Source organism: Erigeron canadensis, chromosome 3 (assembly GCF_010389155.1).
Source record: "Erigeron canadensis isolate Cc75 chromosome 3, C_canadensis_v1, whole genome shotgun sequence".
Classification (NCBI taxonomy): Eukaryota; Viridiplantae; Streptophyta; class Magnoliopsida; order Asterales; family Asteraceae; genus Erigeron; species Erigeron canadensis.
The window spans coordinates 20,865,770-20,937,858 of NC_057763.1; the positions used below are offsets into that span (position 1 = coordinate 20,865,770).

At 33.7% G+C, this 72,089-nt stretch overlaps 5 protein-coding genes and 1 long non-coding RNA gene across 7 annotated transcripts in view; all 6 read left to right on the forward strand.

Annotated features, from left to right (window-relative positions):
- The first annotated feature begins 5,661 nt into the window (after positions 1-5,661).
- Positions 5,662-9,731, forward strand: LOC122591658 (G-type lectin S-receptor-like serine/threonine-protein kinase At4g27290). Its single transcript, XM_043763913.1, has 8 exons — positions 5,662-5,718; positions 6,682-7,860; positions 7,940-8,089; positions 8,184-8,323; positions 8,433-8,643; positions 8,720-8,957; positions 9,046-9,196; positions 9,277-9,731. Exons 1-8 carry the CDS (start codon positions 5,676-5,678, stop codon positions 9,580-9,582), a joined length of 2,418 nt encoding a protein of 805 aa, XP_043619848.1. The 5' UTR covers positions 5,662-5,675; the 3' UTR covers positions 9,583-9,731.
- A 10,732-nt stretch (positions 9,732-20,463) lies between these two features.
- Positions 20,464-22,634, forward strand: LOC122591659. The gene is made up of 4 exons (XM_043763914.1): positions 20,464-20,713; positions 21,062-21,285; positions 21,377-21,835; positions 22,530-22,634. Exons 1-4 carry the CDS (start codon positions 20,464-20,466, stop codon positions 22,632-22,634), a joined length of 1,038 nt encoding a protein of 345 aa, XP_043619849.1.
- Positions 22,635-23,785: 1,151 nt separating this feature from the next.
- Positions 23,786-26,789, forward strand: LOC122591661 (G-type lectin S-receptor-like serine/threonine-protein kinase At4g27290). Its single transcript, XM_043763915.1, has 7 exons — positions 23,786-25,075; positions 25,155-25,301; positions 25,396-25,526; positions 25,644-25,854; positions 25,931-26,168; positions 26,257-26,407; positions 26,484-26,789. The coding sequence occupies exons 1-7, from the start codon at positions 23,788-23,790 to the stop codon at positions 26,787-26,789; spliced, it is 2,472 nt and encodes an 823-aa protein (XP_043619850.1). The 5' UTR covers positions 23,786-23,787.
- A 12,174-nt stretch (positions 26,790-38,963) lies between these two features.
- Positions 38,964-40,541, forward strand: LOC122590613. The gene is made up of 3 exons (XR_006322559.1): positions 38,964-39,177; positions 39,462-39,516; positions 40,158-40,541. It is a non-coding gene; the product is annotated as an uncharacterized LOC122590613 (long non-coding RNA).
- A 15,529-nt stretch (positions 40,542-56,070) lies between these two features.
- Positions 56,071-57,119, forward strand: LOC122593043 (pathogenesis-related genes transcriptional activator PTI6-like). The gene has a single exon (XM_043765385.1). It carries the CDS (start codon positions 56,221-56,223, stop codon positions 56,902-56,904), a length of 684 nt encoding a protein of 227 aa, XP_043621320.1. The 5' UTR covers positions 56,071-56,220; the 3' UTR covers positions 56,905-57,119.
- Positions 57,120-69,679: 12,560 nt separating this feature from the next.
- Positions 69,680-72,089, forward strand: part of LOC122593704 (eukaryotic translation initiation factor 2 subunit beta-like) — a 2,569-nt gene continuing 159 nt past the window's right edge. Inside the window, exons 1-10 of one of the 2 annotated variants that reach the window (XM_043766151.1) lie at positions 69,680-69,823; positions 70,209-70,310; positions 70,468-70,573; positions 70,678-70,733; positions 70,821-70,869; positions 70,950-71,047; positions 71,186-71,331; positions 71,429-71,571; positions 71,794-71,879; positions 71,998-72,089. The exon at positions 71,998-72,089 is cut by the window's right edge and continues 159 nt beyond it. In XM_043766151.1, coding sequence (XP_043622086.1) covers positions 70,248-70,310; positions 70,468-70,573; positions 70,678-70,733; positions 70,821-70,869; positions 70,950-71,047; positions 71,186-71,331; positions 71,429-71,571; positions 71,794-71,879; positions 71,998-72,078 — 828 coding nt within the window. In that variant the 5' untranslated portion in view covers positions 69,680-69,823; positions 70,209-70,247 and the 3' untranslated portion in view covers positions 72,079-72,089. The remainder of the gene's footprint in view (positions 69,824-70,208; positions 70,311-70,467; positions 70,574-70,677; positions 70,734-70,820; positions 70,870-70,949; positions 71,048-71,185; positions 71,332-71,428; positions 71,572-71,793; positions 71,880-71,997) is intronic. The other variant, XM_043766150.1, reaches the window with a different exon arrangement.

Here is a 72,089-nt window from a genome sequence, read left to right on the forward strand (position 1 = left end):
AAAGCAAAGAAAAGTTAAGGGAAGGAAAAAGACGAAAGGGTTCTATAATTTTACTTTAGAAGATTGTGGTCCCCACCAAAATGTTAAAATAAAAAGTATTTGTGAGAGGACACGGATTCCCAGCAACGCAATTTTATATATATAGCAAACTAGATAAAACCCATGCGTTGCACCGGTCTATCTTATTTTTCGTCGATCACCTATGAATTACATATAAAAAAACAATCGTGGAAGTGTGGAACTTGAAGTGAAAAAAATAATAATTGTAAACCTTCCAAATAATTCGTATTGATTCAACTAAGAGAGAGAGAAATATAAAAAATAAAATAGATGTTCATATTGATTCAATTAAAAAATACGAGCCAAACTAAAGGTTTTAAACTGTATTCTAAAGAAAAATTACAAAGATAGTTAAAAATAACCATAGAGTAATTAGAAACATAAAAGCAATTACAAATAAGTAAATATTTATTTGAAGACAACATTTTTTTGTTGTTTGTAACTTTGTCATTCTTATCTATAATCAAAACCTTTTTTACTTTTGACTCTTGAAAAGACAGCACAACTCGTCATGATTAAATTTTGGATTCTTCAAGTACAAACCAACTTGGATCAAATTAAACCCTGTCCATGACTTCCGTTAGTAGTTACGGCAAAACACAGGAATTATCTTCTTTGAATCTATATCTGTCGAGTGAAATAAAGTTCATTTTAGGAATGAAAGTAATTTTCCCAAACATTATTATCATAAATTACTTCAACTTCTATAGCATGATCACCGATTTTCTTTACTTTAACTTTGGTGCGACTACATATTAGTTTCACAAGGAAAATATCATATGGCAAACCAGTTCAACTTTTCTGATCGCCACATAATATTAGTGCTTTTAATCCATTAAACCCTTACATGAGCTAAGGCTATCTCCAATGGGGTGCCCTTAGGTGCCTTTAGGTGCCGTTGGATATCCTTTGCCGTTGAAGCTTGTCCAAAACTAAGGATTTTTTGAAGGATGTCCTTACCTAAGGGCATGCCCTTACTTGCCCTTACCTAAGGGCATGCCCTTACTTGTCCTTACCTAATATATTTTTGTTTTTAGTGGAGGTAAAAGGATATGTATGGATATGTAAAGATGTTTGTATAGTTGGAGATAAAATTATAAAATTTGAAGGATTTGTAAGGATGTATAAGGATTTGTAAGGATTTATAAGGATTTGTAAGGATATGATGTGGCAGCTCAAAGACGCCTAAGGGCGTCCTTAGCATTGGAGATAGCCTAATACTCCATCCCTACACAAGTATTCAAAAATCCAAAATGATAGACCGGTTATAAAATACTAATATTTCCACAACATAAGCTGGTCAATATTGGCCATCTCTTCCAAACTCAAGTTTTGCTCATGTATATAGTATTGTTGATATTGTCATCTGCGTTACACTACAATGACTGTCTAATATAACAATATACTATAAAATTTCTAAAAATTACTACATTCAAGCTTTTTACCAAACAATATACTATACATCAACTCTCACAAGAAATCCACATGAAATCAACAACTTACTTGCTTAATTGCTGTAATGAATCAATCCAAAAAATCACTTTTTAATTTGTGCATCACTTTTCAGTCATGAAGTCAACAAAACTCACCACTTGAAGCCTTCAATTTAGTCTCGCAATGAATCTAACTGGAATAAATAACTGAAAGCATATAAATCAAATAACTGATTTATCACAAATGGAGAAAGAATATGGAGAAAGATACATCCTAAAAAATGTATCGTTGCATGGACTAATAGAAATCATAATCGAATTATGGTAATTGATATATTTTCATTGTTCGCTTAAATCTATTCAATCGTGTTATATGCCTCTCATTCGGATATGCAAACTCCTAGTCTCAAAATCGAACCTAAGAAAGACAAGTAGGTCAGGTGGGGTTGGATGATGGGTCAACATCGATTTGGGAAGAAACTGGTCAATCTTTAATATAAATGAATAGAAATTTATATGCGCTAATAATAACTATTGGATAAATCTGAAACCACTCAATTTGTTCCTTTTAACTATATATTCTAACATGACCTATTTGACCCGTTTTAGATAAAAACAATAGAAAACAACTCAATAACGACTATATGAAAACTGTGATAACTAACAACTACATCTAACCATTTAGGTACATATGTGTGAACAGGCAATTAAGATTGTAAGAAGAATAGTAATGAACTTTGTATAAAAAAGCACAATCATTCACAAAAACCACTTACATCAAGATTATATTTGAACTTCTAAATTAAATTAATAAACAAATCATATGTAGAAAAAAATTTAAGTAATTTAAATAAAATACAAATCATCTACATAAAATAAATCAAATTGAAGATAAAAAGAAAAACTTACATAGCCTTAGGATGTTGATTAACATTAGAGAGATCGAGAACATCAAATAACAATTTGAGCACCCTATCAATTCATTATGATTTAATGCCCATTATTAAATTGGTGATAAATCTAAAAGCATGGTTACGGATTTATGTCTAATATAATATGGTGGATATCTCAATTTGGGTATTTGACCGACTATTGATTTAGGAATGGAAGATATCTCAAAATTGACCAATAGATCATGGGATTACATGGAAGAAATACTTTATGTATTTTGAAATAAATAAGATAAACAAAAACATGGTTGGAAGAATTGGCTCTGCAATTGTTCCACTAACACAACGGCGTAGGTTCGAGTCTCGTCCCATACTAATTCATTTTTATTTAATTAAATATACAGTTATTACACAATTTAATGCTTACGTGTACACGTGGCCGCAATAGGCTCTTATATATAGAGATAGAGATTTGTAAATTTACCGTTGCTTTCCGGGCCCATTCATCCATGGACCCGGTTTGAGCGGATATTTTTATTCCAGCCCGTTGCATTAAGGCCCAATTTTCGCAACACCCTAAACATTAAATCAATTCTTCCAGTTAAATAAACATTTGCACCTGACCTGGTGCTTGAATTGAAAGAACAACCTCCCCCGCCAATTCAAACTCGGCCGTCGGCGTTATTATTTCATTAATAGAATGAGGAAGAATGTTGACGAATGCATTCGAACCCTAATTGAAAACGGCATCAAAACCAGACACCGTTCCATTTTCATTATCATTGGTGACAAGTCACGTGATCAGGCCAGTCCCCCATCTCTCTCAACACACATATATACTATATTACACATAGGGGTGAGTTATTTTAAGAACTCACAAATAAAAAAGAACGCGAGAACAAATCTGGACCATTCATTTTCTATCATTTTCTCTCTCTTCAATTAAATAATAAAATTCACCCAAATATTTCAAAATGTTTTATCTCACAAACCGTAAATCGTTAGACGAAACAAAAAGCATGGGTAGTCTTAAAATTTCGTCCTCTTTCATTAGAGATCCAATTCGATATACTTTTGATGACTTTTTAATTTTCGTTTTTTTTTTGTTGTACTTACACTAACTTACACATGTGTAGATTGAACTTACACATGTGTAGGTTGAACAAAAAATTATGATTCGGAACGGGCTTCGCCCTTAAGGATATTCATAAACCAAAGCTAGTGGGGGTGATAGGTCATAGGGTGATAGGTCATAGAGGGTGATTAGGTCATACGGGGTGACCGGTGATGGGTGATCTACCTAACGGGCTCCGCCCTTAGCTGCAATGGCTTCGCCATGGACCGACAGGCTCCGCCCTTGGCCACCATGGCTCCGCCATGGATTGACGGGCTCCGCCCTTAACCTTCATTGTTGTGTACATATGTTCATTTATTAATTTACATGTGAAAACAATGATCCTACACATGTGCAGGTACACGAGTACAAGAAGAAAAAAACGAAAATAAAAAAGTCATTATAAGTATATCGAATTGCATCTCTAATGAAAGAGGACGAAATTTTAAGACTACCCATGCTTTTTATTTCGTCTAATGATTTACGGTTTGTGAGATAAAACATTTTGAATGATTTGAGTGAATTTTATTATTTAATTGAAGAGAGAGAAAAAGAAAAAAAAATGATTGGTCCAAAATGGTTCTTGAGTTCTTTTTTATTTGTGGGTTGTTAGATAACCCTTCCTCATTACATATATACACGTATTTATATTTAGTTAACATTTATATATGTTATTGTGAACAGGTAGTGAACCTACACTACATGCTTAGCAAATCAGTGTCTAGACCTAATGTTTTGTGGTGCTACAAGGATAAGCTTGATTTTAGCAGGTTATTAGAATTATTCCTTAACCTTTTTTTTAAAAGAAAATAATTATTTGCTTTTATATGTAGTTACTAGTTGAGTTAAATTAGTAAAATTATATAAATTACTGCTTAGTTAGAGTTTGATAAGTTTAGTGTATAATACATACAAATATATATGTATATATATATGTTATGGATGATGAGTTGAATATATTACCAATCGCATCTCATATGAAGTCGGTCATACCAATTCCAAGGGAAGAGGTAAACTTCTGATCTTGTGAACATTATAGTTTGTTCTGATAGAAGACATAGAGGGATATTGGGGAATACGAAAGAGAATCGAGTGTCTTTGTTGGAATGTTGGTTAATATTGATATCTGTTGGCTCCCTTGAACTGTAGTTATAATATCTGAATTTTGCTTCATGTTGGCAATGAAAGGACTCGGAGGTTCTGGTATCTGACTCTGAAAACGGGCATTCATCCGATGATAACAAATCTGAAGACCAGACCCTTGATTTTGGGATTAAAAATGTAAGTGTGTGAAGAAAGAAGAGTGATAATACTTATTTGATTGTCTGAATTACCTCTTTACCCCCATTTGATATGTGAATGCATGAAGTTGTGCAACCAGTGAGCAAGATTTATTTTTTTTTGATTTGGGCATATTTTAGGATTGGTTTTATTCTTTTAGAGGGCTTTTATGTAAGTTTATCTGCTGCAGGATTTTCTTACTTCAGTTATCAAAATTCTTTACTGTTTGATTGCTTTGGTTCGTGATTTAAAGCATTGTACCAATAGGTTCGGTTTTAGTAGTTGCTTGGTAATTTTTCTTCTTGTAGTATTTTTCGGTTCAGAACTTGTTAGTTTGGGATCCCTATGTTATAAGTACAAGATATGTGATAATGCTTTGATTGTGACCGTTTGAAGTTGCATTCCGGCCCAAACAAGTACCCGTGGTTATATTAAAATGTATCGCCAGATAATACAAAACAACACTCAGATCTTAGGCAAAAGAAGTGAAAGTATCTATGTATAGAGAGAGAGCTAGAATGCCAGAGAATTAAGATTCTTTTTCGTATAAAAATCTGTATATATGCCATCATTTTTGGCCTAATCTTAGGGACCGCCTTTTTTGCATTTGTCAGATGAAATCTACCCAACGTTAAAGTCCATAGACTCGACGTTTACAAACTTAACGTGACTGAACCAAAAAACTAGAACAAGCACACAATTAACTGTTGAGGTTAAACTTTTAGTAACAAGAAAATAACATTAGTATACGGGAAAATGAAGGTTGAAACAATAATCGGTAGATTCTCACGCCTTATAGGTCATGTGCACGGATTCAGACAGCATGCACTGAGAACGAATGATTTGGAGCTGCAGATGAGTGCTGAAATACAGCATGAGATGTAGTTAAAATTGAAGATGAAACGAAAGATACAGTTTTGGTATAATGGAATGACGTTGAGTAAGTTACATCTTAATGTTTTTTAAGGTAATTATTATTTCTATTAGTTACTGTCAGGGCAGTAGATTAAGTTACATCTTGGTTTTTTTATGGTAATTATTACCATAGGACCTCCCCATTAGTCGTTGGCAACAAAAATGTCATTTGAATATATATCCACCCAAACAACCAATAGTATGTCAGTCAACTGTGATCAGCCATGATTTGTTTGGTTTACCCATTTTTTTCTCAATATTGTGGGGACTTCGTACTTCTTTAAAAGATTGATCTCTAGAGTTTATATATATATATATATATATATATATATATTATGTATATGTATATATTATATCATATTATCTCATCAAATACAAACATTCAATACTCTGATATAGAAAGAACCTGAATGTTTAAAAGTTATTAGATAACTTGATTTATTGCTAACTTTAAATGTATCGTTACTGTTAGGGCAGTAGATTAAGTTAAATTTTCTTAAGTTAATTTTTCGACGAACTGATTATGAGCCATTTTGCCAGAAGCTCATTCATGTTCATTCGCTTGACTAAACAAACCAACACGGACAACAATTTCGTTTAGTTAAATGAGCGAACATGGTTAGCTATTTAACCATTCATTAAGTTCATTAAAACATGACCAGATTCTTGTTCATGCTTTGTTTGGTTCGATTACAACTCTAATTACTATATATGGAACACATGTGGGCATCAATGGTCAACCCAAATGCCTGGTCCACGGATTATTAAATAGAGTATAAGAAAAGTTCAAATGAAAGAAACCTGGACATAATTATAATTATAGTTATACTATCTAAACTAGAAAGACTAAATCATTAATTATTGTAATAAACTTTAAGGATGATCTTGATGAAGGGAGCATCCATACTTTCATTATTATGTTTTCTGCTTTTTTCTAAAATCCAAGCTGCTGAACTCAACATCATTTCTGATCCAAAGTTCATGACAGATGGAGACACGTTGGTCTCAGAAAACGGAATTTTTGAGCTCGGATTTTTCCAGCCAGGTAGTTCAATGAACAGATATCTTGGAATTTGGTTCAAGAAAGTCTCTGTTAGAACGGTGATCTGGGTTGCAAACAGAGAACACCCGCTTCCTGGTGTATCACCACTTTTATTGAAGGTTGTTGATCCAGGAATTCTAGTACTTTTCAGCAACATGAGCATGATCTGGTCATCCAACACCACGATGACATCGCAGAATGCAACTGCAAAGCTTCAAGACTCTGGAAATCTAGTCTTGACGGATCAACAAGAAAGGACTATTTGGCAGAGTTTTGATTATCCAACTGATACGCTTCTATATGGAATGAAGATAGGGAAAGATTATTCGAGGGGAATAGAATGGTCTCTATCTTCTTGGAAGAATAATCAGGATCCAGCTCCAGGTGAATTCACTTGGAGTGCTGAGACACACGGTTATCCTGAAAAGAAACTTAGACAAGGTTCAGTGGTCAAATTTCGCGGAGGGGCATGGAGTAATCAACAGGTTAGAGAGTACAACAAAACCGATAAAAACGTTACATATTTATACAGTGTAGTGATTAATGAAAAGGAGGTGTCTTTTAGTTATTATAATACCGAAAATAGTCCTAACCCAGAAAGGGTCACCTTGACTTCTGCAGGGGAGCTACAATATCTAGAGTGGATAGAAGATAGTAAAAAATGGGAACTTGGCTTCCAATTACCAATAGATATATGTGATACATACAATATATGTAGTGCTTACGGAAGCTGTAACCTTAGTATGGTCCATCAGGCTTGTGATTGCTTGGATGAAAAAAGATTTGTGCCCAGGGACCAAAAGGCTTGGGAAAAGGCTGATTGGTCAGCTGGTTGTGTCAGGCGAACCCCGTTGGATTGCAAAAATGGATCAGAAGGGTTTATTAAGTACTCTAATGTGAAACTACCAGATACAGAACGCGCATGGTTCAATATGAGCATAACTAAGGAAGAGTGTAAAGAAAAATGTCAAAAAAACTGTAGTTGCATGGCTTATGCTAATCCTGAGATAGGATTCCAAGCAAATGCATGCCTACTTTGGTTTGATGACCTCATTGATATCAGATTGTCTCCCCAAAGTAGTGGTGGCCTAGATCTTTTCGTAAGAATGGCTTCATCTGAGTTAGGTAAAAGTATAGTCGATTGTTGTCGCATTGTTGTTACATGCTCTTATATTAACATATTTTCCATCTCAATATCATATAGTTGCTCAATCTATTTTCAAGAAAAAGGGAGGAACAAACATTAAGATCATCTTACTTATTATTTTTCCGGGGCTCCTTCTGATAAGCGTCATCTCTATTTGGATATGGTACGCACGGAGAAAAAGGAACCACGCAAGACCGACAAAGAGAGGTAAGAAATTGTGCTAGTTCATCATTCACTCGAGATAAAACTGACTCAAGGTGAATATATAACCAAGTCTCTTTGTTGAATCTCAAATGTATAGGGGGTGTATTTCATGACTCTAAAAGTAAGGAAGAAGACATTCAGCTACCATTGTTCAGCTTCTCTACAATAATGACTGCCACGGGGAGTTTTTCAACCAAGAATATACTTGGAGAGGGTGGATTTGGACCCGTTTATAAGGTACATACAAACATGAAAGAGAAGGAATTCATACTGTCTAGATAAGTGCCTTTAGAAAAGTAAAATTAAGTTCTGAAGTCTTCTGACACTAAAATGGGTAAATTTTTAGGGTGTTCTAGAAGAAGGGACAGAGATTGCAGTTAAACGTCTCTCCAGGACATCCAACCAAGGAGTTGATGAGTTCAAGAATGAAGTCGTTTGCATTTCAAAACTTCAGCACCGGAATCTTGTGAAGCTCCTCGGGTGTTGCATAAACGAAGACGAGAATTTGTTAATTTATGAGTACATGGCAAATAAAAGCTTAGACTCATTCATATTTGGTAAGAATCATACATACAAACTCACATTAAATGCTATGTTTCGATACACACATCATTAAACAAACATATTGAACAGATCAAAACAAAAGCATGCTCCTTGATTGGTCGAAGCGCCTGAACATTATTAAAGGAATTGCTAGGGGACTTCTCTACCTGCACCATGATTCACGCTTAAGAATCATCCATAGAGATTTGAAAGCCGGAAATGTTCTACTAGATCTCGATATGCACCCTAAGATATCTGACTTTGGCCTAGCTAGAAGTTTCAAAGGAAATGAGACGCAAGCAAACACAAAAAGAGTTGTTGGCACGCAGTAAGACAATATGAACAACCATTTCTTATTCTTATCTGCCCCTTGAATTTATAAACACCAATGCTGATAAACATTATGATGTGTGCAGCGGTTACATGTCACCTGAGTATGTACTGGATGGTCTTTTTTCAATAAAATCAGATGTATTTAGCTATGGTGTTTTGGTTCTGGAGATTGTGAGTGGGAAGAGAAACAGAGGATTCGTCCACCCTGAGCATAACAATAATCTTATCGGACATGTAAGTTCTCTAGTAAAGCTATTCCCTCGATATGCAAAAACTCATATATATTTATAACCATTAGTTTCTACGATATTCAGGTTTGGAGTGTCTATAAAGAAGGCAAGTCGATGGAACTCATTGATGCATGTTTAGAAAAATCATGCCATCCACATGAGGTTTTAAGATCTATCCAAGTAGGATTGTTGTGTGTTCAACAAAATGCAGAAGACCGGCCAACCATGCCATCTGTAGTTCAGATGTTGGACGGTGTCGGTGCATTGCCACAACCTAAGCAACCAGCGTTTTTCTTGGGAAAGGATTTACAAGTAGTCGATTCCTCTTCAAGCAACAATCCAGCAAATTCAATCAATGATGTAACTAATACACATTTAGATGGTCGATAGAAAGCTAATTGTGTCAAAAGGCATTGGAACGCATTTTATTCCTAGTAGACGGGATGAAATTCATTTGGGTCCTGTCTCACTTTGTTACTGTTGCTAAACAACATTCTATATATGCATATAAATCCCGTGTATCGTTTTCCGTGCCGTCACTGTTTTCGTCATGTATAGTCACTGTCGTTAAATTTGTTGCAACAATGGTCCCTTCAGCTAACCGCTATTAACTTTTTTTCAATATAGTCCCTGTCGTCAAATATTTTGCAATAATGGTCCTCATCAGCTAATGGTTGTTTATGTTCTATTAAGGTGTTTAGCGAAAGTTACAAAAGATATTCACATTTTAAACTTTAATATTTCTAACTTTTGCCACGAAAGTTTCATTCTCTTAACTTTTTACCACAAAACTTTCATGCTATTTTTGCTTTTCCTTTTCTAACTTTCGACACGCAAGTTTCATTTCCTTACTTTTCACCACATAATTTTTTAATTTTTGTCAACAAAGTTTCACATTTTTACTTTTTGTCACATAGTTAAAGTTTTTCCTTTTGACATGAAAGTTCTATTGTGTTTAGTTTTTCTAACTTTTGCCACGAAACATTTTCTTTATATTTTTAGCACATAAATTTACTAAAGCTTTCACTCATTTGCTTTTTGCCACTTCACTTTTATTTCTTTTACTTATCGCACAACATTTTTCTTTTATTTACTTTTGATACTTTTATTTTTTTCACTTTTTGCACGAAAGTTTTGTTTATGTTACTTTTATACTTTTTTAATTCTAAATTTTGACACGAAAGTTTCATCTTCTTTACTTTTTACCACATAACTTTTGGATTTCTAACTTTTGTCACCGAAGTTTCATTTTCTTAATGTTTTAGCACATAGCTTTAGGTTTTTCAAGTTCAACCACCAAAGTTTTGTTTTTTACTTTTTATAATATAATCTTGAGTTTTCGCCACATAACTTTCGTTTTAGCATGGTACCCGCGCAATGCAGCGGCAATGACGGCGATGGATGGTGATGATGGTGGCATTGTCAAATGGTGTAGGTAATTGATGTAGTGGTGTTTGATTTAAAAGGGGTTGTTGAAATATTTTATAATATAAAAGACTAACGGCGTAATTTAATATTAAGAATTTGTGGTTATTTAAATCATTAAGAGTAGTTTAGTCAATTCGCATGTCTTATTTTTGTAAATTTTCAACATGATGGTATAATTTTTATATAGTCGTATAGAAATATAGATGTAAAGTAGATACAAAATTTAACTTCTGTGAGACAATACATCAGATATTCAGATCCTCATGGCACAATTAAGATCAAACAATGGGTTGTCATCTCTTTTCTTTAAATGTGTGAAGTACTCGTACTAATGGGGTATAACATAAGTTGTCTTAATCAGATTAATATAACATAAGTTGTCTTAATCAGATTTCGTACTAATGAGCTCCCTCATAAATTACAACCTTAATTTAAAGAAAAAAAATATATGACACGTAATACTTAAGGGTGCCTAAGGGCCGTACCTTGGGCCGTTTTTTGGAAGCCCAAGCTAAAGTACCATGGCCGAAGATTCGAAGAACCTGCCCCATAGAAGAAAATAATTTGTAAGTGTGAGCAAAATCTTAAAGGTAATCAATAATCTAAGAAACTAAAAATTTACTCAAAACAATAATATTGGGGTACATTGGATTGAAATAATAATAAAGGATAAGAATAATGTTCAATAAAGATTAAAGTTAATGTTGGAAATAAAAGAGGTAGCTCGTACTCTATCAACTAATGATGAAATTTAATCGTTGAAGTAAAAATAGTCGTTCTAGATTATTTATAATGGTGTGTAAGACGGGTAAATAAGCAGCATAATTTGGATTAACGGTAAACATTCTGAGGCCTAAAATCCCATGCAAAGGCCTTTGGAGACAAATTCGATCCCATCTCATTCAAAACTCGGATGTTCTTTTCCATTTTATTAAGTAGAATTTGAATCAGCCTTTCTACTTAAGGTTTGTCTACATTTTAACATCCCCTATACACCGTCGAGATATTGGTGCCCAAAATCCATGAAAGACGGGAAACTAAGGGGATTCATCTTTTTACGGATATTTAAGTTCTATTTATAACTAAATTTTTTGATTTGGGGATACACTTGACACCCCTAATCCTCTTCATGATACACTTGACACCCCTAATTTTTTGATTTGGGGATAAACTTTAATATTCATGATATAGATCTTTTGATATCTTTTTACATTGAAATAATAAGCTAAATGCTAACTACAATTCTTTTGGGCTGTCATTACGTGTACAAGAATATTATACTTTTTTTTTTTTTTATCAAAAACTCATAATTTAAATTTGAAGTACAACTATTTATGCACGCTAACGACAATTATAAAACTATCATTAACAAAACCCAATTAATCTATAATATACGAGTAACTAAAAGAGAAGGTTGGGGATACACTTGACACCCTAATCCTCTTCCTTAGGCCTAATTCTCCCTTCTAATCTATAATATAACTAAAAGAGGGGGTTGGAGGTACAATTGGCACTCCTAATCCTCCTCCTTGAGCCTAAAACTCTATCCTCATTAATTTTCTATTTTTTTAATATTTATTATTAAATCTATAGGACGATCTTTATTAATAAATCTTCCAAAAGTTATATTTTCCAAAAACTAGATATTACTAGTTATGTCATGTAAATCTGTGATTGGTATTTGGATAAAGGGATGTTAAACAATTGTTATTTTCAATAAATGAATTTTTATACGCGATATAAGTGGTTTCATTTTATAATAATTGTGTTCTATATTTCCATGTTTAGATCCATGAATATTTAAAATATTTTAAAATGTCTATTGTCGATTAATTATATGGAAATATGATTAAAGTAAGACAATTGTGAGAGATCGGTGAAACTATTTAAGGGAATATTTTGAAGATGATGGATTTCGTACCAAACTCACATGATATTCAAAAGGAATATTGGACTTACCCCACATAACGAATTATCATTTTATGGATCGGCGTCATTAAATGAGATTCGTGAAATGGTTACTTTACTTATTCTTAGACTTGAGATACAAGTCAGTTATGCTTTGTAAGTGCACGTCTATGTCAATAGCAGTCTAGATTGTTTGGGCTTATTGGTAATATGTCTTTGTAATGTGAGTGTCATTAATGAACTTTGGATTATGCATAGAATACAAGATTAAGTTTAAGTATTGAATGTATAATAATCTGCTTAAGTGTTAAATACGACCTCGTATTTGCAGGGTCGAGGCTAATTACCATTTACGACCTGGTAATTGTGACGGGCTGGGTTTGGATTTGCGAGGCCGACTCTCTGGAAATCCATTCGGGTGTTTCCTATAAATACCAAACCCTAACAGTGATTAGGGTTGAACATTTGTTGAATTAGCAAGCTAATATAGTAGGTTAATAGGTCAAAGATTGTTTCGCTAACCCGAATAAGATCTGCGAGGCAACAGATGATCTAGGGGCTTCGTTGTGAATCACCAAGTTATAGAGAGGGATTCTGCACCTCTAAATAACTGGAGCAAACTATTAACGATCCGATTCAAGGGGACTTACAAGTGGTATCAGAGCCACTTGGTTTCATACCGAAAGGTTATAGTTTTTGGTGATAGACAACACTTGACTTAGGGTCGCTTAGACATGATTCTTTCACGAGTTTACGACCGGAAATCGTGTTTGTGGTATATCTTGGTGTTTGCAGCCGTGGAAAGTGTGTTTTTGCCTTTTAGGGTTTCGAATTCAAGAGAATTGAAAACTCAACATCGTTTACGACCTCGTGGGCTCGTATTACCTCATCCAACTCGTATTTCGACTTGGGTAGCTAATTACGACCTCGCCAGTTCAATTGCGACCTCGTATTTCGTTTGCGACCTCGTGAGTTCAATTACGACCTCACAGTTCAATTATGACCTCGAGTACTAATTGCGACCTCGTATTTCTTTGACCTCATGAACTTAACGACCTTGTTTATTTTAAACAGTTCGTGAACTTTGCTAGCTCGGAGAAAATGACGTCTCAATTACCTGCAAACTATCAAGCTTTGTTGAATCAAATGATTTTGATGGATCATGAGACCGGAAAGGCCAATTCACTACCAAAATTGATAAGCCTTGACAGATACTTCAATTGGAAGGGCAGATTCGAGTCGTACTGTAGATTGATGGATGTGAGGATGTGGATGTGCATTACAAATGGTTATACTCCTCCTACAGTGCCGGGTGAGACTCCAGGTTCATGCAGTGCTAAGCTAGCTTCATATGAAGAAATGGACGTTGATAAAAAGAAAGACTATGAATCTGAAAGCAAGGCATTAGGATCTCTTCTAATGGCTCTCCAAGGGGAAGTTTTGCATCTGTTTGAAAAGTATGATACATCTAAAGGCTTATGGGATGCACTCAAAGAGCATTGTGAAGGTGACGATGATCTCAAGAAGCATAGGAAAGACTTGTTGAAGAAGCAGTATTATGTTTTTACAAGCTTCAAAGATGAATCTTTTGATGAAACGCTGGTTCGTTATCATTTGCTGGTTGAGCTTGCTTACTTTAGGTACAATCCGGATCCAGAAGATGTTATTGAGAAGTTGTTGGAGGCACTTCCTATTAAGTGGGAAGGATTTATCACTTCTATCCAACAAAATCCCAACTTTAGTAAATGGACTCTGGAGCAGATTATTCGAAGTTGAGAAGCTAGGATATGAAAAGAAATTCGAAGGAAGCAGGCAGCAGTGATTTTGTTCAGCGTCCTGAACTCTATCATAGCAAGACAAGCATTCCTTCCTCAAGATCTTCAAGTGGAGGGATAACTGCCTTCTACAGTGGAGATGATGAGAAAATAAAAAGGACGATGGATTCTGACAACAACTTGGTGTATGTAAGCTCTCCGGAATCAGCGATTGTTGTTCATAATGGTAATCAGAATAGTAATTCTCCAAGCTCGGGTTTAACAGGTATGCCGATGAGCATAAGATCCGCAGAGGGACATCTAGGCATGCTCGCTTCTTTTGTGTCGGCTCATGAAAATATAATTGGAGGAAAACTGACAGATCCTGAACTAGTTATGGAGGATTACAAGCAAGTTGATCCATATGATCTGGAAGAGATGGACCTGAACTCGCAATTGGCTATGTTAACATTGAGAGTTCAGCGTTTCACTGATAGAACCGGAAGGAAGGTCATAGACGGTAAAGTAGGGTTTGATAAGACTAAGGTGAAGTGTTTCAACTGTGATGGCTTTGGACATTTTGCTCGTAAATGTCAGAGGCCAAGACGAGACAACAATTCAGCTATAGGTCGTCACAACTTCAATCAAGGTGGTTCTATTGCTGGTTAGAATTCAGTGCGTCAATATGCTAATATTGGGAACCGAAGCTCAGGAGAGGTTGACAACTCAAGAGCATTGGTGGTTCAAAATGATGGTATATATAATTGGGGTTCAACTAGTACCAATGATCAGAATCATGCATTCATGGCTGAAGTTCAAGACTTTGATGGAGGGATGAACGATCTTATTGATAATCCATTTGATTATACATTGTTTGCCAGCACGAATGATCTTGATAGTTTTCATCCGAAGGTAGAAGAGGAACCAGAACTGTCAGAACCAGTAAGAGCAAATGACAGTGAAGTCGAGACAGGCTTCATGGCACATTTGGAAGTTATTGAACAAAAGGAACCACTAAGGAAAACTATAGGGTTTTGGTTTGTCGATACTGGATGTTCAAGACACATGACAGGAGATAAGAAACTGTTAACAAAATTCACTCCTGTTAAAGGTTCTTATGTCAGTTTCGCTGGTCCCAAAGGTGGCAACATTTTTGGAATTGGGAAAGTCATCAATGGGAAGATTAAAATGGACAATGTAAATTTTGTTGACCAGCTGGAACATAACCTGATGAGTGTGTCTCAAATATGTGACAAAGGGAATCCAGTTCATTTTACAGAAAGGGAGGCTCTAATTTTGAAACCAGGTTATGTCATTCCAGATGAATTGATAACTGGAGCAAACTATTAACGATCCGATTCAAGGGGACTTACATGCTTGTGTGGATTGCATTTTTAGATATAGTTCCTAACTGTCCTGAACAAGGTAGTAATAAAGGGCTATTTTTAGAAATATTAAGAAATGACATGACCAGACACTTGTAGTCAATACAAGATTTGTTCCTTCAATTTGCAATTGAAGTATGATACCATTTGGTGCCCTCATTAATTAATTTAAGTTGTTTGTGTGGCCACACCCAAATGAACTCAAGAGGATGTCTTGACTAATTTGGTAATCTTGATTAATTGTAAAAATGAGAAACATAATCGTTAATTTATGAAATGACATTGATCCATACTCATAGTTAACAAGGGTATCTGAACAAAGGGATATTAAAGAATTTAATCATTTCAAATTGGCAAATTTAAGAAATTATTCTTAAATATTTCTGGGAGCATTGGCGTATTGCTAGACGCTAACCAATGTTATTACTTTTATAAATAGCATGCTCAAGTGGGAATTGTTGGAGTGTGATCATTATAATTATAAAACATATGTCCAGAAATAATTTAAGCCTACGGGGTCACACGAAATGACACGATAACTCTATATTATTAATTAGTATATTAAAGTAATATATTAATAAAATATATAATCACAAGTTAATTAATTATGTATTTAATTAATTAAAGGGGAGGTATTGGATTATAATAAGGAAAAGGAGTTGTTTCCTTATTCCATATGGGGGCCGAAAATTCCAAGGCTTCTAAGCCTTGGGATTACTTGTCCACCAAGTCTAAAACCCTTACACAATTGCCTATAAATAGAGGGCTAATTCCAAGGGTTTTACACACACAATTTACAAAGAAATTTCTCTCCTCTCTCCCTCTCTCTCTCTCGGCCGAAACCCCTTCTCCAAAGGGTTTTGGTTTTTCGATTTTTAGGCATAAGAAGAAGGGTTTTCGTTTTAGCTTAAAGGGTTTTAAACAAAGCGTTGTTCGGTTAGTTATTCGGGTACTAGCATACAATATACGGGGTGTCTAGTGTGCGATCGTAGAGGGGTTTTACTTTAAAACCTAAATCATCATAATAATAATATCATTATTATTTGAAAGTTTTGCATAAGGTACATGTCTCAATTCTATTCTTTGTTAATTAATTTGATTGCATATTTGTTTTGATTCTTCCGTTGCGTACTCATGATTAGATACATACATTCTAACACAGTAACACCACAAATAAATCAAGATGGAACTCCAAAGTTCACCACCTAAATCTGCCACAATTTAAGCTAGCAATGGAAAATTACTCCCTAAGCAATTTTATTTGAAAGAAAATAATGAATGAAATTAAACAAAAGAAAAAACTTCATCCTTCATTCATGTAATTGCATACATATATAAAATATAACTACCCACTACCTTACAACTAGTATTAAAATAAAACAACTTTGTTTTGACAAATTCAACAATTACCGTACAGACGAGAAATAAAATAAAACAACATAAATAACAAACATGTGGCAGCTTAGGCTTTCTAGAGTAAGGCATTTTTTTTTTTACCTTTTTTGCTACAAGAAGCCCTATAAAACCTCAAAAAGTGGGCACATTGCCCCAAGGGGCTTTATTGATAAAAAAAACCTCTAGGCGCGGATTCCAAGGAGCTTAAAAAAAAGAGACGTCGTGCGACAGTGCAGATTCCAAACGGTTATCTATGTTTTTTAATGTTTTTTTTTTCACTTTAACCCCTCTTATTTCCTATATATATACACATATTTCTTATTTCATAACCATATTTTCACAACTATCTATCTATCTATCTTTCTTATAAATTTTTATACAATTTACACACAATTATTCACCTTACCTTTCATCTATGGATCCCAATGATATTTCTTCCTCATCTTCATCATCGTCATCTTCTTTTAATTCTATATGCTCCGACGAATATGATGATGCCGTCGAAAGTGCGGTAGTTTTAGCCATTAACTTAGTTAGACATGTTGTGGCCGATTTCTTCATCAAGATAATATGTATCCTACTACAACCCGAATATCCCTATTCCTCACCCAAACACCTGTAACATCCGCGAATTTTGACCCTTTGACTTCTATGAAAAATGCTTATTAAATTGAATTAATGATGGGTTTAGCTCCTTTGAGATTAAATGATGGGCAAAACGCTTAACGGGTCACGTGACTACGTGTTGGACAATACGATATTAGATGACTTACGACGACGATTTAATTAAGCTAGTAATGTGTGAAGCGGGTCAACCCATGACCCAACCCCACCCCCTTATCCTCATCTCCTCCCTCCCACCCACTCATTCTTCATCTCCTTTCTCTCTCTAACTCTCTTCCAAGAACACACACACACTTCTCTCTCTCTCCAGATTTCTATCACTTTTATAAAAACTTAAGCAAGATTAAGAACTAGAATAATAATCAACATCATCTTCTTAGCATCATATCAAAAATTCGGGTTTTGAAGTCCAAGGTGCAAGAAAACATCCCATACGGGTCAAGATTCGGGTTTGAGTGCTAGGTGAAGATTTGGTAAGCTAAACTTGTTCCATAACCTTTATTTTATCTTGGTTTACTTGTTTCTAGTTGATGTCGAGTGGATTCGGGTCTTGAATCCAGTCGAAAAGCTTGCAAGTGTCATTTAGGGTTTTAGGAAGTTAATTCAAGAATTTAAGTTTGATTTGAGTTATGGAATGGATTTGTAAGGTGGGTTATGTTTATTTATGTTAAGGTATGTTTAATTATGCTTCAAAATGAGTCTCGAAGCCTCCTAAATCGATTTCTAGGTCAAAAATTGAGTTTGGGTCGAGTTTGGTTCGTGTTTGGATGATCTGGAACTGAATTGGGCATAGGTGCGTCGCACCACCTCTTTGGTGCGTCACACCAGGGTCTGAGTGAGTTTTCTGAACAAAAAATGCGTCGCACCACCCTTCTAGTGCGCCGCACCTCACCCCTGAACACGCAAACTCACTTGTTCTTAAAATAGTCGTATCTCTCAAACCGTAAGCCCAATCGAGACGTGTGACCTACCGTTGGATTCATGAAAGAGTCTAGTTTCTTGTAATAACCCTCATTTGGGATGAGACCTCCCCCATTTCTAAAAATGTCGAGTCTAAGTGTCTTATTTACACCCGAGAAGGTTGTTTAAGCGTTAGTGGGGTTGTGACTCAACTTGAACTTGCCAGACCAACTTGTTAAGGTTATAAAAGTTGGAATTGATTGTAATGTGATGTACATTGATAGGTTGTGGACACGTGGCGATCGTTCAACGTTTATAACCCAAATTTAACTTGTCGTTTTGCTTGGAAACCAAGGTGAGTTCCGTAGTTCCCTACTCACTTGAGATTCGGGCTGGAAAGTGCACTCATACGTGTTTGTTTGTTTGATTGATTTATAAATGGTTTGATGGTTTCTAATTAATTTATTTGCACTTGTTAGGATTAAATATTGTGTGATTAAATGTTGATTGAATTATGGATTGTTTGATGAATTGATTGATTGATTATGCATATGTTTGGATTATAGTAGTTATTAGGATAGTTGTGCATACATGGATGTCGATTATACGTTCAAAGAGTTTGGTATGTGGTGGGAAGGCTGCGGGTGACCCTATATATAAGCATCGAGAACTCGTTGGAAGTAGAATCCTCCTAAGTGTATGTACGCATAGTTTCGGTTGGTTGGATTGATGGATGATTATTGATGGAATTGTGATAGAGGCAACACACTTAAGCTTCGATATGGATATTGGCTAGTTTGTGGGACTTTGTGGTAAACCAAGGTTTGGGGCGGTTTGGGGAAATGCATTTGGGATGCATTGGTTGGTTGTTAATGGTTCTAAAGGCAGGTTGTTGAACCGTAAGGCCACTCTACGAGTAATGGTTCTAAAGGCAGGTTGTTGAACCGTAAGGCCACTCTACGAGTACTTTGGATTTTGGCATGCATATCATACGCATTCGACATTGGCATGCATATCATACGCATTATGACTTTGACTTGCATACGATTCCTATTTGGCATTGGCATATTATGTGTTTACCATCACACGCTTGTTTATATTGTGAAATCATGATGGGTTGATAGTGTGGTACGTGAAGGCTACTTGTATGCTGGATCTTCCTAATATGTATTGTGATTATTGTCGATGGCTCCTTGTGATCCATCACTACGAACTCACCAACCTAGTGTTGACTTTGTTTAGTGCACTTTTCAGGTATTCATGTGAAATTGGAGTATTGATTGGCTACTTGTCGTTTCTGCTAGAGCTTGGATTGGGACTCCCATGGATCCGTGATCCGTTGTCCATTTAGGTTTATGCTTGGTACTTATGAAATTAGTTGTAATGACCCGTTTATTTCTCATTCATGACTTCTTGTTTACTTTGTATCTTGCACCTTAAATGTTGGTTTGGATTCACCGAATCCTTTATTTTCATGTAGTTTATGTTTTACGATAATTCCACTGTGTGCTATATAATTTCCGTAATATTTCGAGCCCTAGCTCGGGGTGTTACACAACCTTACTCCTCGCCCAAACAACCCTAATCCTCGCACAAACAACCCTAATCCGGTGGATTTCAATGACCCGAATCTCCATCTAAATCAAAACTTTATTAGCTATGTTGGGGCCTCGATGCAAGTGCTGCCGTCTATGCCGGGATTCATACCATGGGCGACAACACCATCTCAAATGTTTGGTATAAATCAAAACTTTATTAGCTATGTTTTGGATTTATAATTTTGTTATAATTTGAATTTTTAACCTGCACATAACCTGTTTGAAGAAATGTCTGACTGAAAATGCATGGTTTTGTTTTTTTCTTTAGATTCACAAAGAATGATTGGCACCCCACCGTCCACCCCATATACACCACGGGAAACTCAACTGGAAGTCGAATTTGTTAAAGAAACTCAACTGGCGGTCGATTTGGAGGAGGGTCAATCTTCAAAGGCAAAAGGAAAACGGGTCCATAAGAAGAAAGGACCAGACGAGCCACTAGAAAAAACGGAAAAACAAAGTTGGTCGAACAAGGAAGAAATGGCGTTAGCTAGGGCTTGGCTTGAGGTCACCGAAGACCCGGAAGAAGGTTATATTTTTTTAACAATTTCGGTTATATATATGTGTGCATACAAGTAAAAAGTTCACTAGATGATTTATTTTGTTATATATATGTGTGCTTTTTATGTCAGTAACAATATTATTTTGTTAAACTAGATGATTTATTCTATTTTCTTTATGTATAAGCTAGATAGAACATAAGACAGAAACCATGAATGAAAGTTGTGTCTTGGAGTTCACATGTCGAGACTGATTATGAAGATGGACATGCTTAATTCATCTTCTAAATGTGTTAATCTGAATAATCTAAATTCATCTTCTAAATTTGTTCATGGTTTCTGTCTTATGCATTGTTAACATATATTTGTTTGTATAGGAAACTTTCAAAAGATGAAGATTTATTGGAAAAAAATTGGTCAAATCTTCCATAAAATTCTCAAGAAAGAACCATATAGGGGACCCGATTCGTTGAGTGGGAAGTGGAGTAAAATGCGTCTCAATATCCAAAAATTCAACGAAATATACACTCATCTCAACCATAATCCTCCAAGCGGTTCAAATGATACCGACATCATAAAACTAGCACATCGGGAGTATAAAGTATTTTTTCCTGACATTTGCCTATTTTGATGAGTGGGATTATCTAAGACATAGCTCCAAGTTTGATCTCATAAAAAATTGGAATTCAAAGGCTACTCTTGGTGAGCCGAGTACGAAGAGGTCAAAGACGACGTCCGATTCGGCTGAGCCCCAAAGTCAAGGGTCAAATGCGCAAGTTGAAATCGATCTAAACACCACGGAGGAAGAGGGGGAGAGCTTGAGGGAGCGTCGGTATTACCGCCCAGGTGGTCGAGACAAGGCCAAAAAAGCTTCGCGTGCCGGTTCATCTAGTTCATCCGGTAAGGTTGTGTATTTGGAGGAGTTTGCTCAATTAGGGGAGAAGTTGGAGGGTTTGATTGGAGTTGGCAAGGAGCGGGTGGAATTGGGGAAGAAACGGGTTGATTATGAACTACAAAAAATCAAGATGAAACAAGATGAACAATATAACAAAGATATGACAAGGTTGGCAATGGACACATCACGACTTATCGAAGTCCATAGGGTGGCGGTGGAAACTATGAAGCAAAGAATCCGCGAAAAACATAACCTGGTATGATTGATTCCTGATGGTTTTTGTGATATTGTGATGAAGTTGTGACAAGTTTGGGTTGATGTAACAAGTTCTCGTTTCAAGACTTTATGTTTATGAAAAACTGTTTTGAATTTTAGTTTCTTGCATCTTATTGCAACGAGTTCTGGAAATGTGAATAGATTCTAGTATGGACATGAAACAACTTCTGTTAAGGCAATCAGGCAAGTCTTAGTAACAAAGTTTGGAGCTCTGTTTCGGTTCTTATGTTGAATTCGATCTAAACACCACTTGTGAATATATTTTTCTTCTCCCAAAGTAGTCTTAAGTAGCTTTACAACTTTTCTTGTTAATTTATTTTGGCATTTCGGATATCTATTCTAAAGTTTTGCACTAAATTATATATAACATCTCCAATCTAAAATTTTGATAGTTCTTTTTTGCAAACGTAAAAACTCAAGGTAAAGAATTGTAAAAAACAAAATTTTATTAAATAAAACATAAAACAAAATATAAAGAATACAAGTTTGGCCCACAAGAAGGGCTTCCTTTGTGAAGACTTGCTCCAAAATAAAATGAGAGTAAGCCCCTTGATGAGTGGATTGACACTTGTCAAAAGATGCCCCTATGAGGGGCTTCCTCATAAAGTTTTGCTCCTATTAGCCTTAAAATAACATATGTCCTTGACTCCTTGTACCATTTTTAATCCGGGCAGTCACTTGAATATCCAATTAGGCCAGAACTTGGACTGCAGACGCTAACAGAAGTTGCTAGTTGGGGATCTCCTGTTATAAGTACAATGTTTGTGATAATGCTTTGATCGTGATGAACCGTCTTGGAGTTGTATTCCGGCCCAAACATGTACCCATGGTTATACTCAAATCTATAGCCAGATAATACAAAACAACACTCAGATCTTTAGGCAAAAGAAATAAAAGTATCTATATCTATATATATATATAGAGAGAGAGAGAGCAAGAATGCCAGAGAATTAAAAGCGTCTTTTTCGCATAAAAATCTGTATATATACCATCATTTTTGGCCTAATCTTATGGACCGCCTTTTTCGCATTTGTCATATCAAATCTACCCGACGTTAAAGCCCATAGACTCGACGTCTACAAACTCAACGTGACTGAACCAAAAGACAAAAACAAGGACACAATTAGCGGTCGAGGTTAAACTTTTAGTAACAAGAAAATAACATTTAGTATACGGGAAAATGAAGGTCGAAAAATAATCGTTGGATTCTCACGCGTTAAATTAAGTTCATGTGCAAGGATTCAGACAGCAATGCACTGAGAACGAATGATTTGAATGATTTAGAGCTGCAGATGACTGCTGAAATACAGCCTGAGATGGAGTTAAAATTGAAGATGAAACGGAAGATACAGTTTTGGTATAATGGAATGACGTTGAGTAAGTTACATCATAATGTTTTTTAAGGTAATTATTATTTCTATTAGTTGCTGTCAGGGCAGTAGATTAAGTTACATCTTGGTTTTTTTTATGGTAATTATTACCATAGGACCGACCTCCCCATTTGTCGTTGGCAACAAAAACGTCATTTGAATATATATTCACCCAAACAACCAATAGTATGTCAGTCAACTGTGATTTGTTTGGTTTATCCTTTTTTTTTTCAATATTGTGGGGACTTCGTACTTCTTTAAAAGATTGATCTCTAGAGTATATCTATATCTATACCTGCTTATAAAAATTATAGCCCCTTTTAATTTTAGAAATGTTGAAAGTTATATTGGGCGGCGATAGGACAGAAATACCCCTCTTTTTATTTTAATCACCTTTTTTTATCCACTAATTTAATTATTACCATCAATATACCTAAATCACCTTTAATGAAATAAATTACACCTTTAATCAAATGAAAGAAGCTTGAACATAATTATAATTATAGTTAAACTATCTAAACTAGAAAGACTAAATCATAAATTATTGTAATAAACTTTAAGGATGATCTTGATGAAGGGAGCATCCATACTTTCATTATTATGTTTTCTGCTTTTTTCTAAAATCCAAGCTGCTGAACTCAACATCATTTCTGATTCAAAGTTCATGACAGATGGAGACACGTTGGTCTCAGAAAACGGAATTTTTGAGCTCGGATTTTTCCAGCCAGGTAGTTCAATGAACAGATATCTTGGAATTTGGTTCAAGAAAGTCTCTGTTAGAACGGTTGTCTGGGTTGCAAACAGAGAACACCCGCTTCCTGGTGTATCACCACTTTTATTGAAGGTTGTTGATCCAGGAATTCTAGTACTTTTCAGCAACATGAGCATGATCTGGTCATCCAACACCACGATGACATCGCAGAATCCAACTGCAAAGCTTCAAGACTCCGGAAATCTAGTCTTGACGGATCAACAAGAAAGGACTATTTGGCAGAGTTTTGATTATCCAACTGATACGCTTCTATATGGAATGAAGTTAGGGAAAGATTTTTCGAGGGGAATAGAATGGTTTCTATCTTCTTGGAAGAATAATCAGGATCCAGCTCCAGGTGAATTCACTTGGAGTGCTGAGACACACGGTTATCCTGAAAAGAAACTTAGACAAGGTTCAGTGGTCAAATTTCGCGGAGGCGCATGGAGTAATCAACAGGTTAGAGAGTACAACAAAACCGATAAAAATGTTACATATTTATACAGTGTAGTGATTAATGAAAAGGAGGTGTCTTTTAATTTTTATAATACCGAAAAAAGTCCTAACCCAGAAAGGGTCACCTTGACTTCTTCAGGGGAGCTACAATATCTAAAGTGGATAGAAGATAGTAAAAAATGGGAACTTGGCTTCCAATTACCAATAGATATATGTGATACATACAATATATGTAGTGCTTACGGAAGCTGTATTTTTAGTATGGTCCATCAGTCTTGTGATTGCTTGGATCAAAAAAGATTTGTGCCCAGGGACCAAAAGGCTTGGGAAAAGGCTGATTGGTCAGCTGGTTGTGTCAGGCGAACCCCGTTGGATTGCAAAAATGGATCAGAAGGGTTTATTAAGTACTCTAATGTGAAACTACCAGATACAGAACGCGCATGGTTCAATATGAACATAACTAAGGAAGAGTGTGAAGAAAAATGTCAAAAAAACTGTAGTTGTATGGCTTATGCAAATCCTGAGATAGGATTCCAAGTAAATGCATGCCTACTTTGGTTTGATGACCTCATTGATATCAGATTGTCTCCCCAAAGTAGTGGCAGTCTGGATCTTTTCGTAAGAATGGCTTCATCTGAGTTAGGTAAAAGTATAGTCGATTGTTGTCGCATTGTTGTTACATGCTCTTATATTAACATATTTGCTATCTCAATATCATATAGCTCAATCTATTTTCAAGAAAAAGGGAGGAACAAACAGTAAAATCATCTTACTTATTATTTTTCCGGGGGTCTTTCTGATAAGCGTCATCTCTATTTGGATATGGTACGCACGGAGAAAAAGGAACCACGCAAGACCGACAATGAGAGGTAAGAAATTGTGCTAGTTCATCATTCACTCGAGATAAAACTGACTCAAGGTGAATATATAACCAAGTCTCTTTGTTGAATCTCAAATGTATAGGGGGTGTATTGCATGACTCTAAAAGTAAGGAAGAAGACATCCAGCTACCATTGTTCAGCTTCTCTACAATAATGACTGCCACGGGGAGTTTTTCAACCGAGAATATACTTGGAGAGGGTGGATTTGGACCCGTTTATAAGGTACATACAAACATGAAGGAGAAGGAATCCATACTGTCTAGATAAGTTCCTTTAGAAAAGTAAAATTAAGTTCTGAAGTCTTCTGACACTAAAATTGGTAATCTTTAGGGTGTTCTTGAAGACGGGACAGAGATTGCAGTTAAACGTCTCTCCAGGACATCCAACCAAGGAGTTGATGAGTTCAAGAATGAAGTCGTTTGCATTTCAAAACTTCAGCACCGGAATCTTGTGAAGCTCCTCGGGTGTTGCATAAACGAAGACGAGAATTTGTTAATTTATGAGTACATGGCAAATAAAAGCTTAGACTCATTCATATTTGGTAAGAATCATACATACAAACTCACATTAAATGCTATGTTTCGATACACACATCATTAAACAAACATATTGAACAGATCAAAACAAAAGCATGCTCCTTGATTGGTCGAAGCGCCTGAACATTATTAAAGGAATTGCTAGGGGACTTCTCTACCTGCACCATGATTCACGCTTAAGAATCATCCATAGAGATTTGAAAGCCGGAAATGTTCTACTAGATCTCGATATGCACCCTAAGATATCTGACTTTGGCCTAGCTAGAAGTTTCAAAGGAAATGAGACGCAAGCAAACACAATAAGAGTTGTTGGCACGCAGTAAGACAATATGAACAACCATTTCTTATTCTTATCTGCCCCTTGAATTTATAAACACCAATGCTGATAAACATTATGATGTGTGCAGCGGTTACATGTCACCTGAGTATGTACTGGATGGTCTTTTTTCAATAAAATCAGATGTATTTAGCTATGGTGTTTTGGTTCTGGAGATTGTGAGTGGGAAGAGAAACAGAGGATTCGTCCACCCTGAGCATAACAATAATCTTATCGGACATGTAAGTTCTCTTGTAAAGCTATTCCCTCGATATGCAAAAATTCATTTGTATAACCATTTATTTCTACAATATTTAGGTTTGGAGTGTCTATAATGAAGGCAAGTCAATGGAACTTGTTGATGCATGTTTAGCAAAATCATGCCATCCACATGAGGTTTTAAGATCAATCCAAGTAGGATTGTTGTGTGTTCAACAAAATGCAGGAGACCGGCCAACCATGCCATACGTAGTTCGGATGTTGGATGGTGAGGGTGCATTGCCACAACCTAAGCAACCAGCGTTCTTCTTGGGAAGAGATTTACAGGTAGCCGATTCCTCTTCAAGCAACAATCCGGCAAATTCAATGATTGATATAACTAATACGCAGTTAGATGGTCGATAGAAAGCTAATTGTCTCAAAAGGCATTGGAACGCATTCATTCGTAGCAGACGGGATGTAAGTCATTTGAGTCCTGTCTCACTTTGTTAGTGTTGTTAATTAAACAAGATTCCTTTGAATATATGTAAAGTAGATATAACTTCTGTGAGGCAATAATATTAAACAATGGGTTATCATCTCTTTCCTTTAAAGGTGTAAATTACTTGTACTGGAGGTCTAACATACATTGTCTTAACTAGAACCTTAACTTAAACCCCTCAATGAAAAATCACTATAAATGAAAACTCATCTAGACCCATGGCCATCATAGGTATCATCTACTCATTTCATGGACTACTATGCAAACAGTCTGCTTTACAAACATTCACCTTCCACGAAAGAAAAAAAAAAGCATGTTACGTAATACTTATCATACTAGGATCGACTTTTTAGTTCAGCTTTTTATAGTTTGATAGTTTCAATTAAAAACAAGTCTTTTTTTGTGAAAAACTCACGCCCTTCTGCAAGTTAGGCCGAAAGGTGAGTAACGATGAGTCGATGACTGATCTATAATGGTAGGTAAGAAATTCATGATTTAAGCAGAAATTTAGGAAGAAATTAGAGAGAATTCAGGGAATTATTTTTATTATTTTTCAATAATTACAAATAAAGAAAGAAAAAATATATATATATATACATACATACTCGTAACCGTTTTCTAACTAACCAAATATATTTACAAAACTAGTCCCTAAATTTACAACTTGACACTAAAATAACCAAAACTATATATTTCACATGCTCCCCTCAAGTTGGAACTTCTTCTAAACCAATCTTCTTGCTCAAAATAGAATGCTGAGTAGATCCAAGAGCTTTAGTCATTAAATCCGCTAGCCGTAGATTAGTAGGAATATAAGCAGTCTGTAAAAAACCTTCTTGAACTTTATCCCTTATAAAATGGCAATCAATATCCAAGTGTTTTGTTCTATCATGATAGCGTGGGTTGGCTGCAATTTGTTGAGCTGCTTTATTGTCACAAAACAGAGTTAAAGGAATTTGAACCTGGATATGTAAGTCCTTTAACAAATAAGATACCCAAATCAATTCACAAGTTGTGGCTGTCATGCTCCTCTATTCTGCTTTAGTTGATGATCTAGACAATGTGGCTTGCTTCTTTGTTTTCCAAGACACCAATGAATGACCCATGAAAATACAATAACCAGTAAAAGATCTTCTAGTCATGACACAAGATGCCTAATCAGCATCACTGAACCCAGTAACCTTCAAATTTGTTTGTATTTAGGTAAAATAAACCTTTTGAAATGGAGCCTTTCAAATATCTTAACAAATGTACAACAGCATCCATGTGAGGTACCTTAGGGCTAGACACAAATTGACTAAGATGTTGAACAACATATGAAATATCTGGTCTAGTCATGGACAAGTATAGCAGTCTCCCTGTTAATCTTCTATATGCTTCAGGATCTAGAAAACTCTCCCCTTTGTCCAAAGACAATTTAAGGTGAGTTGGCAAGGGAAAAGAAACAGGCTTGCCAGCAGTCATGCCTGCATCCTTTAGTAAATCTAAAGTATACTTTCTTTGATTTAAGTAAGTACCTTCATCAGTCCTGCATAAAGCAATTCCCAAAAAATATCGTGCCAAGCCCAAATCTTTTATGGTGAACTTATTATCTAATTCAGTTTTGGTACACTAAATTTCCCTTTCACAATTACCTGTTACCAAAATATCATCAACATAGACCAAAACTACTGTAAATTCCTCACCCTTGGTCTTGACAAACATAGAATAATCATGTTTGGACTGAATAAATCCCAAATTAATTAAGAACTTGATAATTCTTGATTCAACTGCCTTGATGCATGTTTCAGTCCATATAAGGATTTATTTAATTTGCATACTAGACCAGTGTTATATTCTTTAGAACCCTCTGGAGGTAGCATATATATCTCTTCATCAACAAATCCATGCAAAAAAGCATTGTTGATATCCAACTGGTGAAGAGGCCACCCCATAGCAGTAGCAATAGCAATCAGAACCCTGACTATTGCAGCCTTTGCAATAGGAGAAAAGGTATGTTTATAATCCACTCCTTCCTTTTGATTGAAACCTCTTATCACTAATCTTACTTTATGTCTTTCAATTGACCCATCTGAATTGTATTTTATCTTATATACCCATTTTGAGGTGATAGCTTCATGACCTTGAGGTAATTCAGTCATGGTCCATGTATCATTTTGCTCTAAAGTAGCAAGCTCCTTTCTCATGGCTTCAACCCATTCTGGTTTTTGTGAAGATTGGGTATAATTTGATGGTTCTTCTTGAACCAATACATGTTGCTAAAGAAGCAATGTATTTAGATGGATAATTGTCAAAATCAGAATTCTTGAAAATTGGATAAAGAGGTTGAGTAAGAGAACAAGAAGCATTTGACCCTTTCTTTCCTGGCACCACAAAATCTTTCAACCAGTTTGGTGCATTTGAATTTCGTGTAGATCTTCTCAAAAGAGGTTGAACATGATTCTCATTAGAATTCCCAGTAGGCTCTCTGGTTACAGTATTATTGTGAAAATTGAGATCATCATTTCCCTCATCTGGAATCCCTTCATTTCCAGAGTTGATTGCAGGCATATGCCTTTCTTCCTCCTCAATTAGAGGTGTATTTATTATTTGAGATTTAACACCAATTTTCTGAGGTTGTGTCTCCTTAAAAGGAAAAATAGTCTCATTGAAAGTAAACATCTCTACTAGAAAATACCTCCTTAGAATCTAGATTATACAAAAGCTAACATTTCTGCCCACAAGGATATCCAAGCAAAATACATGTAATCCCTCTTGGATCAAATTTGTCTTTATGAGGTTTTGTATTAGCAGCATAACACAAACAGCTAATGAGTCTCAAATGATTATATAAAGGAGGTCTCTTGTGAAGCATCTCATAAGGTGTTTTCCATCTTAATATACTCATTGGCATCTTATTAATAAGATATGTTGCTGCCAAAATACAATGTCCCCAAAATCTTTTTGGCAACCCTGCATTCATCCTAATAGCTCTTGCAGTGTCTAATAAATGCCTATGTTTTCTTTTCACCCTACCGTTTTGTTGAGGTGTATAAACCATTGATCTTTGATGCACAATTCCCTTTGACTTAAGCAAAGATGACACCTCACTATTTACTATTTCAGTGCCATTGTCAGATCTGACAAATTTGGGAATTTTGTGAAAATGATTATGAATAAAGGCCAAGAAACTAGACAAAACAGAACAAATTTGATCTTTGGAATGCAAAATACTGTGCACCATTGAGTGTAGGAATATGATAAGGACCCCAAAGATCAACATGAATCAATTCAAAAGGAATAAAAAATTTGGAATCACTTCTTTGGAAGGGCAATCTATGTTGCTTGGACAACAGACAAGTGTCACACATGAAATGAGAAACATCAACCCTTTTATAGGCATCAATATGAATCAATTTTGACATAGAAGAATGACCAAGTCTGGAATGAAACAATTCAACAGGCACATAAGTGCTACTAGTTACTTGATTAACAAAAGTAGTAACAATAGGAAGCAAACAAGCAGAAAAATTGGCATGAGGTTGAGCAGTAGCGAACTTGCAGATGTAGAGCTTCTTATGACCTTTATCAACCCTAAAATCTCTTCTTTGTCCCTGAAAATGCTTATTATTAGCAAAATAAGCACTCGGATCATGAGTAACTGTGGTGACTTGCTTCTGTTTCTCCACTTGTTGAACTTTTGTTAATATTTGGCAAGGTATCCATGGATAAAATCTGATTTCTAACAGATTCAAGTCCATCATTCAACTTCATTAAAAACTGCATAAGTCTAGTCCTGCTCTCAATTTTCCAAGTACTTCTTAGTTATGCCACAACTACATTCTTGCATTTTTCCACAAGTACATGAAGGAATTCCATTCAAACTATTTAGTTCATCCCAGAACTTCTTCATTTTGTTATAATAAGCAGCCATAGAAAGATCCCCTTGACTCACTTTACTCAACTCCCTTTCAACATGATAAATGAGTGGTCCATTACTTTGACCATACCTCTCATTCAATTCATTCCATAACTCTTTAGCAGATTCAGCATAAAGAAAAGCTTCAGACAATTCAACAGTCATAGAGTTCAAGATCCAGCAAATCACCATATAATCACATCTAATCCACCTTCGAAAATCAACATGAGTAGCTGCTGGTTTACAGTTGTACCATCTATGAACCCTAATTTCAAATTAGCACCAAGTGCCATCTGAATTGTGCGACTCTTAAAGAAGAATTCATAGAAGAAGAGGGAAAATGTTATTTCACATTCATATGATTCATAACTTCCAATTCCATATTACAACTACCTATATATACAGATATATAACCGACCTAACAAACCATCTTCCTAACTTGTCACTATTAGTCCCTCTAATATTATTATTACAATTATAGCTAAACTACATATTGATATGTAACAATACTCCTCCCTTATAGCATTTTTGTCCTCAAAGAAATTGCACTGCCAATCTTCAAAGAAATTCCAACACGCTTTTGAAATTGGTAATTTCTTGCAATGCACAAATCTCATCATTAGTTCCATACAAATGATCTTTTGCTTCCATGACATACTAAAGCCATCTGTTGCCAATGAGATGTTGACTCCTTGTAATTCAGTTCCCAGGCCATTTCTTTGTATCTTAAGACCTGCGACCTCAACTACCATTTCCTTCAATTTTATAGAGTAACTAGCAAACGATTTAGAAAATACTTCTAGCTTGTCCACCCTTTTTTCAAGGATTTCAGGAGTTCCTTTAGCATAAACCACCTTCTTTTTCAAATGAATTTCTTCCAATTTAGCGCAAACTCGTGTGAAAGCCTTCTTAAGAGCCAGAATAAAATCAATTGGAAAAGCCTTGTAATCTGCATTGTACTCATTCGTTACATCTCTACTACCTTTCACACCATCCATAAATTCTATCCTCGTAACTTCTGATGTATGCATTTCAGCCTGCCTTTGAACCACATTCTTCCCAAAAGACATTATTCCCTCGTCATTCAGAGACTTAATATCACCAAATCCCACATCGTTTTCATTCATTACTTGAGTATCATTTTTCTTTACTTTCTTCACGGTACACTCATGGTCAACAACCTCGAATATCGAGCAAAAAACAATATTCTCACTCTTATACCCACTCATTTGCTTTTTAGCTGCAACGACAATTCTTTCGGTACTTTCAAGGATATACACTTTAAACTTCTTAAGAGCATATCTTCTTTCTGTGTCAGTAAGTACCTCCTTAGTTGATGAAAGTTTAACTACATGAACCCAACATGTATCCACTTCAGCTAGAACCACACTTTCACCAATATTACCTAGTGACTGCCACAAAGGAAAGCCAACTAACACTTGCCCAAATATTTCTACACTTTTGGCTTCTAAGGTTTCTATAGCAATAACTGAATATGTAATACTGCCATTACTTGTCTTTACCAGGATAACTTTCAGTTGTTCAGCAAGTGACTCAAATAGAAGAGGCTCCAGGACAGTTTCTCTATTAATAACAAGAATTTTCTCAATCTTGGCACAGGTTAGTGTCTCATAAACCTTAATAACAGCTGAAACATCTAAACGTCCCCACCTAAAATATGCAACATTAACCAGACACACTAGTATCCTTCCATTCCACACATTCTTGATGCCAATCTTATAACTATCTTCAGTTATTAAACTGCCACATCCCTTGATAATAACCAAAAGTATTATATTACTCAGAAACAATCCAAATACACTCTTCTTCAAATTATTATGACCCCTTTCCACAAGCTTAGAGTTTCTGCCGAAACATATTCCAAACTCTAACTTTAGTACCCTTCTTTCTTTACTAAATCCATATAAATCCATATGCATAAGATTCATCCCTGACTTTTGATTCAAAACAGTAACTTGAAACATATGCCAACAACTCATATTAGAAACTCATGCTTTCACGATATTTTTACTCTCCAAACTCATAGACAAACAAGCAGCCCCATTAATACGAAACATCATAGCAGAACTCCACATAAAACTCGTGTGCACCTCATTACCATTTCTCATAAGACGCATCCAACCTGGTTTCCAACCAAAACTCTCAATGGCACAAACAAGTTGTATAGTCTTTATGCTCATGCTTAAACTTCCTATCCTTGTGCTATTATCTTGGCATATCAAAAACTCATAGCTACAAAGATTCATTTCATCCTTCAACAATGTTACAAACTCATAGCTAAATCGATCCACTCCATTCTTCAACCATGTAACATTTCCTATACGAGTAGTACTATATAACCATCCTGGTTTCCATCCAAAACTTCCACTATCCATTCCCTCACCTAATACTCCTTCCTTAAATGATTTTTGTCCCCAAAAATCACATTCACAACAGAATATATCACTTGAAGAACTGAATTCCCAAATCCTATCACAACTAAACTTGACAACTACATTTTGACTTAAACGTCCAATTTGATCTCTAAAATGCTTAAGAGCAAGATTATTACTATCATCCAGCACAACAATCACATCGTTAATACTCCTACAAGCAGATCTATCACTCAAATGAGCCTTAAATTCATCATTAATCTCATCACTAACTCGTTCAGGGCTTTCATCAAACACGTTATACGGACTAGTTTCAAATTCTGAAATTACTTTCTTCTTATCCACAAAACCTACTGAACTTTCACTTAAAATACTCGTACATTTAAAGATATCACTATATTGAGTCTCAATTTCATCCAAAAATCGGTTAGGCATTTCATCAAACACCTAGAGTGCACAATTTTCGACCTCAACATTTATATCAGTCTCCTTCACCAAACACTCTGAATTGTGCATAACATCGCATAAGGAAGAAGAAGAACAAGATTCTGAAATTATACCTTCCAAATTAGGTGTATCATTTGAATTAGTGATCTCAGCAGCCATGGCATAGAGAGATTCCTGCAACCACAAATGTCGTTGTACTATCCTTTCTTGATTTGCTTCTAGTTGTGCAAATGCTATTTGTAAACTCTTGAATGCATCCTGAATTCGAGAGAAACTGTCATTCCATGCTTCTGCCACCATTTTTGAACTCAAAATTAACAGATTTTTTTTTCTGATTAATCGGATAGTTCACCGGAGAATAAAATTTCACCGGAGATAATCTCACGAAAAAGAAGGCGAACAAGAGTTCCAATTACTACTGATTTTAAGGAGAAAGAGAATCAAGTAGTCGTTGGAATCTTAATCGGAAACCTAATCGGAGACGGAATCGAAAGCACACTGGAGGAACGGTGGCTCTAGATACCAATTGTTAAGGAAGAATTCATAGAAGAAGAGGGAAAATGTTATTTCACATTCATATGATTCATAACTGCCAATTCCATATTACAACTACCTATATATACAGATATATAACCGACCTAACAAACCATCTTCCTAACTTGTCACTATTAGTCCCTCTAATATTATTTATTACAATTATAGCTAAACTACATATTGATATGTAACAACTACTCTAGCCAAAAAAATTACTTCCATTAAAAGGAGTATTAGTTAACATCATCCCTGGTGATCAGAGCTAGCCAAGAACATAAGATCATTATTATTATTGCTTTGATTATTAGTACTTTGATTATTAGGGGTTAATCCTATCAAAGGATCTGAATTAGCCATAATTGCTACTAATAAACCCTAATTTTATCAAGAATACAGTAAAGAAAATCACATAATCATGACGTCAGCAACTAATTATCCCAAATTGAAACCCTATTTTCAATTAATGAATCAAGTTGCTGTAATTGAAGTAATTGAAACAAGAAAATAACATAAACGATCACCGTTATCGAGAAATCCACCCGAAATGGCCGGAAATGAACCGGAATCAAGAACGGAAAGCTTGATTACACAACAATGGCGGATTCCGGCGACGTAATTGCCGGAATAATCATCGAATATAACGAACAATCACAATTCTTGTGCTATGATACCATAAGAAATTCATGATTTAAGCGGAAATTTAGGAAGAAATTAGAGAGAATTCAGGGAATTATTTTCATTATTTTTCAATAATTACAAATAAAGAAGGAAAATATATATATACATACATACTCGTAACCGTTTTCTAACTAACCAAATATATTTACAAAACTAGTCCCTAAAGTTACAACTTGACACTAAAATAACCAAAACTATATATTTCACAGTAGGGGGCTAGGCCGGGGCGGGTAAGGGCGTCTAAGGGTCGAATGCCCCGTGACACATTGAAGATGGTCTAATTGGCCTATGAAATTTGTTTTTCTATCTAAAGCCTAATGGCCATTGTTTGGAAGCCCAAGCTAAAGTGCCATGGCCGAAGGCCCTACAGAAGAAAATAATTTGAAGTGAGCAAAATCTTAAAGGTAATCCATAGTCAGGAAACTAAAATATTACTCAAACAATACTGGTGGGGTACATTGGATTGAAATCCAATAATAATATAGGACAAGGATAGTGTGTTCAATAAGAACTTTTTGTACGGATACGACTATTTTCAGCCCATTTGGTGTAAATACGAACTTTTATTTCAAAATTTGCAAAAATACGAAAACCTGTGTCTAAGACACCGGTCTTGGATTTTATGGACAAAGCCGGTGTTACAAACACCGGTCTTAGCTTACTTTTATGACAAAGCCGGTAGTCTTCATTTTTATGGGGTCTTGTGGACACCGATCCTCAAGAGGCTCACACCTGTTCTTGCACCCACCAAATGTTTCACACTTTATTTGCCATCTGCAAGAAATGGTTTTCTCATATCAAGAAAATTTCTCACATCTGGATTTTTTTTTTCAACACCTGATTGTACTTTACTTCTATAATCATTACATCCTCGCATGCTTTTGTTTGTAGCGATTGTTGATTTCAAGTTGTGCGTAACTTTTCATTGTGAGTGAGTTTAATTATCTATACTATATTATAAAGCAGATTCCTTCCAGATTTTCAACATTGAGTTGAAATTGCCAATATTGATTTTAAGTACATCTCCAATCTATTCTATATTTAACTAAAATAATCATAATACCCTTTCTCTCTCCTCAAATCTCAACCAATCATCTTTTTTTCTCTCCTCCATAAATCATTTATTCCTCCAATTCATTCAAAATATTTTATCTCAAAAATCATACGTCGATAAATTATAAAAATTGTATGGGTGTTCTTAAAATTTCATGCTCTTTCATTAGAGATGTCATTCGATATACTTTCGACGAATTTTTAAATCCGAGGGCGGAGGCCGTAGGCATTTGACTATCATACTCTCTGACCTAGCTATCACCCCCACCATCTCACCGCCGCAACACGCGGGTACTTACTCTCGTGTAGTTAAGTGACAAACAAAAGGGAACGATCTTAACTACTGAAATGTATTTATAAGTTGATAAAGAGTATTTTGATGTGAGTTGTTGGGTTTATAGGTATCTCCTTCTCTAGTAGAGGAGACTAGAGGATGACGAAAATATGGCGATGTGTCGGATATAGGAGAAGCCAACAAGGTTTTAATGGAAAATGATGATGTGACTAGAAAAGGGAGATTATCTTAATAAATAAAACATGTATAAATAAATATTGTTTGGGCGGGATAACTTTGAGCGGGATATACAAAATAAAGTTTTGTATCCGTGAGTATCCTTTAAAACATAACTCACAATCAAGTTTCATACTTCAATTCTAAGGGATTTCTTTTTCTTCTTTTCTTCTATTTTGTTTAATACTGATTAAAAAAAAAAAAGTTTATTGGATTGTTTTTGGTTTGAAATTAGGGAAGTTTAATGAAGCTGATGATCAAAAGGTAAAATTTTATGGTAGAGATTAAGAGGCTTCACCAAAATACTGATTAAGAAAGGAATTTATTGGTAAGTTTTTGGTTTGAAATTAGGGTTTATTGATGAAGATGATGTATCAACAAGTAAGTTTTATCGTTTTTTATTCTGATTTCTGTAGCGATGGTTTGAGTTTCTCTCGTAGATTAGATCCATGATTTTTATTAAGTGTTTCATAAAGTGCTTAAATCAAGTATTAGTGACTATATATGTTTTGGTAGTTTTTCCTTAAGTCAATGATTATATTTTTGAACAAAAATGGTTGTGATAATGCGAAAGAATATGTATGTATATGTTAATTTCTTAATATTAATAAAGATAAGGTTTTAATTATTGAAATGCTTAGAAAATGGCATGTTAGTCGATATCAAGTGAAATGAGATTTTTGATTTGTTATAATGGATCATATCACTATAAGTATAAATGAAGGGGATAAAAGCTTGGATGGGCAGTTAGTAGTGGTGGTAGATGATTGGTGATAAAAAGAAATTATATATGCTAACAATTGTCCATCAAAAGACAGGCTTGCGGATAGGCAAAATCGATGGGTAAATACATTTTCGGATGGATTATGCAAGTGTTTATCGTATAGTAAACTCAAAGTGAAAGCAGAGTCGTACAGGTACATTACACAATGTCAAATCTTTCTAGGGTGTTTAGATGTCCGACTTGAAGTTGTCTGTTTTGGTTTTAAATGAATAGCTTGTAATCTTAAGTAATGAATTTCTTTCATTTGCAGGTGCTCCGGGTTTAAATAAGGCTGCAGTATTGCAAAACTAAGAAAATGGGTGGTGCCAAAAAGGTTGCAGCTTCAAAAAGAGAAACTAGCAATGAAGCCTAATGGGATCCTAGATTCTCAAGTGAGTAGTTATCTATCATCCATACACTATGTTTAACATAGTAATATGTGGTTCCTACATTTTATGTGTACAGGGCTTAAATTTTGATACACATTGTTATATTTTAGTTCATAGGGTACCGATGAAACACGAAAAACGACCATTTGTACACCAAGTTAACCAACCACTTATTGCGGATGATCGCTGGACAAGTTTCAAAACAACTTAGTCATGCTACCGTAGGAGGGAAAAGAAATTGGTAAGCAAAATTTGGAATGCATGTTAATTTTGAAGTTGAAATTAGTGACTATTTTATTCATTATGATTTTATTTCCATCTATTTGCTTAGGATATATACATTCATGATTACTTCACACTAAGAAAGAAGACAATAGTTCATGATCAGGCCGGAGTTCATGTTATTGTTTGAATTTTTAGCTGTCATGATTTTATTTTATTCATTATGATTTTATTTCCATGTATTCGTTCATGCAGGTACTTTTAGTTCTATCCACTGCGTGTAGGATCAAGTAGGATTGTTTCTAAAATTTAGTGTTAATTGCTTTAGAATTTGGAGATAATCTAACTTCTTTTCGTCCAACTGATGCTGCTAGGGAGTTTGCAAAGCAAAATGATGATAATCTCAATTTTTAAGGTATTTAAGTTTTCTCAATTAAGGAGTTATTTATATATTTGAGTATAGATGGAAGAAAGAATTGATTTTAGTGACATGTGGATTAAAGGGTGATAGGTTGCTTTTTACAGGTTTGACTTTTTTGAGTCAAGAGAGAAAGTGTTATATAGGTACTGGATCCATGGTTTATATGGATATATGAGTGTGTGAAGAAAACGTTGGTGGGTCCCATTTCTTGAGGTAATTGTCATTTAGATTTGATGGTAAGTATTTGCATTATGATGAGGAGTACAGAAATCTATTTTTGGAAAACGATGATTTTCAAGAAAAATTATAAATGGGGTGTAATTTTTTGATCAAAAATAAATAAGGGGGTTTGGTTATTTATTGTTGATTTTTTGAAAATGGTTTGGTTGGCAGTGTTTTGGTTGGTATAGTATGAAATGTGGGGTAGTGATCACATGTGGGTACTATTTTGGGGATAAGTAATGTGCTTTATGGTTGCAAATATGTTATATAGTATGTTATATAGTATTTTTTTTTATATATATTTTAGATTGAATAGTATGACATTGATTTTGGTAATTTGGAGCTGGTTTGGGAAATGAGACTATTTTTTCTCTGGTCATGAAAGTGAAGTTTTGATTTCTCTAAGTCAATGGTTAGTAGATGAAATTTTGATTTTTGTTTAAAGAAATGCAATGCAGAGTTGCTGGTTTAGACTAAGGAAGTTATCTAGGTTGTTTTGGTTTAGAATAATCATAATGGTGATATTAACACGGTGTTTATGGAGTATTGGACTTGAGTTAAACATTTGGTTTTTTGGGGCAGATTGACTAAACTTATGTAGATTATTGGGTTTTCTAAGATTGTGGTGCATGAGTTGAATTCTTTAAGTCAACCCATGAGTAAGGAAGTAGCTGTAATGGAAGAGGTAGTTGCTACGCGTGTTATCAAAGAACAAGACGACATGGCTAAACCATTTGGTAGCTAGAAGTTCTATGAGTAGTTCTCATATTAATCCTCCCAGGTATACATAATTCTTTAAATTATTGTTCTTGTAGGATAATTGAACTAAAAAGCAGTCAAGGAGGGTTTGAAAGCATAGTGTAGTATAATTAGAAATTAAGCATATCAAGAAATTGGATGCAATTTTTAACATACAAACGGGCATAAAGTAGGTGGGGATAGATGGGTGCTTTACATTTTGTATCATATATCTGAATGACTACATTGTAAGTTAGTATCTTAATTTTGGGTTCTTAAGGATTTAAGGATCAAGAATCTCTGTTACATAATTTCACACCCATGCAGGGAGGAACCTTGATCACTTGCTGTTAGTCAACTCAAGGAATTTGAGGGAATAAAGGTTGGTTTCTACTACCAAGGAACATGGCAAGTTTTACATTATTTTTAACTAATATGAGATAATATTATCATGAGTCTCTACAAAGACTAATCTGTATACAAAGTATCGAACCAAGGCTCTAGCTTTTGGTTTAGCTTCGAGGTTGGCAGGCAACCTCTGGCTCGGATATAACCCCTAATGGCCGATTCCCCAACGTTCCTGAATCCTTAAATGGTATGTAAATCGTAAAACTACCTTAACTTGTAATGGCCTCATGTAGTTAATTCTTATTTAGATGTGGCAATTTTGACCCATTTGCTAATGAATAGGTTTTACCAGGTTATGTTTTATCTCTACCGACACAAACAAAAACATTTCATAAAGCTAAATAGGAAGCGGGTCAAAGGGGTTGAGATTCGCCAAATGTGTAACTTCAATGCATACAACCTCCAAAACCCTTTGATGTCAAAAGTTTGGGTGATACTGTATAACTTAAAATTTGCAGACATGATTGAGATACAAGTTAGTTATGTAACCTTTATGCCTTTCAAAGAAAGTGTTTTGGGACAACTTGACCCAACCTTTTATGACCCGGATCCAAACTCACCAAATACGAGCATTTTGACACCTATGTTCTAATAATATATTAAATGTTGTCGCAGGCGCTGGTGCAGAAACAAGCTATTACGGGCTATGGAGCTGCATTACCTGAATATATTTAAATGGGATCAAATTAGGACAGCACCATTCTGGCTCGATGTCTAAAATATCTGCGTGCAGTCATCAAAGGCATTTTTGAAACATATGTGGAAGAACTCGTGGACGAAGAACAAATAATTACACTTGAAGAGCTACTAAGTGGACTTAAACTGGTTAGATTCGATGTGTCATGTATAGAGAAAAGGCTACACACGGTTAAGGAGCTAAAGTTTGGAAATGATCCATTAAGCCAAGAGCTTATGGTATTACATGTGAGGGCTTAGCTAAAACTTTTGTATTAACGTAAATGTGTTCTAATACTGAAGTATATGTACTACATGCCGATGTTTAGATTCGGGTGTTTAGATGCGGATGTTTAGGTGAGCGTGCTTAGTTAAAAATTATGTATTAGCGTGAATGCGTTCTAATACAAAAAAACCGATTATTTATTACCTTTAAACGGTCAAAAAAACGTTCAATTATGTGCAAATGAGCTTGAGTTTCAATAAAACCAAAACAATTTTATACTAATTCGTTTGTATGAATGTATATTAATTCGTTTTTATGCTTTTTAATTATGTCTATATCTATACTTCTATACTACTAGTATATAAAAATTATACTCATATGTTGAAAAGTTTACAATTTTGGGACATTCGAAATTACCATTTTATCCTTAATTAATTAACTTACACAATCATTCCATAATCTTTTAAAAGATTTCCACTGTCCCTAAAAATCAAACATCTTTGTATCAATTACCAACACCACTTGACACTGACGCCACCACATCGCAACTAATATCATCGTCGCTGCATTGCGCGGGCACTATGCTCATTTTTTTAAAATCAAGTTTCTTTTTGCTCCACATAAATTAACTTATTTAGTTTACCATCTTGAAACTGCTTCATAATTCATAAAATTTTTACCGTGTAGTTTTTCTAAAGACCGACCGTGTTTAACACGAGTTTTACATCTAGCGAAAGACTAAAAGTGAACAAAATAAACAGTGCATGTATTTTTGATTTATATTGAGTTTGTATCCATTGCCTGTTGTATACGTGTTTCTTTCAAGTCTCTCACGTGGTAATATTTGGTTAAGGATAAGTGTATGAATTCTTTTACGTTGCCACGTGTATGTGTATCAATTTAACGAATCAAAGTTCATGTTGTGGATGAAACGAATTCGATGTTCTATTAGAAAAAAGTTTTAAGACCAGTGTCTATGATACGGGCTTTGGCAAGAAAGCAACCTACTATTGAAGAACGGCCTCTAAAATACCGGCTTTGTCATAAAAAGTAAGCTAAGACCGGTGTTACAAACACCGGCTTTGTCCATAAAATCCAAGACCGGTGTCTTTGCAAATTTTGAAACGAAAGTTCGTATTTACACCAAATGGACTAAAAATTGTCGTATCCGTACAAAAAATTCGTTTAATAAAGATTAAAGTTAATGGTGGAAATAAAAGATGTAGCTCGTAATCTTTTAACATAATTAATAATGATGAAAGTGTTGGAACCACGTTAGTGTAACCATCACTGATCATGTGTCATTCCTGATATGATAATTGACAATAACTGAAATCCCAATGTCTAAGTAAATATATGATGGGCGTATTTACTCTTAGAGACGTAGTATAGGATTTCCCATTAGGTGATTGTAACTAAGAGGACTAATGGTACACACATTAAACACCAGAAGGGTTGAATGTGTAAATACTAAAGGGTTGAATGTGTAATTACTCTCATTATAAATAGAGGGTAATTAACCCTAAGTTAAGGTGAATCACACACACATAATCCCACACAAATTCGTGTGTTTACTCCTCTCTAATTCGTGCATCATGTTCCAGCCGAATTCATCATCCCATTATTACTCAATCACCTTGTTATGGGAACCCGAAATCAATAGCAATTATGCTTTAATGTTCTTACAGGTTCCACAGGACGATTGGAGATGTTTTATCACTCGAATCGAATCATGTTTATTCCAACATGTGGTATCAGAGACGCGTTACGAGCTATAAGTCATGATTTGGTTCCAATTTGATGAATTTTGCGAACTAAAAATCTGCAGAAGACGAACTTCGTGCTGACGTCACACGAACTTCGTGCTGACGTCATCACGGACTAATGTTCACTTCGCGCTGACGTCATCCTCGCGCTGACGTCATCTTCGTGCTAACGTCATCATGCCTTTTGCTCATTTTCGCGCTTACGTCATCTCTAACTCGCGCTTACGTCATCGCGAATTCATGCTTACGTCATCACACGAACTTCAGCTATCTTCATACACGAACTAATGACAACCTCGTGCTTACGTCATCACGAGTTAATGACATTTTCGTGCTGACATCATCATGAATATATGATATCTTCGTGCTTACGTGTTCACGACTTAGATGATGTTTTCATGCCTATGTCATCACGACTTACTGATGTCTTCGTGCTTACATTATCACGAACTATTACTTAACTTCGTGCTTACTTATTCACGAGTTATAACTTAAGTTCGTATTAAACTAAAGATGATTTTAGCTGATGAATGAACTCGTGCTTACTAATTTTACCTTATAATTCTATGGCTAAATTTGTCTCTTATTTTCGAAAATTATTTTTTCTGAGACATTTTTGCCATAGGACTTTAAGGGTAAAAATTTTTATTTTTAGCTGATGAATGAGCTCGATCCCAGCCAGGGGCTCTGCCCCTTGGACCCTGCTCCCAGGGGCGCCCCCGGACCCCCGTAATGTATGGAGGCTTCGCACTAATGTACATGGTTTCATCATTTGTACCCAAAGGTCAAATATGATTCTCATGGTGCGTTCTTTTCCTTTTGGATAATGAACACTAAGTATATTGATTCTGCCCAAAGGTGATTTAATACACTTTGTGTGCTAAAAGGAATATGTTTTCATGCATAAGATACATGATTCTCAATTTTGTGCCCAAAGGTCAAAAGATAAGCGTTGTGCCGCATGACCCTAATGCTCATGTGTACTTAGATATTAGTTACTTCTGCCCAAAGGTGATGTAAATCTAAGTAGAGCCTTATGTCAACTTATTGTTTTGGTGTTTACAATAGGTTACCTATCATTGGCTTCATTAGTATAATGGTCTTAGTCTCATTACTTTAAGGAACGTTACTTTAGCCTCTTACGTATTTAGGCATTACGTTAGTTCCATTACTTTTAGAGACATTACTTAATAAGCCTTAGATATCTAATTATGAGGAACATTATTATTAGCCCTTAGTTAAGTTTAGGCATTACTTTAGTTCCATTAGTTTTATAGATATTGCTTAGTCTGCCTTAGATAGCTAATTATGTCACTATAATCTTATTGCCCTTAGTTTTAGGCATTACTTCAATAATCTTCTATTACTTGTATCATAAATTGATATCTTCCTTATTTCCACTCTAGTACCTAACTTAGGCATTAAGCCACTTATTGATGAAAACTTTGCTTCATGAAAGGATTAATCACCTCTAACTTTGAAGATGCTAGACCTTGACTATGTCATTCGCCATAATGAACCCACTGCTATTACTGCTAACTTTTTCACAGCTCAGAAAGAGAATTTTTTTAATAAAGTGGGAAAGGCAAATCACTTGTCACTAATGATGGTCAGGAACTTCATCAATCATAGTATCTGAAGGAATGTATAAGGTGTATGCAAGTAGCTTAAATACAAAGGAAATAGCAGTATTTGTGAACACATAATGAATATGACTAACATGACTCATAAGTTTAAGAGTCTTAAAATTGAAAGTCTTTGATAATTTTCTTGTGCATTTTTTAATGACCTCATTGCATGCTCATTTTGACACCTTCAAAATTAACTTTAGCGCTATGAAGGATAAATGGTCGATGAGTGAACTAAATGCAATGTGTGTGCAAGAAAATGTTCGTCTTAAGTTGGGCCAACCTAAAGTGTTCACCTTACTACCACTGCTAATTCCATTAAGAGGAAAGATATAACAGTAATAAGACTGCAAATTAAAGTTCAAAAGGCTAATCATGGTGCTTTTACCTCTGGTTTTAAGTCCTTGATGAGCAATCCTAACTGCAAATTCTCATTGTGCCCAGATTGCCTTAATTTCAAGGAATTGCTAGCTAAGAAAGGTAACTTATTTCATGTAATATTTGATTCTTTTAAGTTTAATGTATCTTCTAATACATGTGTGAGTGATTCTAATTATATGGTTCATGTGATTAACTCAACATAAGGATTCCAAACAATTCAGAAGCTATCAAATGACCAAAGAAAGCTTAGAGTTGGAAGGGTTAATCTCTTATATGTCGAAACCATGGAGACTTAGGATTTACATATAAACACTTGAAAGTGTATTAGACTAGTGGATACCTTATGTGTACCGAGAATTTCTCGGAAACCTTGTATCTATTTCTCTAGTTAAAGAACTTGAAAGTTATGTAATAATTCATGGTTACGACGAGATTGCCATTACTCATAATAATGAATTCCTTGGTCCTAGTTTCTTGAATGGATTGTTGTATAAGTTAGAACTAGATCATAATTTCTCACAGTCTTTGTTGTCTCCTAATATTGATAACATAACTAAAACAAAGACAAAATCGCCTAACTAATTAAGAGAATTACTCCATGTAGTGGCATAAATACCTTAGCCACATCTCACGAGTTTGCATGATACGACTCGTAAAGGATGGAATATTACATTTGTGATTTTGAAACATGTATTCAATGGCATAAGGGATCAAGAAAGGAGCCACTAGAAGTTCCAACTTGCTGGAAATAATTCACTCTGATGTTAGTGGCCCCTATCCCGCATCCATGCATCATTTATTAGAATCATTAACGATTATTCATGTTATATGCACCTATATCTGATCTGAACCCTTAGAGACTTTTATTGATCTTAAAATTTTTGTTTTTAAACCAACTTGATCATAAAATAAAAGTTGTGAGATCAGATAAAGAAGGTGAGTATTATGGTTGACATATTGATATTGGTTAAGCTCTTAATCCTTTCCATAACTTTTGAAAGGAACAAGACATAAGTAACCAATATACTATGTTTGGTTCTCCTCAACGAAAGTCTGTTGCTAAAAGGAGAAATAGAACCTTAATAGACATGGTGAAAAGTATGTTTGTCAACACTAACTTACCTACTTTCCTTTGGACTGACGCCTTACGCACAGCTGTTCATATACTCAATAAGAGTTCCATTAAAATCTGTCATTAAGATTATTGGACAGAAGGGAAACTGAGTCTAAAATATATGAACGTATGAGGTTGTTCTGCCAAAGCATAACTCTATAACCCTAACTTAAAGAAACTGAATCCTAAATCTTTTACCCGTTTCTTTATCGGTTATTAGTTTTACTGTCTTTCCTACACTACTAGCATTATTGAAACGTAGCATGTCATATTTTTTGGAGAACTAAGAGATCAGTGGGAGCACGACAAATCATAACTTAAGATTTGCAGGAAGTACAAGAAGCGGGGGGAACCACTCGTCGATTATTATTACTCCTCCGATAACTCCTCTTGTACCCAATGCTGCTCCTAATATCACTGATCCACCTTCTCTATCAGAATTCTAAACCTCCTAATAGAGATATTACTAATGTTAAAACATCTTTTTAATAATGCTAAAGCAAAGCATCTTCTGTACTAAACCTGAAAATCAACTCAGGAGATCATCTAGGTCACGCAAGACAATAACTTTGATGATTTCATTATTTAACTGAAGTTGAGGACATTGGAAAGCTTACTGATCCTACCTCTTATTAAGAAGCCATTAATAGCGATCATGCCACTTAGTGGAATGAAGCCATAATTTGAGAGCTTAATTCCATATAGCATAATGTCGTTTGGGACTTGGTTGAATTTCTTGAAGAATCCAAATCTATAAGTTGTAAGTGGATCTTCAGAACCAAATTAGACCCGAATGGAAACGTCAAACGCTATAAGGCCATAACCATTTGCGAAGGGCTTTACTCAAAAGGAATGAATCGATTATCAAGAGACCTTATCTCCTGTCTCATAAAGATTCCTTAAGGATCATCATGGCATTCGTATCTCATTATGATGTAGAGTTACATTAGATGGATGTCAAGACCACTTTCCTAAATGCAAACTTGCATTAAGATAGATACATGTGAACCTGAAGTTCCATAAAGTAAAGAGCACATGATCTGCAAGTTGAATAAGTCCATATACGAATTGAAGCAAGCATCACTAAAATGGTACGTTAAGTTTAATGAAGTCATAAGAGGACAAGACTTCCTAAGAAAATCAAGTGGATTAATGCACCTATCTCAAGATTAGTGGGAGTAAATTTACAATCCTTGTTTTGCACGTGGATGATATACTTGCAAGTAACTACTTGGATATGTTGCATGAGTCGAAGCATTTACTTTTCGTAGAATGTCGACATAAAAGATCTCGGTGATGCCTTTAATGTCACAGGTATCGAATTACATCGGGATAGGCGTAATGATGTTCTAGTTCTTTCTCAAAAGGCTTATATTGAACATATCTTAGAACGCCATAACATGCAACACTACACACCCACTATAGATCTATTAGTAAAAGGAAATGTATGTGATTGTTTCCAAAGTCTGAACATTGAGATTAAAGAAAGGGCAAATGAGGATGATACCTTACTCGTAAGTAGTTAAGAGCATTATGTACGCTCAGGTCTGTACTCGTCCAGATATCGCTCATATTGCCAGTATGCTTGGGATTTAAGTATATCATCCCGGATTAGCATATTGGAAAATGGCTAAAAAGGTTCTACGATATCTGCAAAGGACCAAAGACTACATATTAACTTATAGAAGAGGTGACAACTTAGAAGTAGTGGGATGTTCTAATTCCAATAAGAAATCTACTTCTTAATGTATATTTATGATTAGCTGGCAAACCTATCTTTTGACGGAGTCATAAGTAGAAACTGACTGCAACGTCTACCATGATGTCTGAACGTTCATAATTTCATGTCATGAGATGTTGTTAAAGAACCTGGTCAGTGGACTCGAAAATTGTCAACTTTATTAATAGACCATTGAAGCTTTACTGTGATAACTCAGCTACCGTAATTCTTTGAACAGTAACAGTTCAACTGGCACTGAGATGTATCTCGATACAAAGTATCTGTTTTATGTGAACGGAATGAGGAAAATGTTCTTTGTATTGAGTACATAAGTACACATAAATATGCTAATGGATCCAATGACCGAAGGTCTTCCTCCTAAAATCTTCATAGGATACGTATCGAAGATGAGGCTTACTAAAAGACCCATTATGATAGCATGTTGTACTTATTGGTCATTATTATTATGTTAATTAAAATTTTCCTCCTTATTCAGATTTTGTTTGTTTATTAGTTACACTTCGAGCTCATAACAGTGTAAAGACATTACATAACAAAATTTGTCTTAGTCAATTGATCATTGCTTATTAGTTTTAAATTTGAGTCATAGTTTGACTAATGGAGGTCCTGAGTTGATGTTCTTCTCTACGACTGTACTTATTGGCTATGTTTTCGGTTTAAAACAAAATGAGTATTATTCCGGAACTTATTTGAATACTCATAGATAAATGATCGCTCGGTCAAGTGGGAGAATGTTGGAACCACGTTAGTGTAACCATCACTGATCATGTGTCATTCCTGATATGATAATTGACAATAACTGAAATCCCAATGTCTAAGTAAATATATGATGGGCGTATTTACTCTTAGAGACGTAGTATAGGGTTTTCCATTAGGTGATTGTAACTAAGAGGACTAATGGTACACACATTAAACACCAGAAGGGTTGAATGTGTAAATACTAAAGGGTTGAATGTGTAATTACTCTCATTATAAATAGAGGGTAATTAACCCTAAGTTAAGGTGAATCACACACACATAATCCCACACAAATTCGTGTGTTTACTCCTCTCTAATTCGTGCATCATGTTCCAGCCGAATTCATCATCCCATTATTACTCAATCACCTTGTTATGGGAACCCGAAATCAATAGCAATTATGCTTTAATGTTCTTACAGGTTCCACAGGACGATTGGGGATGTTTTATCACTCGAATCGAATCATGTTTATTCCAACAGAAAGTTAATCGTCGAAGTAAAAAAAAAAGTCGTTCGTGCGTGTAAGACGGGTAACTAAGGGGATTGTTCTTTTTACAAATTTAGGAAATTCCATTTATAATTAATTTGGACGTTATACCTCTTACTTGTGAAGTCGCTAATAATTTCTAGATAGTGTCGTTAACGTGTATAAAAAGACTAGCTAATCAACCCGGGGATTACCCGGGCATGATTAAGAAAGTATAAATACGAACTTGTATATTTGATTACACTTAGACCAACTGGAATATTTATATCTCACAGCTTCAGTTAATTATTCCAACTAATAAATAGTTACTCTCACTAATATCATATACCAAGTGTAGCATTTATTTGAACTCAAAGTCGACAACCTTATTACACACTCTCTCTCTTTTAAGGACATAAATATAGCACTCTCTAATGTTGATGGAAAATGTTTGCATTCCGTCATTCACATGCCAAGAATGAATAATTGAATATAAGCACCAATCATTCTTGAGGAATTGGAATATTTTGATCCATGTACCTCTGCTTCTTGTTGATAATGGCTTCTATGATCCCATTTTTAAGATAAGCATAACATTCCAAACTTGTGTTTAAAGTTGTAGTTGAATGGAAACCCTGAAAAACTCAGAAAAGAATTTACACTTGCCAAAATATCAAATATTAGTTGTATGATTCTGTTATATATTTCTTTAAGCAGCAGCTTACTCATAAATTAGCAAGAATATCGACTCCTTATTAAACTTGTAAATATATGTAACATAAAACGTCCATGTTTTGTGTGAGTTGTGATTCTGTTTCAAATATGAACATGCATGTTATTAACAAATATAATTGAGGTCAAAGTTGAAAGAGCAAGACTCAAAAAATCAAAACGGGACATTTAAATTGAGACATATATATGTAATAGCTAATTGTCAAATTTCACAACTTTAAATAGCATAAGCACGCCCAAGGGCTACTTCTAATGCTTGTTTTAGTACAACTGATAAACTGATTGTACTTATTAAAATCACAATTACCTTCAAACTGTTTCAAATTAAAACTCGTGTATAAGCTTGCTCATCGAGAAGCTTCTATTAGTTCAGGTCGTGGCCTAGTGACACAATAAAAAACTTTCTGACCAGGTACGTATTATTCTACCATCATCGTGGACTATATCCACATTCCACACCTTTCAAAACGACCCAAAAGCTTGAGCACAATGCACTACTCAAAAATTGATGATACCATCTCTAAGCACATCCTTCGACTTTTTTATTTTTGATAATCGAGTGCATTATGTCTCCATTGAATCTGCAACTCATTTCAGCAGAAAAATCATGTTTCCAAACGTTAGTAGCAGCAAAACCATATGCACGTTAAATCAAACTGTCTAAATGAACATTTAAATTAAAGTAGATGTAAAAATCAGCCCCATCATATAGATGCAAAAAAACAAAAACAACATATTTGGATGTTACCAAATAAAATTGGTCAGCCTATAAACATACGAATAATAACTCACATTTTATTATACTTTATATTACTTTCTGTCTCGTGATTATCAATAATAATAACTAATAACCATGGTTCCAAAAAAAACAAATATCCTCTATCAGGCACAAACTTATAATATGTTCAAAAATGGATGTTATGCAAGGCGACTTTTAAAATGATTATCTGTTTCTAATAAATATAAAAGGCTAAAACTATACTAAAATAATGAAAAGCTCCTTGATAGTGAAAAAAATAAGAACACCCAACTTTGCAAACTTAACTCGTATATGACAAAATTAGAATTTAAATGAGGAACACTAAGGTAAAATTAATAATGATAAAAATTAACCCTAAAAATTGATATCTTAAATTGAGTCTTCAAACTTGTAACTTGAGATTATTATAAGCTTTTATTTCGACATCAAGCATATTCCGTATGAAAATTAAGATTGCCATAAGTTTTGAATTCAAAGTTTTAGCAACCCTTTTTCATATCTTGTTATGAAATAGAAGAATTTTAATTTCAGTAGAGGTTATGATTAGCTAGGTATAAAGGTGGAAGATGAAGAAAAATATTTTTCTTTGTTTACCTTATTTCAATTTCGTATCAATAGAGATTATCCATGGATAAAATTGCATGTATAAAATTGGGAAAGAGAAAAAAAAATAAGTAGAAAAGGGATGCTTATAATAATAATTTTGAAGGAAAATATGTTTAGTAAATGGGCTATTGCTTTGCCACGTGTAAATTTTTTAAGGGAGCTTGTTTTGGGATCTTCGGATCTTCTTTTATTAAGAACAAAGAAAAGATATATATTTTTCGTATCAAAAGCTCACGCAGTTATACCCTAAATTTTATTTACATCTATTTATGCAACGTTAACGAACAATAATATGGCAAAACAAAATTTAACATATTAAAAATTCTTAAAGCCCACTAATTAAAGCTAACTAAATTCCAACGTATCCTCATTTGAGTAAACAAGAGTTGCCGATCAACCACTGGGTAAACATAGCCGCACACTACCTCTTAGCCGTGGTCATCTTGATCGTGTGTCTAACTTTGTTCATCTGCCTTTTCTCATGCCTTGTTTCAATTTTCAGTTGCATTTTTATGTGCATCTTATCTCTTTTTAGATTCTTGATTATGGGCATCTACTATATTGTCAATTAAGTCCTTTTTCGTAGGCATCTTCTCTGTGGCCAAATTCTTGTATTCGGGCTTATCTTCCACCATTTTGTTTATATATATATGTGTTTCAATGAAGTATTGTTTGAGTAGGCCACCAGTAGAAGTGAAGATGATGATTGCACCTGGTATGGCTCCATTGATGATTCCTAGGGCTGTATTTGAAGCCAACCCTCAAGCGTATTTCGAAGCTCTTCGTTTGGCTTAATTTCTAGGTACGTAGATTCGATATATGCACGATGCGAGCGCCGAGCTGTTAGGATGTTGATCTGCTAGTAATCTTATGTTCTTACATTTTTCTTTCTATGCTGAATGTTTTACTTTTCTATGCGTGTTATGTTATGATACAAGTTTATATGATCCTTTTTAAATCGAGTGATTAGATTTTGGCCTTTCTTTTCATATATCATAATCAAAATCAATAAAGTGTGTCCTGTGAATCTGTGAATTTGTGAATTGTGATACACCCAAACAAAGGAAAAAGAAAAGCATAAAAACAGCCCAAATGTTGGGCCTTAACTTGGGCCACCAAGAAATGTCCTCATAGCTCATAGCCCATCATGAAATTGAAGCTCGGTCCACATGAACTTATTAAGTGTCTCAACATCAATAGTAATTCAATTTTATTTACTTCTATCGTTTGACCTTTTGTTTCATGCTGTATATATCGTGAACTATACTCTAACAATACCGCTCTCTCTTAACCGTCATTATAAAGCCTTTTTATTCCCAACCCCCATCAAGTATTTGAAAATTGAAATAGGTATTTCTACTTCGAGTGAGCTCTCTAGAACGGACCCAGTTAAGACAACGTATGCTAGACCTCCCGCTGTCGAATCGCGACACGAAGTTTCTAGCGAAATTTAACTTTGAAAAAAAAAAAACCTACTCAAAGTATTTACGTTAAAGCTTATGCATATATTAGATAATTATATTAACATGAATTATGACTTAACATACATGGGATATGAACTAATAGTATCAAACATTATGCTCAAATTTTTCAATAGTAAAAATTAACTTAACTACTTTGAAGTAGTCCTTTTTGTTTTAACTTCACAATATGATCTGTTCAAAATAACAATAATAATAATAATAATAACTTCACAATTACATGTTTGAAATTTTTAAATTCGAAGGCGGAGCCCGTACGGCTAAGATATCTGGCTATCACACCCTATCACCTATCACACATTATGACCTATCACCCCTCACAATCTCACCGCCGCAACGCGCGGGTACTTACTCTCGTTAATTAATAATATTGTAGAGATTAGAATGTTAACGCTTACGTGTTTAAAAAAATACGTATTATGCAACTTATGGGTGGACACAACCTTTATTAAGGATTGGAACTGTGTTCATAAGCAATCATTTGATTCAAGATATGGTGTGGGTATTGGGTAGGTCTTCTTCCATCTAGTAATTTGCTTTTTCTTCACGCTATAATTTTCTTTTCTAGTATTTATTCTTAAAAAAATTAACAAAAGTCAAACCTTAAACCATCAAAATATCAGACAATATCAACATATGTATCGGTCTCTTTAACCAAATGGACACGGCAATTATTGACTGTCGTCCATTCAGCATGTCATATTAGATATCAACTTTTTTTTGTATAGTTTTATGTTCGAAGTCATATGTATAATGTCCTATTTTTGAAATATTGTAGTAAATTCAATTTTTTTAAAGAATTAGTGGAGTTTTTTCTTAATTTTTTAGTTTTAGCTAGCTCGAATTCCGCTATAACCTTTTGTAGTTAACGAGTGTAGGTCGAAGTTATAAAGGCTCGAATCACGTTCTTAATTATAAAGCTTTTCAAACCTTTTGATGATAAATGTGTTCACATATAAAACTAGCAATATTGTACCAAGTGATTAACTTTATTGTCTCTAGATATAGATGTTGGGTTTGATAATTACTTCAATTCTTGCAAGACTAGAGGTTTTTTTTCACTTTAGGTATAACATGAAAAGAACCTCTTTACCTTAAGTAGAGGTAATGTTGTGTACATTTCAACATCTTTCATACATCATCGTAGACATTAATGAGAACCCAAACCCGGTAAAAGACGGAATTGGGTCTTACATACTTACACACATATATACTTACACCTTTTTAATAATATATAAATGTGCATATATATCGAGAAAATTGAATATAAGGCTCTCTGGCACCCAAGCTTAGATGTGAAATCCCTCACATACTAATTTTTTAATATTAGTTTGTTGTTTAATGAATAAATATTTGGGCCCTATGAATTTTATGGGTTTTTAAATTAGTATGTGAGTGCTCCACATATAAGCTTAGGTATCTAACAGTTTTTTATAATCATCCCATATATATATATATATTTTATATATATATAAATATATGGGAAAAGAGAATATAAGGTTGTCCGGCACCTAAGCTTAGGTGTGGAACCTCTTACATACAAATATTTTATTATTTCTTGTTTAATGAATAAATACTTGGGCCCCCATGATATTTATGGTTTAAAAAATTAGTATGCAAGTGTTCTACACCTAAGCTTAGATATCCGACAGCCTTATAAAGCGAGAATCATTTTCAACCACACATTTTTCTTCTTTGCTTTCTGTTACTTACACATATGAAAGTTACGTGATGACATTTTCGTAAAAAGTGACTCATTTTATTTTTTTACACATGTGTAAACCAGTGCATTTGATTTTAGAAAATCATGTTTTGCACGTGTAAGAACCTTACATATGTGTACATTGTATACTTTCGACAATATATATGCGTCACTTTTACAAGTAATTACCTTCTCTAATTATACAATGTAGGAATTAATTTTCATAATTATTGATCATACTTTATTTAATTAAAGTCAAATCTAAAAAATTAAACAATATATATGACATCATCATTTTATATAATAAATTTAAATAAAACTTGAACTTCATTTAAACGTTTAAACTTGTTCAATTATAAGCTAGAAGTTTATTTTTTATAAAATACTATAGATTGTCCTATTATTATATGTTTATTGTTTAAAAGTTGATATTTAATATACAACATTTTTATGCTTACCAAACTAAATATAATTCAAGGTTATGTTTATCAAGCCGGTATCAACAACTTTGACACGAGCTCGTCGTGACATTTTCCCAACACACTTATGGCAAGCACTCTTTCTTAGTGCTTGGCATCGGTTTGCGTCGTAACGGAGAGACGAGAAAGTGGGGTATTTTGCTCGTGTATGTGCGTTGGTATTTATGTGTGTATATGTGTATAGTGATGAATGAAATAAAAAGATCGATATTGTCGTTATATATTAGGATGATATTGATATGATAAAGTATAAAAATCATGGGCGTATATTCATGGTGAGTATGAGGTTCCCTTGACTACCCTTAAAGTTAAAAAGAATTATTCTTAAAAAGGCTATATATAATATGGAACCTCCTTACAGAATATTACCCATTAGACGTGTAAGTTAAATTAAGCCAATATATTACCCATTTTATTACAACCCCAGTCATCTTCCTTACAAATTACGAAATTCAACCCCCATGTTAGTTTATATGTTTCTATTTATAATTCGTCCGATCAATGTAACTCATTCATTTTTTATGTTTTTGTTTCATCTAAGTTATTGAGCCAATGTTTTTTTTTTTTTGAACGACACATTTCACATAACCTCTAACTCACCATACAAGGATACGAATATTTAGGGGCAAGGGTGTAGTGCCACACTTGTGGCTAATTGGCAAGTTTTGGCAAGAAATTAGCCAATCACAAACCGCCACGTGTCCGATTAAAAAAACAATTTTAGCCAAAAACTTGTCAAATGTGATGCTATAGTGCCGATTATTATGCCGATTTGCCAATTCTAACTTTTCTTTGATTTAAAGGAAAAAGACAAAAAAAAAAACTTGCCGATAACGCTCCCAACGTTTATATGCATCGGCCAAAAGTAGCCGATTTTGCTTGCCGATTCACGTGCTGTAGTTTTGCCGATTTTGCCGATGGTTTTAGCCGACTATTATACACCCTTGACCCTTAGTATAGACTTGTAGGTTGCATTATTATAACCGAGCAGGCGAGCCTATACTACAGTAGAGTGGGTTCCTATGAAATAAATCCACCAGAAAGCTGCCCGATGCAAAGGCACGAACTCAGGTTCCAGGCTGTCGTTCAATGGCTATGGCATCAATGTTTAAGGTTCCTTTTAAGCTAGAATCCTAGATTTGAAACCAATAAGAAGTAAGGAGATTCAATTCCTTATTTATTAAATCATTTTGTTTTTTATTATCAAAAGAAATACTTACTTGAATAAGAATTTTCTAAAGTGGGGTTGTAAATTGGAAGCAACAAGTCAAAATTTGGTAATGACCAAGTCAAAGAAAGCAACATTCACGTCATTGTCCATCCGACACGACTACAAACGACTAAAAACAGAGTTATGCACTTGTGCTTTATAATTAAATTCTTCACATACATATTTTCAGTTTTTGCCTGGCAGTTTCTTATATAGCTAAGTTCCATTTATATAATGATATTTCAGTCGTTACCATGACTTAATTATTAATTACTTTTGATTAGTAAAGGTGATGATAGTTTGCCAGAAACTTATGAAATCAACAACAAGATGGCCATGCTTTAAACTTCATTTCAAATAGATTAAAACCCTCAACTAACAAATAATGCATGTAACAAAAAATAAATAAAAATAAGAAACTTGCATAACACACGCAATCGCTTTTGTTTGTTATTCATTATTTTGACATGTTACATCTAGCTAATATAGTCATATAATTATCATTTTTTACAATTTTCATTTAACTTTTAGATAAATTCTCTTCTCACATGACTATACATTTGCTCTATCAAATAACGTTATCGTGTAGCTACTTGCAAAATCAAACTTTTCCCCACACATTTATCTGTCTAAAAAACATAATGAATACACCAAGGATGATTTTACTTGAATAAAGATTTTATGTGGGTACTAAATCAACCAAAAAGTAAAACATAAGGGGCCAAATTCAATTCATTTTCAAAGAAAAGAAATGAGCGGTGGGTATTGTATAGTGGAGTTAGTAAAAATCCTTTTTATTCACACATATCCTCTTTTTTTCTTTATAAACTCTCTCACACACAACTCAAAAATCACTTCACTCCTGAAAATCCTCCCCTCACAATTGGAGGGAAACTTTCCCGCCAAATAAATAAAAAAAATCTAAACACTAATTTTGATTTTTGGTTTTTGAGTTTATAATTGGAGATCTGAAATGGAAGTCGATCGTACGGAGGTGATATCCGTACGATCGGCAGTTAAGTATTCCGAACACGTGATCCGTACCACAAGTAACAGATCCGTGATCAAACGAAAGTCGGTACGGATCAGTTTAACCGATCCGTACGCGACTGATTCTTCGTCTGAAGAAGACGAAGAAAATATGATAGTCAAAAGAGTTAAAAAACACGTCGCGGTGATCGATTTCACCGCGCCGTCGAGTAAATTTACAAACCGTGACATACGATCTACGACGACGAATAGGTTTAGAGGCGTTCGCCGGCGGCCGTGGGGACGGTTTGCGGCGGAGATCAGAGATCCGCATCGGCGGAAACGTGTTTGGTTAGGAACCTTTGATACGCCGGAAGAAGCGGCGACGGTTTACGATAACGCCGCCGTGAGACTGAAAGGTCCGGCGGCTGTAACGAACTTTCCACGTGCAACGGTTACGAAAACAGTTACTGTTGATAGTCAAAATAGTAGTGGAAGTGAAGGAATATCAAGTAACGGCGGTATGTCACCGACGTCTGTGCTTAACGGTGGTGACGTGGAGTTAACGACGCCGTTTGACGTTTTTAACGATTTGCCGTTTGATTTGCCGGATTTTATAGTGTCGGAGAGTTATTGTGGTCAGGAATTTGGCGACTTTAATATCGAAGACTTTTTTGTTGACTTGTGAGAAGAAAAATCATTTAAATTATTATATTTATAGTTATTATTATATTATATTTATATTGCATATAAATTGTATTGTATTAGGGGTGTACGTACGGATGAGAGTGTATTATAGAGTGAGTTGAATATTTGTATATTGCAAAAATGCAAATTTTGTGAATGTTGTCTGAGAATGCGAGACATTTTGTTGGAAATTTAATCGTAATTTTTGTGTTTAAATAATGTTTATAGTTTGCGTATGAAATCTTCTGTTTAGTAAATTATATATATCATGGCGTGCAGATGCGCGTGATACTTTTTTAATCATTTTGTTTTGGAAGAGTGGTTTAATGTCATAAAAATCTATGTTTTAAACATAATTTCCAATTGCAAAGTGGCTTAATTAAACTAGATTAATACCCGGTCGGTGACCGATTACCAACTAAATTTATTAGTAATATATCACACATTACGAAAAATATACGTCAAATAGTATATTATATTAAAATTTATTATGAAAACGGGCATATGTTAAGATAAAGAATCTTATACTTTTTTGGGTATAACATGTATGAAGTCGGTTATATATATACTCGACCTTACAAGAAATTCGACTTGAATTAACTTGGAAAAACTGGGTTAGGGTTGTGAAATCTTGACCCGGTAATCTGTCAACTTGAGTTTTTGGGTCGTGGTCGGGTTGACCTTTTGGATTAATAGATCAACTCGTCAACCCAAAAATATTTTTAAATTATATAAAAAAATTAATCCACCAAACCATTTACTTGAAATTAATCTGCCAACCATCAACTCATTTGATCAGACAACTCAAAACCCATTTACTTGAAATTAATCTGCCAACCACCAACCATATCACCTGAAATCAACCCACCAAACCATTTAACTCGTAAACTTTAGTTTTGTTGGTTGGTGCTTGGGTTTCTGTTAACGGACTGACAGAGTTACAGGTTTTGGTTGAGAAATGTATCACCCCACTATTTTTAAGGTAATAGAAAATTAACCTTTTTTGTAGTTTTAACATTTAATAAATTTCTTAGTATTTTATTTTAAGATAAGGGGTTAATTTAGTTGGAACTTTAGTGGCTGGTGGGTATAATACCCCTAAAAATTTGAAAAAAACGTGGCTAGTATGAGGAATAGCCAGCCAACTTTCATCTTATGAATTTCAATCTTATTCTTTTCTTCTAAATCCTTCCAATACTTCTCTTCCATATTCAATTCAAGTAAATCAAAAATTTCTTTTGAAATCAACTCAAAATTTATCAAAGGATTATGCTAGGGAAATTTCAATAACAATAATAGTTACTAATAATCTTCAAGAAGCAAAAATCTAAAGTTAGGGTTTTGCATCTTTGGTGGTGGTGACCGAATTCTTCAAGAAAAAGGGGAAGGAAATTAGATTTCAATTGTATTATTGTCCTTGGAGGTAAGTAATCCTTATTAATTATTAAATTATAATTTAAGGTTTTATTGTTGAAAATTAGGGTTCTTGGTTATTGAATTTGGGAATTTTTGATGAACCCTAATGGAAATCAAAAAGAAGGAAGTTGGGATTATTGAAAATAAAACTCTTATGGTAAAACCCCATAGTTGGAACTTCATAAATTGGTGTTTAGCTAGAAAATGAATAAAGAAGTCATATTATGATAATTATAATGAAAAGTTGGTATAGCTAAACACTATAGTGGTTTAGTTCATGATAAACTTAGTAAATGGTTGTAGAAGAAATGGGTTTATAAACTCATAGTATATGATTAATGTTGTGTAGGTGGTGGAGATAACATTGAGCATAGTAATCAAGTAGAATCTATTAGCCAAAAATCAAGGTGAGTACATATGTTTGTGTTTATATTTGTGTTATGGAGTTCATAGATGAGTAATCACTATGACACCATTTGTGTGTGAAATTTGTGTAAGACTAATAGATGAAGATATACCTATTATCATACATTGGTTTGGTGTAAGACTAGTAGATGATAATGTACCTACTAGCACATTTTATATGAAAGACTAGTAGATGATGAGATACCTACTAGCATATATCCTTCGTCAAGTAGAAAAGACATGATCATGCTTTGTTTGTTATTATTGTTTTGATTGATATTTGAATGGCTTAATTTGTTGTATACCTTATCATTGTAAAGATAATATTGGTCATATTCATATGTATTCACTAAGCTTTAATGCTTACTTTTAGTTGTTGGATGTTTTATAGGAGTAGGTAGTAGTAGCAAGAACAAGGAGCCGGTAACGTGAAGTTAGAGTTCAAGTTTTGAAATTTGGAAGAATTGACAACTTGGGTAATTGTTGATAGACTATCCCTAATAACCATGATGACTCATGATACAATGTTCTTTTGGTTTAACTTATTTTAGGATAAAATTTCTGGAATTTGATTTGCAAATGGTTCACATGGTGTTTAAAGTTTGACATGATCGTTTTGCTTTGAAATATCGTTTTGGGCGAATGACCCGTTTGGTCGTTTTAATGTATATTTCAATGGTTAAGGTTTTGGATCTATCAATTATGTTGTAATATATGATTTTACTCATTTTGGTGTTTTGGTTTAAAGAATTTGTAGCATGAAAAGTGAAATATGGATTTCTGGCTAAAATGGAATTCTGCAGGTCGGACCATAAATTTACGGTCTCTGACCATAAATTTACGACCCATTGATTTACATGGGACCGTAAATTTACGGCCCTGAGCCATAAATTTACGGTCCTTGCAATTTTGAGTTGTTTTCAAACAGGGACGAGAAAAATCTAAGAGCAAATTACGGTGCAAATTTTACGGCTAGTTGTAATTGAGCAGTAAATTTATGGTCCTGGACCATAAATTTACGGCCAGCACAAAAAAAAAAATTGGTTTTTAGTTTCATGAGTTTGGTTCTTACAAGAAATTTTAAATTATAATTATAATTATATACCGGCATTCCGAACCCATTAACTCAAACCAGAGATAATTATACTTATATTTATTTTAATTGTTGTTCTATATAAAGTTATTTACTCTTTCATACAAAATTTTAAATTATATAATAGCTTGCTATAAACTTTTAAAGTACATTATAGATGACTAAAACATCATGTTAAGTATATTTCTAAACGTTACATTGTATTTTATCTATATAAAAGAAAAATATATATAGGCCACATAATTTAAAACATTATTATATATCTGTAAAATTTAAAATCAGAAATCTTAATAAGTATATGTTGTAAAAAACTATATGACAGTAAATATGATTGAATTAATAAAATAATATATGGATATTCTAAATAATATAAAACTAACAAAAAATAATGGATGTGAAATTTTGGATTAGACTCGTATGGTGAGTTATCCTGATAACCTCTAAAAATCTTTTAAAATTTAGGTTTCACAGCTATCTTGTTCACTTTTCTTAAGAAAAACACTTTTACGTATTATATACATTAATTAAAAGTTGAAGTAATAATATATTTTTCCTTCCCCCCCCCCCCCTCCCTAAATAAATCACTTTATAATTTTTTTTTAATTAATTAGAAAATTATTTTTTTTTAGTTTTTCTTGTTGTTTCAAATATAAACTCTTAATAATTTGTATTACATTTATATATTTTACCTCTTCCATTTGAATAACAAAATATTACCACTAATCATAGCTAGATTCACCCTCCTTTCTTTTTTTTCACCTAAACAAACAAACAGACAAATACACTTTTGATATCATTATGCTCGTCATGGTATTTTATAGCTAAGATGTGGTATTCTCATCTTTGTCTAATTATCAAGATCTACATCAACTTTCCCATCCCATTAGCCACCATCTCCGACGAGACCTTCCCGTCGAGAACAACCATCATATGGTTGAGAGTGAATGAATGAAAATAAAGAGTACGTGAAAACTGAATACAAATGAATGGTTGTGTAATGACATTGACAACCTGTTTTAAAAATGGTTGGAAATAACGACATTTTTATTCCAACCAATTTAAAAATGTTTTTATTTTTTTGTTGAATTTAACTTTTTAAATTTTATTTTCTATCTCATAATGATAAACTAACCCCATTGCAACTTTCGTATATTGTAAGTTACATAATTGTCCGTTTAACCTGGTCACTCATCGAATATTAAGCTAGTTTTTATTATTATAAAAAACGACATGTTTGAAAATGGGTTAAAAATGAGAAAAAAAAATCATTAAAACGTTGCCAAATGAGAGATAAAAAAAAACGATAAAATCTTAAACATGTTACTATATATATATATAAACTACACATTTAGTATAATTAATTAGTTACCATTTTTAATTTCAAAGGCCCAGATTGATTTGTAAAACTAATTTCAATGGTCCAAATCAAAAGTTCTAACTTTATTTTTTATATTCTACTCTATCGGCAATATATATATATATATATAATATGTTGATTGTTCATAAAACTATGTTGGAATCATCTAATCTGATAGTTTAAAGTTTAAACAAATTTGTACACATCAACACCGGACAAAATATTGAATTTTTCATTTGCTTAAAAATGAGACTAGAATGTATCAAAAGTCAACAATCTTTTCCAGAAAAAGGAAATATTAATCGATGGAGTTGGATTTCGGTCGGCCCAATTACAACATACAACATTTTAATATGACAAGAGTGGTAATATTATTTAGGAAAATGATAATGATCGTTCTAAAGGTTGTCACCAATAATTTATTATATGCTTATAAACTTGTATATTATATTAAAAATTGTCTTCCTAAATTTTCTAACAACAAAGTACAAATTTTTATGCACCCAATTAATTTTTAGTAACAACCATAAACACTGTCGTTAACAAATTTATTTTAGTACTTTAGTTGTATCCTGTATATCACGAATTTAATTTATAATGTAATATTAATTTTCAATCAAGGGCTATTTTTTTATTTTTTAAAGGTATGGATTACTCGTATTGGAGTAGGGTGAGCAAAAACCAAACCGAAAAACCGAAAAAAACCAAACCCAAAAAACCAAAAACCGAACCTAAGATATTGGTTTGGTTTTGGTTTTTCAAAAACCGAACGAATCGGTTTGGGTTTCGATTTTATATGTAAAAACCGACAACCAAAACCGAACCAAACTGAATCAAAATATATCTTAATTTATTTTATATATATATATATGTCATCCTATATTCTATCTATTATTAGTGTTTGTAAATTTATTAAGCGGCTATCTACACATTAACTGTTCCCAGAAACACATTCAAAACGCCTCGTTTTATGTAAAATGTCGCATTTACACGTGGTCTGACAAACATGCTAGGCATTCCCCGTTTTAGGTACCGTTTAACCTAATACGTAGCGTTTTATGTAAAACGATATCTAAAACAGGGGAATGACTAACATGTGTGTCAAACCACGTGTAATTCTCCTTATAACTTTTACTATATACACGTGGCCAAACGCGGCGTTTTATATAAAACGAGGCGATAAACACAACGTTTTACATAAAAAGGGGCGTTTTAGATGTGTTTTATGAATAGTTGACGGTGTATCTATAGTAGCACTCTAGCTTAACCATGAATATAATGTGTAATTAATGATTATGGTGTCAATGTATATAAAACTTGACTAATGTGAAGAATATTAGAATGTAAAAGAATAATGTTCAAAAAAAACAAACTTTGCATAGATGCCGTACTAAAAAAAATCTCACATTTTAGATTAGAAATCGTTGGCACACCTTACGGACTTACGGTAGTATCTGTAATTATAGTGATGTACAGAATACACAAGTATATATGTATTTGTATGCATATATACATGAATGTCTATCAGTCTATATGTAAGTATTTAGATATACAAAATACAAACGTACATATGTATATTGATGTAAACAAATATGTCTACATATGTATATTGATATAAACACGTTGGAAACCAAAAATCGACTCAAACCGAACCAATAAACCAACAAACCGAACCGAATGAAAACCGAATCTAATGGTTTTCGCTTTTCAAAAACCGAAAACATCGGTTTGGGTTTTGTTTTTAGGCCAAAACTGACTCAATCTCACCCCTACATCAGAGATATAGTTTACGTTGTTTTAACTGGGTCCACGCTATAAAGCTCCCTCACCTCCTGCTTGTACCCAATGGGAGGAATACTCACTACTAATCTGCTCGAAGACACAACAATTAATAGAGGTAAAATTTGTCTCATCAAACTTGAACCTAAATATATACTCCATCCGAGCACTCATAATAGGACTACCTTTTTATCTCAAATATATCAAATGAGGACTCGAAAAACCTGTGACCTGAAAGTCATAAGCTGAGATGTTACTAATCAAGGACTAAATAAGATTTATTATTTCATCCATGTTAAAAAGTCTCCATTTTTTTTTTTCATTTTTATTATAAACATTTTTTTCTTTTTTGCGTTATATAATTTATTATGCAAAATATAAGTTGAATTGGGGTTTTAATGTATTTTATTAATATAAGTTTCATCAATTATTATATTATATAAAGATAAAATTGTTTTAAATCAAAATTGAATAATTCAAAATCTTATAATGAATAGTCTTTTTGGGATGTAGAAATTATCTCAAACTTGCAATTGACTAGATGTTTACATAAAAAAAAAAAAAGACAAAATCTTAATTTCCGACATTTTGAAGTATTATAAAACTCATTAAATTATCTCAAGTTAGGAAGCCAACGCCATATAGCATTATCATTAATGGAGAATTTTTTGGATGGTCATACGAGTTACTATCATGGATTTATGGTCCATCATACCTTAATATATATTTTTTTGAAAGGCATACCTTAATATATTAGTCTCTCAAATATAATGGTCAGAATTGGTCTTTTATAGGAATTTTAATAACAAGAAGGCAATTTGAATGCATACACCGTCCTTGGCGTCTTAGCCTCCTTTTTGAATGGCTGTACAGTCATGTGATTGGGAAACATGCATGATCTTCGACACTTGTTGACCTTTTTTAGTTTGATTTGATGTTAATGTATTTCATTCACAATATTTAACTTTTTTGACACAATATGAATGTGAAAAACTAAATAAAGTTATAAGAAAATAAGTTAGTTTATAAGAAAATAAGTTAACATTGTTAATGAATTGCACGATTAAAACTTAACTTATAACACATATCAACTAAATTACCCACCTCCAAGGCTCCAATATTGGTGTTTACAATCAAGTCAGTATAAGTAGTAGCATAAACGTTGAAGTCGAATTTTTCATATATTACTTGACTCAAGTTGAAAAGTTTCATACAATTTATTTTTCGGGCTCAATGATCACTAATGTAAGTTTTTTAGTTTAATTATTGGGAAGTGTTTGTCAATGAGGTGGGGTATAAGGGTTTTCTCTAACATTTAGCTGGTTTCTTTCAGAATGGTAGTGAGACTTCTACCATGAGTCATGCCATCAGATTGAGTGTGTTAGTGACGTGGTCGATCTCTACCAGACGATGAAGAGGTAATGCCGCTGAGTCTAATCATCACTGCTATTAAAAAAAATATACCTTTGATACAATCTGGAAGCATGTTTTCTACTTTAGATAGATGTAAGACTATCAATATCTCAATCTCCTTAATACACACCGTTGAAAAGATTATTATGACCCATAATGCATGAAAGATGACATTTAGTATTATTTTATATCTTTTATTGATGTGGTTCTGTTATAAATGTTTGTTAAAGATTTTGGCAAAATATATATCTATTTGAGGCAATAACACGATGTTTATAAGTGTATCGAGGTGTATATTTATCTTCTGCAAGAACACGAAAAATAAACAAACAAAAATCTTAAATTATAAATTTGTATAAAAATAAAACAAAATAAAATGCCACATGACCTATTTACGATTTACCATCATTGTCTTTTAATAAAGAAGATAATGTAATGTTTGGAGTGTTTGGTAGAAGGGAATCATAGAGAATAAAAATGTAATAGAGAATGGAAATAATGAGAAAGAGAATGAGTATTTGGAAAGAGAATGAATTCCGTTGTTTGGTACCCACAGAGAATAAATATATATAAAAAATAAAATTTTAAATAATAATACATTTATTACATGGAAAATGATTTTTTTACCTAACAAATTAGTCTAAAAATCTTCCTAATAGCTTTAGATGGTGACATGTGGATACCACTAATTCTCTTTTCTGATCTCACCCCCTGATTTTTCCACTTGTCCTCATCTAAAAGTTAGGAGGATTTTTAGGCTAATATTAGAAGGATTAATTATTTCCTTTATTACATATAACATCTTAAAAAAAAAAAAATTCTTTTCCATTCTCACCCATTCACAATTTGTAGAGAATGGAGAGAATGAAATTAATTTCTCTTTCTCCTTTCTCATTCAATTTATTCGTCGTAAACAAACAAGGAAAGTCTTTCTTATTTCCTTTCTCCCCTTTCCATTCCATTATACTAAACACCCCCTTGAATGAGTTATAATTATTTTATCAAATTTCATGTTTTGATTTGTTGGTTAGAGATATTTTTTTTGAACAATAGTTGGTTAGAGACTTAGAGATTTTGCAAGAGGGGACATGTAACATACTAACATCTATGTATGTATAATTGACTAGGTTAAACAATTATTCGCAAAAACACAAACGGCAAACCGTGAATGGTGGGTGTGTGTGAGGTCAAAACACGAGGTGAGTGGTTTTGATGGGGCCATGGTTGGTGACCAACAAATCTTTTGAAGACGACATTACCGAATCCGACTGTCAACCAAGCTCGTATTTTATACTTTTATCCCTTCTAGATATTCCGATAATTTGATGAAATACACATTCAACCATTTGGTTTAGATTAAGTGGTTATCTGGAATCTTTTTTAGGGTTATGAGGAAGAGATGTTAGCTTGAAAACTAAAGATTGAATCTCAATTTTTTATGATTTAGGGCAGAGATGGATCTAGAAATCTGATATAGTGGGGGCAAAAATTTTTTTGTGACGGACAAATAGCATGTATAGACCGACATACTATCAGCTTGACAATTATTAATAGCAAGGAAAAAAAGTCACGAAGCAACGACATTGACAAAAAACAAAAAAAGTGATTGAAAACATATCAAGTGGAACCAAAACAATAAATTATTAGTATTTCAGACATACAAAAAAAAAGTCTATAACAATAACAATCTACGTAAAAACTTGTTAAATTGTGTACGTGCTTATTTAGTTGAGGGCATCTAAAAAGTATAATGAGGGCATGTCTACTAAATAACTAAAAGTTTATAATTTTTTACTATAAAGAAACACTAACCTTTGGAAAAACTTTTAATTTGAGAACACACCCGTCTCTAGTTCAGGTATTTAAGACGTGTATAATTCGTGGTATCTCACCATTGATTTCTAGGGGTGCTTTTGGATCTCTGACATACTCCCTATTTGAATGTTACTATTAAGGGTTAAAGCCCTAACCAACTAACACGTCTATATAAAAAAAACAATTACACATTCAATGTTTTATATATTAATAAACTATAAGTGTACTCATAAATGTACAAATATAATTGAATCAAACGTTTCAAGTTGTTTGACAATAATTACCAAAACTATTAGACTTCTAAGTATTAATTCATCTAAAAAAAAACTTATTATATATGGTAGAGTGGTTATAGTAAGGTTGTTTTATTTATTAATCTATACAATTTTATAAAACAAATATACTTTATTTTTTGAAATGTTGAAAATGATTTTCACCTAACATCCCTTAAAATATTTTTACCTATACTACCCCTTTAACATTAATAATAAATTATACTATCAATCCTTTATCTTTTAAAATATCGCCATTAGCCCTTTACATCAATTGCTTTTACATCATTTATTTTCACCACTCGACGCCTCTTCCACTACCAAGAGTCGGCCCCACCACCATATCGTCGTCGCCACGACCACCTCCCCATTGCGTGGGTAACGTGCTAGTAAACTAAAATAGATATATCTTTTGTTATCAAATTATCATCATCATCACTCGTATAGCTATACTATAATGCTACTATATAAAAACTCCTATCTCTTAGATTATTTATATATGCGGAATTATAATTTTACCTTTAATAAGTTAATTTACGTCACTCGTCTTTTATCTTTTAAATTATATTCACTATTCCCTTTACAAAAATTACATACACCACTCAACGACCCCACCACCAACCATCGACAGTCGCTGCCACCACCATCCGTCGCTGCCATTACACCGCCGCCACATTACGCAAGTGTCCTTTTTGTTTGTTTTTGTTTAAACCTTATAGTATCATCAATATAATTGAGTTTTCCTTTCCTTTTATTTTTCATAGTTTGAATTTGTTTATTTTATTAACAATATTTTATTTTAGGGAAATGCTAAATACAGCCCTAAGGGCTGTATTTAACGTGCATAAAACAACTTATACCTTCTATATTAAAAGTTCGTCCCCTGATTTTCATGGTAAATGTACAAATAATTTATGTACCTTAAACACAGCCCTAAGAGTTGTATTTAACAAACCCCTTTCTTTTATTATACATTAATGGTGTCAGATATGAATCATATGATTTCCATGTTAGTCAACCTTCCTAATAAAGCACATGTGTGTTCTGTTTTTCTCTTTTAAATGATTCTTTTGAACATTTTTATACGAGTAACTTATAAAGGAAAGAAGGAAACATATCCAGGGTATGACGAGACGAAGGTGCCATAGGCCTACATTGCCAGTTTGGCACTAGTGAATATTGGACCATGAAAAAGGACAAAAATAAGGAGATGGTCCATCAGTCAATGTGCTCATGTTTGTCTCTCGGCCTTGTCCGAATTTTGATGGAAGCCCAACAACTTCATTATTATAATATACATAAATTTCATAGTTATTTTGTTATTAATGCTACAAAAATCGATCTAGAACTTAAAAGATCATGTACCCGCACAGTTTGACAAGAATACGTATATATTTTTACTAGTGTTCAGACCCGTCCAATGTACGGATACGAGTAGTCTCAAAATATATTAATCAAAGTTAAAAAATTGGAATTCAAATATTAAATCCCTATGACCAATATCACAATTTAATCAGTATGAAACTAAAGAAGGAAACATATGAAAATTAACCCCACATAAATATTGATTCCAGTTTTTTTTTTTTCCAACTTTAGTTAAATAAAAAATTTGCAGTTTGTTATATCTAAACTTAATACAAACACAAACAACAATTTTAGACTAAATGATTTAGAGTTAAGCTCAATAAAAAGAGAAACAAAAACTCTACAATATAAAATTTAAAAAATACATATCAATTCATCAATAAAGAGTATCTCAAATGTTTTGATCTTTTTCGGGTTTTTCCACTCTGAAATGGTCCATACATGCACAACACGGAGTCGTAAACGATTGTTAACATATGTTGACTTAAAGTCTTCAAGATGAACTAATGTGATCTTATTTTTTACTGTTAAAAAAGAAGCCATAATGAACCTATAATGGACAACAAACTAAATTAAAAGAGCTATAACAATAATAATAATAGATAATATTAAGTAAGTAAGTAACTGCTCAGTGCCACCTTCCGCGGGTTTTGAGCCCCAATACCTCGACGGTGTATGGGGGAGGTTAAGATGTAGGCAGACCTTACCTCTACCTAAGTAGAGAGGCTGCTTTCAGTTTTTACCTAAATGGTATAAAAGACCCTCCAACCTTTGCATGGGATGAGGATCGAACCCATGACCTCTATCTTCACAGGCAAAAGTGTTTACCACTGATCCAACCATGCTGCTTTAATAATAATAAATAATGATAATATTAAATTAAAGGTTCGACATCTTCCTATACTAGGTAACATGATTTTAATATTTTGATATTCAATATATTATGAACTTCATTATTATTATCATTATTAATATTAATATTATTATTAGTATTGTAATTATAATAATAATAAATAATGATAATAATAACTACAATACTAATAATAATAATATTAATAATGATAATAATAATTAAGTTCATAATATACTGAATATCAAAAAATTAAAATCATGTTACCTAGTATAGAAAGATATCGAACTTTTGATTAGTTGACTGTTTTTAATATTTTTTGGTTGCAGGTTTTTTTTTAAGAATATTTAATAATTAAAAAATATTGAAAAAATAAAGGATTAATAAGGAGAGAGTTTTAGACTAAAGGGGGAATTTTGTTTTAGAAATGACAATTTGTTATACGGGTAGATATGGCAATTTAGTGTTGTAGTGTGTGGTGGGACATTTTGGGAACCTTAAATATGCTGAAAGGGGCTTTTTGAGAAAAAAAAAATATGCTTAAATTCTTAAGACATACCATAAATACAAAACCCAAAATGCTTTATAACGGAAAGTAATAAAGACATAAAAAATTATAAATTATATAATACAATTACAGATATGGAATGTTTGACTAAATAATAAAAATAGGATTTTGATAAACGAAGCCCTTAAAGCTTTCGTTTGCATTAAATTGTTGTATACTTACCATAAAATTTATGGAGTGAGTTTTTATATGGAAACGTATAAAAATATTAATTAAGATATAAGTTACAAAAATACATTCGGCATATTGTAATTATCCAGCCACCAATCAAAACATGACAACAAGCTAATTTTGTTAACACGGTGTACTATGGAATTTGGACGTTAGCTCGATCGATACTATTGGGGACCAAGTTTAATTAAGTTACCAAATTTAAGTTTACAATCCACTATATATACGGATTAAATTGAATAATTAGTCAATTAGTTTCGTTTATAACATCAAAAGAAAAGAAGAACGCTCGAAATTTCAAAGAGTAAATTCGTCGCCAATTCAACTGAAGAATACAGAGAGTCTACTTGAAGTCTAAATTTGTTCGTCTAAATTCGTTCGTTTACATTCGTCTTAAATTGGTCAGTGAATTTGAGGTTGACATTGGATTTAATCTTTATATATCATTAAGTTCGATTTTTTAAATACTTCGATGTGTAATGGCAATACTATTAAATATGACCAATTAAGTTCCTAAAATTAATTGTTTGAATATCTTTTATACTAATCAAACATAAATCTCACATGTATGTATAGATTTGGAGTTTTTTATATGTGCATAACTTAAAATATCAAACAGGTGAAATAGTATTAACATACATTCAAAATTTAGTCACACCTCTTCCTCTTGATCTTATTTTTGGTTTTTATTAATTATTTGTTTTTCTATAATTGGATTTGTGGATGTTACATTATTACTACTGTTGCAGCAGTTTTTTATTTACATGTTTTTTTTAAGTAAATTTAGTTGTTATTATACAGATAAGTGTTTTACTAAGTGAAATCAAGATTTCGATAAGCATGGCTGAAGAAAAAGATCAAATGCTGGTGATTAAGGAAGAGGGGGAGGATTATGTGGCCAATGTAAGTATCTTTAAGGAAACATTTAAGAAAACGATGAAAGCCTTTTCTGTAATTTATGAGTAATGGTTAACACTAATAAGCCAAAGCAGACCCGACATGTTTCAGTAATCATGAGCTCAAAAGATCTTATCTTATTGCTAAACACACCATAATGCAGGTGGCAGCATGTGACCCCTCGAAAAAGAAAAAGAAGAAGAAGGTCGTCATTCAAGACACTGCTGAAGATTTGGAACAGATCGTTGAGAAAACTGAGAGTTTGTCTGGTAAATAATTTCACAGAAGCAATTCCAAAATTATTATGTATGTTTGTATGCCGCTATATCACTCATTAGATCCTCTTTCCCTTATTGCCATGCCTGATATGCAGTTTCTGATAGCCTTGAACCAACTTTTACTGGATTGAAAAAGAAGAAGAAGAGACAGGTTACATACTGTGCACTTACAAATGGGTCGGATAAAATATTTCAAGACTTGCTTAACATGATATGCTAATATTTATTATTTGTGCAGACTGATCTTTTGGATTCTGACAAAGAAAATGTCAGAGATAATATGGATGGTAAGAATTTCGTCTAACTTGATCGTTCTCCTCCATCTTTATTCTCCTATATTCATGCCGACCCCGGTTGTGCTGTATAGATTCCATTGTAGAAAATGATGAGGAAGGAGAAGGAAAGGTCTTGGAACAACACAGACTTCCGTGGGAAGGGACTGATCTTGACTACGAGTATGAGGAGGTATATATTTTTTCTGCGGTACTAGTTTTTATATAATACGCTATCTAAAGGTGTTAATCACAAACTAAGTTTGGTGTTTCTAATTCTGATTCTGCTTCTTGATGTCATTATTGGTTTTTGTAATTTTCTTTCATGTAGCTTATAAGCCGAGCCTTCAATACTCTTCGTGAAATCAATCCAAGACTTGCTGGAGATAGGCGTAAAACTATCATGAAGCCGCCATACATTCTCCGTGAAGGAACAAAGAAAACTGTTTTTGTTAATTTCACAGAGATTTGCAAATCGTATGGTTCACTTTGTCAACTCTTTTTATTTGTAAGTTTGATAGTCAGATAATTACTTGTTTAGTCGTGCTAACCTTTTACTTTTTACTTTTATCAGTTTGCATAGGGAACCAGAACATGCTATGAGCTTCTTGCTAACTGAATTGGGTACAACTGGATCTATTGATGGACAGCAGAGATTGACAATAAAGGGGCGGTTTCTTCCAAGTAGTTTCGAAAGACTTCTAAAGCGATATTGCAGTAAGTCACCTGTCAGAACTCTTGGCTAGTTTGATTAATATTCTTCTGATTGGCCTCTACTCATTGTTTGCAAATAGGTTTGATATTATATTTATTGTTAACTAATTAAGATTTTTCCAATTTGCATTACTTTCAGATATAGCAATCATTAGTGTCCTTCAGAATATTTCGTTTACATTTTTTCACTTTTTCTGCTACATGTTGACAACCTTTTGTTTGCAGACAACTATGTCATTTGCAATGTTTGCAAGAGCTCAGAAACAAATATTACAAAGGAGAACCGTCTTTCGTTCATACAATGTGATACGGTATGTTGTCACACTTCTCATATCCACTTTTATTGATTTCCCTATCTTTGGCATCTCTGAATGTTTCTAATCTAACGATTCTGCCTCATTGACTCTTTTATTTTGGGTGATTTTGCAGTGTGGTTCACGTCGCTCTGTTGATCCAATCAAGGATGGGTTCAAGGCTTGTTTGAAAAAGCGTGGTAATTCACGAAAATGAACAATTTACGT

Bases quoted from the DNA above. Each gene is read 5' to 3' on its own strand.
- LOC122591658 (XM_043763913.1), top strand. From the start codon at position 5,676: ATGAAACGAAAGATACAGTTTTGGTATAATGGAATGACGTTGA. The intron at 7,861-7,939 runs GTAAAAGTATAG...AATATCATATAG, and splicing joins AATGGCTTCATCTGAGTTAG to TTGCTCAATCTATTTTCAAG. The intron at 8,090-8,183 runs GTAAGAAATTGT...TCAAATGTATAG, and splicing joins CGCAAGACCGACAAAGAGAG to GGGGTGTATTTCATGACTCT.
- LOC122591659 (XM_043763914.1), top strand. From the start codon at position 20,464: ATGATTGGCACCCCACCGTCCACCCCATATACACCACGGGAAACTCAA. The intron at 20,714-21,061 runs GTTATATTTTTT...TTGTTTGTATAG, and splicing joins CACCGAAGACCCGGAAGAAG to GAAACTTTCAAAAGATGAAG. The intron at 21,286-21,376 runs GTATTTTTTCCT...TGGAATTCAAAG, and splicing joins TAGCACATCGGGAGTATAAA to GCTACTCTTGGTGAGCCGAG.
- LOC122591661 (XM_043763915.1), top strand. From the start codon at position 23,788: ATGATCTTGATGAAGGGAGCATCCATACTTTCATTATTATGTTTTCTG. The intron at 25,302-25,395 runs GTAAGAAATTGT...TCAAATGTATAG, and splicing joins CGCAAGACCGACAATGAGAG to GGGGTGTATTGCATGACTCT. The intron at 26,169-26,256 runs GTAAGACAATAT...TGATGTGTGCAG, and splicing joins ATAAGAGTTGTTGGCACGCA to CGGTTACATGTCACCTGAGT.
- LOC122593043 (XM_043765385.1), top strand. From the start codon at position 56,221: ATGGAAGTCGATCGTACGGAGGTGATATCCGTACGATCGGCAGTTAAG.